This window comes from Astatotilapia calliptera, chromosome 2 (genome assembly GCF_964374335.1).
Source record: "Astatotilapia calliptera chromosome 2, fAstCal68.1, whole genome shotgun sequence".
Lineage (NCBI taxonomy): Eukaryota > Metazoa > Chordata > Actinopteri > Cichliformes > Cichlidae > Astatotilapia > Astatotilapia calliptera.
This window is the reverse complement of record NC_137423.1, coordinates 19,648,971-19,721,059: the sequence shown is the minus strand read 5'-3', so window position 1 is coordinate 19,721,059 and position 72,089 is coordinate 19,648,971. Positions and strand designations below refer to the sequence as shown.

The following is a 72,089-nucleotide window of genomic DNA, read 5'->3' as shown; positions in this document are numbered from 1 at the left end:
AGGCGGTAAAAACACTTAGCAGGACAGTCAAGGTCTTCATCTGCAACACTGGCTGATAAAGCTCTGTGGTTTTATTAAACAAAAGAAAGGTTTGAGGTTGAAACAACACACACACACACACACACAATATAAATAATTAAATAATTTTCTACCTGACAGCTAATGTTTGAAGTCTTCTTCAGTCAACTAGTTTCCTAATCACATTTAACTTGTGTCCTATGCATCTAGTTTTTACATCTAGTTGCATCGTTTCCCAGACAGCTGACAGGTGGCGAGATTTGCTGGTTGGATTTTCATTTTTTATTCCTGTGTGTTTCTAGTCTCGCCCTGCCAGTTCTCAGTTTGTCTATAACACCTGGTTGATCTCCTTGTGCTTGATATATTCTCCTGGATTTCGGTTTGTGTTACCCATCTGTTTGTATTGTTGTTCTTCTTGTGTCTGCACAGTCAGAAGATTTAAAAAGGTCCGAACTCGGTTGTGTTGGCACCTCAACCCTGAAATTCACGTGACAGCGTCGGTGCTTTAAAGATGACTGAGAGTCCATTTTAAGATCCTGGTCTTGACTTGTAGAGCTCTGCATGGACTGGCACCAGCCTACATCTCTGATCTGCTACAGCCCATTTCCCCAGCAGGTCCCTGAGGTCATCTGATCAGGACTTACTTGCTATTAAACAGACCAAGATGAGAGCTAAGGCTGATTTTGCCACTGTGGGCCTCCCCCTCCAAACCTTAAGAACTGGGGACTCAGTAGTTGTTATTAAAAAAGCCCTCAAAACTCACCTTTTTAAAACTGCTTTTGGATAATTTTTGCCTGTTTCATATTGTCTGTTTTACCTTTTTATGACTTGTGATCTTATGTGCAGCACTTTGTGACTCTGTCTAGAAACGTGCTATATAAATAAAATGTTATGTAAATAATCTCAGTATGAAACAACAAAGTGTTGGACAGCTCGGAGCCTTGTTGATTGTTGTCACTCTGTGTTCAGCCCACCCCAAATGGTGCTTAGAGTCTCCATAATGTTGACTCCACAAATGTGCAAACCTGAGACATTTTGAACTAAAATGACTCAACACATAATTATCAGCTTTGATGAAATGAGCCAGAGCAGCAGGTTTAACAGTATGTACACAGCCAAATGGGCCATCCCAGCTTCAGTTTCGTGATCCGCAAGCAGTGGCTGATCCATAATCCTACAGCACAACCAGATGGTCAGACTGCCTCCGGGTCGCACTTTGCTCAAACAAGTTGCTTATTTAAAAACCCAAACTAATGCCTCCAGCCAACGGACCAGTATGGTCGGAGGTATGACCCCAAACCAAACAGACTGGGAGATAATAATGTATGATTTTGTGTTTAGCTGTGACAGACACAGCTTGTCAACATTTCAGGCTTTATCCTATCACCATAACTGGCTGTAAACCACCGTATGTCCTTTTTATTGTAGATACTTCACATTTTGCTGCTTTCATTAGAACTCATTAACAGAACATTGTTGGGTTTTACAACCTTGTTGTGTGTTTTTAATGGTTGTTGTGCTGTTATTTTAACTGCTGGGATCAGCAAGGACATTTTAATCCAACTGAAAAAAGAAAAAAACCTTCTTCAGCCTACTGTTTTTTTCTCATTAATTAAATAATTGTGTAAGTTCAACCTTTGTTGAGCAACAGAAAAATGAGTGCTTAATATAACTTTCATATTGTTGTATTTGCAGGCTGCGCTCCAACTAAATGACACAAAACAAGAAGGTAATTTTGTGTATTTCATCTACCAGCTGTGAAAACTACAGCAGGGAAATGTTAGTTTTAAATAAAGGAATACAATCAGTTTACAGAAAATGGCACTGCTTGCAGACAAAGCATATGGCCACCAAATGTCAGCCCTGCTTATTAAGAAATGCAGCTGGTTCATTAGTGCAGCCTGTTCGAACAGCCCAAACGATGGCACAGGCGCAACAAGAAACGTCTCGGTCATGTGGCAACATCGAAACATTTCACAGCAGCAGTGTTCGACGGTCCTCTGTACTCTGGTGTCATTTGTCCTGCTAGTCATTCACCTTGGCAGCCCACCATTACCGCTCTTATTTCTTAAGGCTACTGTGGCATTTACAGGCTCAGCTGACAGGATGTCCTAAGTAGAATTGAACGGCTTGGGTCCAGGCAAGAGCGAGCGAGCACTTGTTCACTCATAAACACAAAGCCAGTCTGACCTAAACTGTCATTGGTGTTATTGAGTGTACTGTATGTGTGTGGACACTGTTACCGATTGTGTTATGGACTTTCTTTCTGAGTTGGACAAAAAGATTCCGACTACTTCCAATTCTGTGGTAAGTGCCAAAATTAAAATGAATAAATAACAAACTTTAAATTTAATTAATCAAAACTAAAGTACAAATATTTTGGACAGGCTGAACCACACATCTGGCTGTATTATTTGTGAAATAATTAATGCTCAAAATGCACCGACAACACAAACGAGGACCAGTTCAGTAACTCGGATTAGAGGAGGTGAGGTCTAGCAGACAGTGGCAGGTCCCCTGTCAGGAATGATTGATACAGCTCTAATTTTAAACGTTGCCAGTATCCAACTAGATGAGGTATAAAAAAATGTATATACTCTGTACCTGTTATGAAAGGGCAAATCACACATAGAAGACCGAAGCATTTGTGTCTTTCTGTTAACAAACAAAACAAAACAGTTAATTTACCATTGGGATTTTTTGTATCAGGCTTGTTTTTTGCAGCTAAACCAACTTGCTTTTAACTTGTTTTGTATTTAACAATTTTAAAGATTTAAAAACAACAAAACATGTTTTCACAAGGTGAGAAACACACAGACATTGATTTAAAGAAAAAAAAGTATATTAATATAACAAAAGGAATTGAAAGGCCCGAGCACTGTGGGACTGGGTGATTAAAATTATTAATGAAAAATGAAGGCGGAGTATCGTCAAAACAACTAGCTAAATGTGCTTTCAGTCATTCATGTGATTTCTCATAGATGCTAATCTAAAAGTGCTGGCTAAGCCTCCTCCTGGTAAACTTGCTTGTTTTATTAAACTGGACCCGGTAAGAGCTGCAGTCTGCTCTCCATTATTGTCAAAACTTTCATCTTGCTATTGTTCAACATGTGCTATGCAGAGAAGATGGAATGTGAAAAAGCTGTTGATAATTCCTTAAGTAAATTAGCAAGGAAAGTCATCACAAAGTGCAGGTTCTAACTGGAGTAGTAAAAACAGAGCCAACAGTTTACCATGGATCCATAATGAGCATGAACAAACAATCAGACTAAAGCTGCTGACTTATCAGCTTGCTCCGCTTAAATCATTGCTAAGGTGAGATGGACATGCTTGTAAAATGGAAACAGCTACAGTTTCCTGTGAGTATGAAACAAGCGCACCTTAGGAGGGGAGCTTTATGACAGTGCTGTGATGATATAGCATGTTTTAATTCATGTCTGTTTTTATATTTTACAAGACAAGCACTGCATGCTTTGGCTTGTCCTGATAAAATGGCACTGCCATAGATAAAATATAGTAGAGATGAAAAGTAATTCATGTCACTGAAACTGACTTTGTATGTATTTTGTTTCCTGTTCTACAGTACGTGTGACATTAGCTTGTTCAGTGGTTTTCTTTTTTCTTCAGTGGCAGTTGTTGGTCACAATGGAGCAAGATTCTCCCTAAGAGGGAAATCCTAACTGTACGGTTCTGACCTAGGATCTTTCAGTCCATCTGCTGTTAGAATGAAGACATGTGGCGGTGCTGCCTAAAACCTTAAACCCTGTAAACATTCAGTGTGTTTATTGAACAGCATACATTAGCATGGCGGGGTTCTTCCTTGGGTAGAGTCCAACCACCGTTAGGCTTTTCTGTTCCTTACACTTCACAATACAAAGGCCTGCAGCCATCACCAATGCATCTCTAAAGTGGTTGTTTACAACTTATTCTGGGCTCTGGATTCCCCATTAATGCCTTTAGGCTTTGGTTAGCAATCACAAAATGAACATAACACTGATGATCAATCTTATTAAATTGACTGAGAGCCTTTTGACATGTCAAATCCCAATTGAAGTTATTTTTGCCCCTAGCTTCCCAACTTCACACTGTAGCAGACAAATTACTTTCCAGATAAACGCCTAGGGGAAAAAGCAAGTTCGTGCCACTAATGCTCCATCTATCGTCCACCTGAGCCTTACACAGAGTTTCTGTCTGATTTCTCAGACTTTTCATCTGATTTAGTTCTGAGCTCAGATAAAATAATTATTGTGGGTGATTTTAACATCCATGTAGATGCTAAAAATGACAGCCTCAACATGGCATTTAATCTGTTATTAGACTCAATTGGCTTCTCTCAAAATGTAAAAGAACCCACCCACCACTTTAATCACACTCTAGATCTTGTTTTAACATATGGCATAGAAACGGAACATTTAACAGTGTTTCCTTAAAACCCTCTCCTGTCTGATCATTTCCTGATAACATTTACATTTACAATAACTGATTACACAGCAGTGGAGAGTAGACTTTATCACAGTAGATGTCTTTCTGAAAGCGCTGTAACTAAGTTTAAGAATATAATCCACCCACTGTTATCATCTTCAATGCCCTGTACCAACACAGAGCAGAGCAGCTACCTGAACGCTACCCCAACAGAGGTCGATTATCTTGTTAATAATTTTACCTCCTCACTACGTACGACTCTGGATACTGTAGCTCCTGTGAAAACTAAGGTCTCAAATCAGAAGTACCTGACTCTGTGGTATAATTCTCAAAATACATAGCCTAAAGCAGATTACTCGTAATCTGGAGAGGAAATAGCGTGTCACAAATTTAGAGGATCATCATTTAGCCTGGAGAAATATTTTGTTGCTTTATAAGAAAGCCCTCTGCAAAGCCAGAACATCTTACTATTCGTCACTGATTGAAGAAAATAAGAACAACCCCAGGTTTCTCTTCAGCACTGTAGCCAGGCTGAAAAACAGTCAGAGCTCTATTGAGCCAACCATCCCTTTAACGTTAACTAGTAATGACTTCATAAACTTCTTCACAAATAAAATTTTTATCATTAGAGAAAAAATTACCAATAATCCTCCCACAGATGTAATATTATCTACAGCTACTCTTAGTACCATTGATGTTAAGTTAGACTCTTTTTCTCCAATTGATCTTTCTGAGTTAACTTCCATAATTACTTCCTCCAAACCATCAACGTGTCTTTTAGACCCCATTCCTACAAAACTGCTCAAAGAAGTCCTGCCATTAATTAATGCTTCAATCTTAAATATGATCAACCTATCTCTAATAATCAGCTGTGTACCACAGGCCTTCAAGCTGGCTGTAGTTAAACCTTTACTCAAAAAGCATCTCTAGACGCAGCTGTCTTAGCTAATTATAGGTTAATCTCCAACATTCCTTTCATATCAAAAATCCTTGAAAGAGTAGTTGTCAAACAGCTAACAGATCATCTGCAGAGGAATGGCTTATTTGAAGAGTTTCAGTCAGATTTCAGAGTTCATCACAGCACAGAAACAGCTTTAGTGAAGGTTACAAATGATCTTCTTATGCCTCTGGCAGTGGACTTATCTCTGTGCTTGTCCTGCTAGACCTTAGTGCAGCATTCGATACTGTTGACCATAATATCCTATTAGAGCGATTAGAACATGCTGTAGGTATTACAGGTACTGTGCTGCAGTGGTTTGTATCATATCTATCCAATAGACTCCAATTTGTGCATGTAAATGGAGAGTCCTCTTCACATACTGAGGTTAATTATGGAATTTCACAGGGTTCAGTGCTAGGACCAATTCTGTTTACACTATACAAACTTCCCTTAGGCAGTATCATTAGAAGACATAGCATAAATTGTCACTGCTATGCTGATGGCACCCAGCTCTATCTGTCCATGAAGCCAGATAATACACACCAATTAGTTAAACTGCAGGAATGTCTTGAAGACATAAAGACCTGGATGGCCGCTAACTTTCTGCTTCTTAATTCAGATAAAACTGAGGTTATTGTACTCGGCCCTGAAAAACTTAGAAATATGGTATCTAACCAGATTCTTACTCTGGATGGCATTACCTTGGCCTCCAGTAACGCTGTGAGGAACCTTGGAGTCATTTTTGACCAGGATATGTCCTTCAACGCACATATTAAACAAATATGTAAGACTGCGTTCTTTCATTTGCGCAACATCTCTAAAATTAGAAATATCCTGTCTCAGAGTGACGCTGAAAAACTAGTTCATGCATTTATTACTTCCAGGCTGGACTACTGTAATTCATTATTATCAGGATGTCCAAAAAACTCACTGAAAAGCCTTCAGCTAATCCAAAATACTGCAGAAAGAGTACTGACAGGGAGTCATGGCTGGCGGGTTGAGCCGTGTGGTGTGGAGGAAAAGGAGGACCCAAAATGCAGACAGCCGACTGATGATATGAGTGAGAGTTTATTTATGAGTGAGCTGGACGGGCTCCTCGGGCCCTCCAGCTGACGAGGCAGGAGGCTGGACGGGCTCCTCGGGCCCTCCAGCGAAAACAGTCTCTGGACCAGTGGGCACCGGGGCCCCTGGAACACACGGGTCAGAACCAGCGGGCACCGGGGCCCCTGGAACACACGGGTCGGAACCAGCAGGCGCACGGGCCTCTGGCAGGAATGGGTCGGAACCAGCAGGCGCACGGGCCTCTGGCAAACACAAAGCAGACTGCAGCTGCACAGAGCATTGACTCAGTTCAGGCAGCGACAGCCGGGTGCAGTCCTCAGCTGGCTTCTTAACCTCCAGGGGTCCAGAATCGGCTGGGGGCTGAAACCCAGCCTCTGGGGAGGCCCTGGAGTGCGTCACAGTCTCAGAGCTGGCCAGCTCTTGAGGAATGTTTTCAATATTGTGTGGTTTGTCTCTCTGCTTAGAATAAGAAGTTTTTGAACTGTCCTGTATGGGTTGAACTGTCATGGCTTGCTGTACCGGAGGAGTTGGTGAAGATGATGGCTGAATAGGTGGCTGAGCTGATAAGGCTGATGAGTCTTCTACCAACTGAGCTATTGACTGGGCTATGGATTGTAACATAGTGTCTAATAAGTCTGGCTGTGACTGTAACTGGGCTATGGGTAGTGAGGCTGAATGTGATGGAGGTGACGGCTGGGCAGCTAACTGAGCTTCTGGCTGGGAAGCTAACTCAAAAAACACAGCCCCGGTATAAACAGTCAAAAGGTCTGGCGAAACAGACAGAGTGTCTTTTCCACTCACCGCAGCCGGCAGTTCTGAAGTCCTAATCTCCGGCTGTGGGGTGACGCGCCGACGGCGCGATCGTCGCTTCCTCCCTGCCATCTGCTCTGGCGGGCCGGGCAAAACCTCCGGCGGGCCGGGCAAAACCTTCACCGGCGTGCTGGGTTGAGAAGTGGTAGCGGCTGGAGGGTGGAGGTGCAGTTCGTTAACGATGAAGTCTTGTGCGAAGAAGAGAGTCGAGTAGCCAGCAGTGAGCAGACAGTAATTGCTGTAGCCTGGCTTCTACGGCGCGGTGAATTTCCTCCCCCTCCCGTTCGAGCCATAGGTTAACCAACCTTGAAACGGAGTCAATAACTTCCTCCCGAAACTCCTGGGAAGGTGCGGATGCTGCTGGGTCCATGTTTGGTCGGCTCGTACTGTCACGGCTGGCGGGTTGAGCCGTGTGGTGTGGAGGAAAAGGAGGACCCAAAATGCAGACAGCCGACTGATGATATGAGTGAGAGTTTATTTACAGGTGACAGTGGCAGGAACAGACAACGAATCATGAGACATACTAACGGAAACCTAAACTGGGAAAACTAAAGAGCAAATAGAAATCCTCAGGACACGGGGTGAAAGGCAGAGAGACGCAGACTGACGGAGGATACCAAAAACGCAGAGATACACGGATGAATGCAGATGAACGCAGGCGAGCCGACAAGGAACACAGACCGACACCCACTAAATATACACGCACAAGGTAATCGGGTAATCACACACAGGAGGGAAGAACAGCTGATCTGAATACACATGATGACTGGAGGACACTAGCTGAACACAATGACAACAGACACAGACCTTCAGAATGGAGCAGGAAATCCAGAACACGAGCCTTCAAAGTAAAGCAGGAAACACACAGACTGATTTGCAACACAACATGGGGACATGAACAGAGCACCAAGGACAGACACAGGTAGGGCTGAATATACACTAAACTTCAGGTTCAACCCTAAACTAATACAAAATCAGAATAAACACAAAACGCTGGGTCAACGACCCAGGACCATGACACAGGGACTAGAAAGAGACAGCATATTTCTCCTGTTTTGGCTTCCCTTCATTGGCTTCCTGTTAAATCCAGAATTGAATTCAAAATCCTGCTCCTCACATACAAGGTCTTAAATAATCAGGCCCCATCTTATCTTAATGACCTTGTAGTATCACCCTATTAGAGCACTTCACTCTCGCTCTGCAGGCCTACTTGTTGTTCCTAGAGTATTTAAAAGTAGAATGGGAGGGAGAGCCTTCAGTTTTCAGGCCCCTCTTCTGTGGAACCAGCTTCCAGTTTGGATTCGGGAGACAGACACAATCTCTACTTTTAAGATTAGGCTTCAAACTTCCATTTTTGCTAAAGCATATAGTTAGGGCTGGACCAGGTGACCCTGAATCCTCCCTTAGTTATGGTGCAATAGACGTAGGCTTCCAGGGGATTCCCATGATGCATTGAGTTTTTCCTTTCCAGTCACCTTTCTCACTCACTATGTCTTAACAGACCTCTCTGCATTGAATCATTTCAATGCATGAATCCACATGGTAGGATTTGTAAAGAATTTATTCGTAAATCAGGGTGGAAAATAAGTATTTGGTCAATAACAAAAATACAACTCAATACTTTGTAACATAACCTTTGTTGGCAATAACAGAGGTCAAACGTTTACTATAGGTCTTTACCAGGTTTGCACACACAGTAGCTGGTATTTTGGCCCATTCCTCCATGCAGATCTTCTCGAGAGCAGTGATGTTTTGGGGCTGTCGCCGAGCAACACGGACTTTCAACTCCCGCCACAGATTTTCTATGGGGTTGAGGTCTGGAGACTGGCTAGGCCACTCCAGGACTTTCAAATGCTTCTTACGGAGCCACTCCTTTGTTGCCCGGGCGGTGTGTTTTGGATCATTGTCATGTTGGAAGACCCAGCCTCGTTTCATCTTCAAAGTTCTCACTGATGGAAGGAGGTTTTGGCTCAAAATCTCACGATACATGGCCCCATTCATTCTGTCCTTAACACGGATCAGTCGTCCTGTCCCCTTGGCAGAAAAACAGCCCCATAGCATGATGTTTCCACCCCCATGCTTCACAGTAGGTATGGTGTTCTTGGGATGCAACTCAGTATTCTTCTTCCTCCAAACACGACGAGTTGAGTTTATACCAAAAAGTTCTACTTTGGTTTCATCTGACCACATGACATTCTCCCAATCCTCTGCTGTATCATCCATGTGCTCTCTGGCAAACTTCAGACGGGCCTGGACATGCACTGGCTTCAGCAGCGGAACACGTCTGGCACTGCGGGATTTGATTCCCTGCCGTTGTAGTGTGTTACTGATGGTGACCTTTGTTACTTTGGTCCCAGCTCTCTGCAGGTCATTCACCAGGTCCCCCCGTGTGGTTCTGGGATCTTTGCTCACCGTTCTCATGATCATTTTGACCCCACTGGATGAGATCTTGCGTGGAGCCCCAGATCGAGGGAGATTATCAGTGGTCTTGTATGTCTTCCATTTTCTGATGATTGCTCCCACAGTTGATTTTTTCACACCAAGCTGCTTGCCTATTGTAGATTCACTCTTCCCAGTCTGGTGCAGGTCTACAATACTTTTCCTGGTGTCCTTCGAAAGCTCTTTGGTCTTGGCCATGGCGGAGTTTGGAGTCTGACTGTTTGAGGCTGTGGACAGGTGTCTTTTATACAGATGATGAGTTCAAACAGGTGCCATTCATACAGGTAACGAGTGGGGGACAGAAAAGCTTCTTACAGAAGATGTTACAGGTCTGTGAGAGCCAGAGATTTTCCTTGTTTGAGGTGACCAAATACTTATTTTCCACCCTAATTTACGAATAAATTCTTTACAAATCCTACCATGTGAATTCATGGATTTTTTTTTCACATTCTGTCTCTCACAGTTGAAGTGTACCTCTGGTGCAAATTACTGACCTCTGTCATCATTTTAAGTGGGGGAACTTGCACAATCGGTGGCTGACTAAATACTTTTTTGCCCCACTGTAAATAAAATTGAATTGAATTGAATTGAATCTGCCTCCTAATATTGACTCTGCAAAACTTTTTTAATGGTTAAAACTCCTACATGTAGTTTCAGGAAAAATTACATGGGTCAAGGGTCAGAAAAAAACATTTGATGATATTGTTTACTCAAAGAACTTGTCGGCATTGCTAGGTAGCTACCAGCTAGCTAGAGATTTAGACAGGATTAATAAGAAAAGCAGTGCTAACTTTTGCCGGTGCACTCTCACTCAGTGGAGACTCTTTAAATAACTCAGGGATCACATGAATACTACCACAGCTCTTCTGTGTATTGTGTTGCAGTATTTCCTACTTAAAGGGACAGAAAAAGAATTAGAGGTCAGATGAGACAGTTATCAGTTATGCCTTTGTGAATATGGTCATGTACTCCAATGCAGTTATGCAAAACCTGCCTATTGTTTGAATCCCACAACATTCAGTGCTTGCATTAGAATGGCACATACCAAATAACAATATGTACTTATCACAAACAGGTTTTCAGGTGGCAGATGTCTACAAAGTTTTAGTGCAGGCAGTTTTTGTCAAGTTATTTAACTGAATTTGGTATTAGGGCCGAGTTTTAATGCTCTTCATGTAGTAAAGTCAAGTTTCTCTTTCTTAATTATGTTGATTCCTTTGAACATTTTCCCTCCTTCTCAGGGTACCTCAGTAGTACTACTAGTAGTACTAATTATACCTTTGACAACAGGTGAAAAACATGTGAAAAAGTTTCTTTAGTGTTATGACACTTTTCTCTGATATTCACAAAATCTCCAGCAGTTCTCCTGGGAGGAAGGAAAGCCCATTGAGGGTTGTATCCACCCCGTGTCTTTGTAGAGTGTCAAACCAGACAGTGGTGCAGTCACAGATCTTTGATTCCTCACCGGCTTCCCACCTACATTGTCTATATTGCCAACTGTTTTTTTTTTTTTTTTTTTTTTTTAATATGGTATGTATGCAGAGATTTTGAAAAATTGTTTTTCATTTTGCAGAGTGCCTGTTTGGATCTCAACAATTTATATTGTAAGGCAATCAAATCACTTTTGAACATACATTTAAAATAGATGGTTTAATGTAACATAAGTACTTTCTAGTAAGTTAGAAAGAAGACATTTTTATATGTATTGTACTTTGTATTCCCTTATTCTACTGAGCAAAGTAACATTACTGCCCTGGAAATTAGTGAAGGAGGGTTTTATTCCAATAGTATCTCGAGAGGGATGGTTTCACCTACGAGCTGTAATGCAACAACATTACTATACTCGTTCTTTTTTGATGGTGTATAACACATCAATGGTGCATTTAAAGTGTATTCGGAAATCACAGTGAACACAAGTCCAAGGCAGAAATGAAAGATATAAATGAAAGCCGTGTGTCTATCAGTCATGTCTCACTCCTGATGCCTCATCCACACTTTCTGCCACTTTAATATCTTTGCTTCTGTAAATAAATCGCAGAGCCAGCCACAGAGTTAATTTCCCTATCATTAGATGTGTGCGTGCGCATGAGTGGATGTGTGTGTGTGTGTATGTGTGTGTGTGTGTGTGTATATGTGTGTGCTAATTATTCCCCACTTGCTTATACTGAAGCAGACTGTCAGGAAGAATGACCGGTGCATGCTGGGAGTTTTATGCAATAATAGACGGGGGATGTGACTGCACCCTTGGGCAAGTCTAAAATGACTAAAATTTCCTCTGTCTCTGGTTTGGTGTCGTAGTTCATTTATTCTCCCTTTTGTTTCTTCATACAATGTTTTTTAAACTTGCGCTGAATTAAAGAAAAACAGAAGGACTTTTAGAACCTCCCCAAGCAATTTTCTCACACCAGGATTGATTTAAAATTTTTTTATATATTATACCAAAATAATCACCTCACAGTTCCTTAGTAAAATGCTTTCAGTGTCTGTGCAGATTGGACAGATCACCAGTCCATCATAGGGATACCCAAGAGACAACGGCCAACCACACAGTTGGCTCAACGTCATGTTCCCCATCAATTTAAAATAATCAGTACACATATTGCTTTTCTTATCAATGTTTCATTTTTAATATAAAGTATAATTGATGCGGGGGGGGGGGGGGGGGGATTTGTTTTTTTTCTAACTATGAGGGGATGTCACGTATTTAATATGCTTGTTATATAGACTAAACACATTTGCTATAGCTCAGAGCACTCCACAGGGGGCCTGTAACACTGTAGCATCACATCCAAATGAAGTATATGGTCAACAGAACTACTATCACCAATCCCTCAGACACTGACTCAGGATGAACTTCCACTCTGGATTTAGAACAAAAAAAAATCTCATTAAAGATTATTTTATACAAATCAATACGAGGTTTAAATGAAATCATCAGACCAAAAATGAGAGACTCATTTAGTTTTATTGGAATATGTTCTGAGTTATTCCAATCTCTCCCATCTAACAGCTAATCACAGAGAGGATGCAGGGTGTTTGTGTTGTGTAGCTAAATACACACAGCTAAGCCTCTACAGTTCTTCTTGGGTATATGTTGGTGCCATTAGGTCTCAGTTTGGATTGGACAGAAGACATCACATCAATAATCTGTCTAAAATACTCAAAGGAACGAGAGAAAGAAACACTCCAAACAAGTGTTTGTCCAACATTAGTCTGCTTAATGTACTGTGATTCAGTACAAATTCAAATCCTGCACACAGAAGCAGGCACAGTTATGTTTTTGTCTTTAATAAAAAAACTGGCATAACAATTTCCAGGTTAGTAGGTTTAAAACTTATATTTTAAATCTGCTATAATCTTATACACCTGCAATTATGAAATTTCTTATTGTTTCATTGTTTCTAATTTGTAACTTGTTTGGTTGTTTGTGAAGAGTTTTTACTTTCAGAATTCCTTTTCAAATACACTTGTTAATGGCTACAATGTCACAACTGAATGGTGCATCTTGTCATGTGCTGTGGGAGTGTCGGGTCGGGTGTGGTCCAGGTTCCTGTTGTCCGTCCCCTGGGGTCGAGTTGGCCTGCTCATCACCTGCTTCCAATTTCCGGGGCTCCATCTAGAGGGCTTTTAAGCAGCACTGCCTGCCACTCCTCGCCAGTTCGTCCTGCTACCACCCGTGGTAAACTTGGCCTCCTCTCTGCTCGGACTTTGTGTGCCTGGATCGTGGGTTAATGTGTTCTCCGTCTCCTGTATTCTCCAGATTCATCACCCGTCGTACTCACCAGCAGCGCTGGTTCTGTTTCCGTCCCGTTCTACAGTCTGCCCAGAACCCTAGGACCACACACTCATCTTCTTCTCAGCCTGCCCTCCAGCCCATACTTCAACTTCCCTGGACACCTTGGAACCTGGACCAGCCTCCCCACACTCTCCACCATCCCCAGAACGCTCCCACGGCAACCCCTTCCCCGCCTAATAGCCGGTGTTTTCAAGTAAGCACAAGACTCTCCTCTAGTACCACTCACCTCTGCCGTTTAATTGGTTCCCATTCAGTAAAACCCTTCTCCTGTGTTTGCAGAAGTTCCCGCCCGTGTTCTCCCTGTGTTCTACGTCCGTTTCTCCGCCCTCGGGCCTCCCTCAGTTCCTGCGAATGATTTCTGTTAGACCCAGTCTTGTTTAAGTTCCTTTTCCTTTCAATAAATTGTACATAGTACGAGCAATTGAGTCTGGTCTTGAGTCCACTGCATCCTTGTTTGTGACACATCTTGCATCCTACAGCTGTTGTTTTAACTTTATTTTATCTAAGCAATCTTGAGTCATGTCACTTTCACCTTGATAGTCTGACTCTGTAATAAGTAAGCTCATCTGCCAGCAAAAGAAGATCAGTTGAATTTAATTCTCTCAGAAGCCTGGCTGGATAAAGTCTGGATGCAAGATGAAAATAATTTACCAAGCTCATTATTTTTCTGGCTGTGCAGTCATTCAGATCATCTTCATGAAATCAATGAACTGGCAAGTCGGGTCTGAAACTCATCGATGCTGTTCACTGACAGGACAGAATCACTGCTTGGTAGTTTCACACTCACACACAAGAACTTTATGTTTTTATTACCAGGCTAATATACCAGTTAGACAACATTAACTATTCCTTTACCTGGAGACCACAATTTTATATTATGACTTGATTGTAAATGTTCTTAAGATCTGACCTTGAGTAGGATTATGAGCATTTTCATTATAAAGGCTGCACGAGTACTAGGATTAAAATGGATGTAGTATTCTTTTGGCTCTTCATACATCATGTTGACCTCTATGCTTTTCAGGGTCAAAAGCATTAATGTTTGAATTATTTGACAGTCAAAAGGATTTTTCTTACTGGACCGAGACTTATGTTGTACAGTTGTTACTAAATAAATACAGTCGTAATTTCAATGAATAACATAGAACATAAGGAGTTTATATTTGGCAAACTGCATGATATAGTATACAGCTAATACTACATATACTAAAAATAACCTGCGATAGGTGAAATCTGTGAAGTAGCCAACTTTATTTTTTACAATTATAATAGATGTTTTAAGGCTGTAAAACCCCTCACTACACACTTTTTACACTTTTCAAACCTTCCTAGAAAAATAAGTCCAGTATTATAGAATGAAACCAAAGACCTGTTTTCAGGTCCAGAACATGGGAATAGAGCAGCTGCCAGAGAATTTAACATTAATGAATCAAAGGTACAGAAGTGGAGGAAGCAAGAAGAATGAGTTGAGTAAAGTTTGACTGTTTTGTTTCGCTTAATAATCTGCTGTGCCTTATAATCCGAAAAATCCGGTAACTGATAATTTTGAGTGTTTAATACATTTTTCATCTAAATATATGATTTCATATTCAACGCCACTCTCAGAAACTACAAAACTGCAGCGTAATCAAACTTCCAACCACCTTACTGTTCAGCTGTACAGTGCCTACACACAGCAAATGTAATACAGTGAAAGATGTTTGTACCCATAATGTCACTGGGAGGCCAAGTTAACACTACAAAGGCATGTGGCAGAATCAGTCTTGGAGTCGGGTCCACAGACTGCTGGCAGTGTTCCTCTGAGGTCCCAGAGCAACTTTTTCACAAGACTGATGCTGAGCGCGTGGTTCTCAGCATTAAAACAGGAAATTTAAACTGACTGATAATTACACATCGGTCCTCTGGATCTGTATGACACTCACTGAGTTATTTGTTCATTTCCTTTGCAGATGAGTCACACTTCATGATAGGCATTGCTAATAACTCAAAGATAGCTGAAGCAATCAGTTAGAGACATCGCCTAAAAAGTATACTATTATATTAAGTGACATCTAAAAAGGTGCTCGGAGTGATGGGTCATTATGTTCAATTAAGGCTCTAATTCAACCACGAAACCACATAAAGACATGATTGCAGATGGTGTTTTGACAACATACTCTTCAGATATGTCTTCTGCTAACATTGCTAACAGACGCAGAGTTCTGTTTGAGTAAAAGCTGTAATTAAAGCTAAAGGAAATATCTTTATTGAGTGTACCAGACTGGTACACCAGGTGTAAAAATGTGAGACTACCAGACTCACATTTTTACACCGCTGGAATTGGAATGAGAATTTCCTGTAAATTTTAGGTAAACAAACGTATTGATCATAACTCCTTATAATCATTTAACAATTTAAATGTCTGTGTTAAGGTAACATGGTGTGTAATAATAACAGAGGTTGACTTTTATTTGGGATTCATTCATGTTGATATTACAGTTAAAATAAGGATTACTATTGCTAATACAGACATACCCAGAAAAGGAAACAGCAACAAAAACAGTAACTTCTTCAAACAGTAAAATAAAATGGTCCTGACAGCTGTGATGGACTTCAGGAGCCTAAGAGTGGTTAAGGGAGCACTATCCCCCCCCCGTGCGTGCGCTTTACTAGGATGGGATCGGTACAGCATGTGTTTTTTTTTATTTGTGGTTTCCATTAACTACTATTAAATTAGCAGCAAAATGCTCCAAACATTTGGGAAGGATTGCCAAGTTGTTATGGAGGCCTGTGTCCACCTACATTCCTTGTAGCTTCTTTATTTTACAACATAAAACACCTCGTGCTGACTGTTCTTGTGAACTGGTGCCATGAACATAAAATAAAACTTTGCAGTGGTCCTTTACAACAGTTCTCTTCTTACTGTTGTTTGTCAGTGGTTTACAGATATAGCACTGCGGCTTTAATGGCATGGTTGTGGCTGTTACCCAATTAAATGGGTACCAGAGTGCCTGGGAAGACCTTTAAACTGGGTGGGAAAAGTGCAGGTATGTCATTCAGGTAAGGTGCTTCCTTGGTCCTTGCCTTGCAAATGGTGACCAAGGCAGGAAGGAAAAAGGTTTCCCACTCAGTATCAAAGGATGGTGAAAGGTCGGGGTTTTGTTATTAATTATTTATTTATTTTTGTCGATTTTGTTCCATCGAAATAATCCACAAAATCTCTGAGTAGTCAGAGTTGGATTAAGCCTCTACTCTGTAAGGGCATGGATTCTAATTTCACATTTGAATCCAAATCTAATACCAAATCTACTAAATCTAATAGTACATGAAGTAATTGGCAAAAATGGATAATAACATGAGAAAACACAAGAAAAACCATTACTAAGTCATGGCTTGTATTAGGCAAGTCTTTCAAAAATAGAATTTTTGGACAAAACATATTTGCTTATTAATGATCAAGGCACTGACCTCTCAGCCCGTTGTTCATTCAGTGGTGCTAGTGTCAGTCATTATGCAAATGTCCTGTTTATAAGATTGGAAAACTGCTGAGACTGAAGAAGTCACCTGGTTGAGTGAAAACATCCAGATGAACAGAATCAACCTTTGGGGCACATTTGCCTTTGTTAGGTCTGAGTAATGTGGGAACTAGTCAGAAAAATAGACACATAAAAGTAATAACAAAGTCTGTACTTTGATACATAATGTTGGATTTACTACCATTTATGTATAGTAACATATGTGTACAATTATGTTTTTACCTGTTACACTGATATTTGATATCAACATAACACTGATGTTTCATAGGTAGACCTAAAGACTCAAGGACTTTTAATGGCGGTTTATTGAAAGTGTTAACTAAATTAGCTGTCTGGCTCTGCCTGTATTGCGTTCTCATTGCCACTTTATATTGCTTTTTATTCCACTTCATGGATAAATCACTGACAAGTCAACCATCTTCTCCACATATCCACTCTGATGATAGAATCTCTTGTGTTAGCACATTGTACCAAGCTGATAATTTAAAATCCACAGACCATCAGTTAATTAGTGTTACAACACGGTTTATTAAGAAGCTACCAAATCTAATAGCAAATAGTACATGAAGCAATTGGCAAAAATAGATGAAAAACATGAGAAAACACACATTACTAAGCCAAGGCTTGTATTAGGTTAAGTCTCTAAAAATTTGAATTTTTGGACAAAACATTGCAGATAACTGTGACGTGTGGTTGTGATAGGTTGTCAGAATCAAAAGGAGGGGTTGGTTTTAAGTTCTTCTTTCAGTACAAGTTTGGAAGCTTCGTTCAACATTAAAAAGACACAAAAACACAATAGTCAACCTACTACCAAACCACAGGGAATGTTTGAGAAGAGGAGGAGAAAGTGTTTGTGATTACTCTGGCTCTGTATGCTCTGTTCGCATGGCATGAAACAACTTGTTAAGTTAAAGTGGAGAAATACAAAGGTGAATGGAAGCCTTGAATTTGCATGAACAACATGAAACATATCAATACATGTGCATTGATTATAAATTAAGTCAAACTACAGCCACAATTACCTGGCAGGGATTTCCTTGCACAATCATTGCAGGGACTCATTGGTATCACAGCTGGGGCGATCCCAGCGCATGCTGGCTTTTACTTGACAATGTTAAAAATAATGAAATTCTACATGTGTAACATTTAACAAATCAAAACAATTGTTCCTACTATTATTTATGTAATTCCAAATAATCCCTGGAATTATCAAAGCAACAGGAAAATAAGTGGGCTATAGTTAATTGATACATTTTAAAGCTAAATCTATAAAACAACAGCGTGTGGATACGTACAGTTCTGTTACATCTTTGCTGAGAACTTGACAAACAACTTTGCTGCCTAGGGGAAGGTGACTCACTCACACATTCATAACCACACGGAGTGACCTTAGAGCACCTGCAATACAACTTAATCCAGTGTTAATCCCGATCTCCACACCTTCAGCACCTCTATCTCTTCTCTGTAGCCTTTAAGTTCTACAGCACAAAGCTAATCCTGGCCTTTTCACAGGCAGGAAATGAGATATGGTACAACGCCCCAAATGTCTTTAGGTGTGTTCAACAAGCTCTGTGCAGTGAACTCTACAGCCTGACTTTCCTGCTGAGGAGCCAAGAACTCCTCAGCTTCTGAGCAATATTTTAAAAATTCTACATTAAATTCTGTTGTAAGTCCAGATGCAAAAGTGGTTTATTTTTAATATCGCCAGATGCTTGGAATTAATACTGTATAGACTAAACTCCTAATGCTGCATACACTGCTTTAAATGTGCTTTTGGATTATTTTTATTTATATCATCCATATTTTTCCTTTGGAAAACAGTTTCACTGGCTTAACTGGCATTCAGTGCAGAATGAATGAATCACTGGCCAACTGAAGTAAAGAAAATAATGCACAGACCTGTAACCATACAGTCATCTTTCTGTTACACAGAGGATTACTATCATTCAGTGTGTCCAGAATCTTTATAGGAAATTAGAAACTGCTTTCAAATAATCTACCTACAATACAGGATTATTCACTGTAAAAAAATATTCCGTAGAAAAACGGAAAATGTCCTGGTAATTTTCTGCCAGTACATTTTCTGTTTTTTTACGGAAGTTTGACGGACTTTTCTGTAAACGATAAAACGGAAAATTCTGTAGATTTACAGTATGCTCTCTGTACTATTTACGGACATTTCCTTCAGCTATAAAACGGAAGATTCCGTTTATTCACAGTATATTTTCTGTATCATTAACTGATATTTTCCGTAAATAGAAAATTAGAAATTTCTGTTTATATTACTATTTCCAAGCACTTCTTTTCACTGTAACTCATTAAATATAGTTCTTTATATCCTTAAACGTACATTTCTATGCAATTACAACCTAGTACACCATGTACTCAAAAATTCATAAATTAAAACTTAAATTAATTTGTGCTTCGTACACAACAACATTGGTACAATTAATGTTAAATATTCTTTTATTCTCCTCAACTCTAAAACTATACTAAAATATAATGACAGCATCCATCTTGTCATAAAACTACTAAACAGCTGATACATGAACAAAATAACTCACAAGCTTTCAAATTTGAGCATTTTTATTTCCTTAAAATCAGGTTGCCCTCATGTAAATGTATTTATTTACATTCATTCAAGTGGCTACCAAGTGTTTTCTTCAAACAGGACACCTGACAAACAAAAAATGTCATATTTAACTATATGTTCACATTTAATAATATCCATAGTACCTTTTAGTTAGAATCACTGCCTTGTGGTAGTTTTGCCTCAGCCAAATGGTTAAGGTGTGGCTTACATCCATGTCTGTCCACTTATGATACAGTATACACATGTAGTCAGTTATAGCCAAACACCTTTGATTACTGAATTACATTCACTTCATTAATGAAGTGAATGTCATTCACATTTGTGTGAACATTTGTCTGAGAACAACTCTTTACCTTAAAATATAACATACTTGAGTCAAAATTTGTTGACTGTTTAAGTGGTGCCACATGAATAAAACTGAACAGATCTAAAGAAGATGTTCCTGAACTTTGGGTTTATTCGAACAGGACGGATGGATAACCACAGGACTTTTCACCATATGATAACTAAAACACAAAATAAATTAAGACAGATCACTGTCCCAAACTTAAAGATAAAAGTGTATTTACTGGACTTGTTTTGTCAGTGAGGAGCAAAGTACAATTAGAAGTGCTTGTTCTGATGAAAAGTTAAACTGTAAACAGCAGCGTAGTGAATAAGGATCTGTGTCATCCTCAGCAGTGACAACACTTAAACATCATAGTTCAAAATCCTTAATGCACACCTTTTTCTCCATGGTGTTCAAATGCTCTTAGCTGTTTAAGTAGAGGAAAAAGTCTGACATATTTCATGACCATTAAATGTTAGACAAGGCTCTGAAAACAAGGTTACGGTTACAAACAAAAACCTCTGCTTGTGCGCACAGACCCTAAATCACAACAAATAAGACAATAGTAAGGCAAATTACTACAAAGTCTTGTTACCACTCTTCATATACCAGTGTGACAAAGTCCTGAATCCAGCCTGCATGTTAGTCCATCAAGGTCCATCTGAGCTTTAAGTAAAATACACTCAGCTTTTCCTTGGATTTTCAGAGTTGCTCAGTTCATACAGGAACTGCAGCAGTCGGGATTAACGTGTCGCTGTGTTGCTCCTCCAAGTCAGCCATTGAGACTAGTCGCAATTTATTCTGAGAAAAAAAAGAGAAACAACAAGTCATTTTTAAAAAGTTTGTATTTTTATTTTATTTTTTACCTAGAACATAAACAACATAAACAAAAAAGGATTAGGGCTGTGCGATATGACGATTTATATCAGATGACAATATAAAAATGTGTATGTTTCATATTATACACTATTGTTTGTTATGTGGTGTTGCAAAATAAACTGTTTATGGCAATATATTTTTCATGATTTTGATGGTCACTGTAGTGGCTATATTAATTTCTTAAAGTTCTCTCTTTCTCTTATACTTAAAATAACCACACTATGGACGGACAAGTGACTGTTTTTACGTGTACTTTCATTACCAACAATGACAGTAAAACCATTGCGTGGCTCCGCCGTCCGCTTGTTTATTTTCCACATAAACCTTTCACAATAAAGCTCAAATGATGTACATTATTCCCAAACATCAAATTTCAGAATATGCATCAAACAAATGACCTCAAATAAAAACATGAAGTGACTATAAATGGCGCTTACAGTCACCACGCAGATGAAGGCACAGAGAATACCAGCATGACCAGCGAGGATGAGGCAGAACCAGCTAGCTCCATCAGAAGGACCAGACAAAAGAAATCGAGGACCTTATTGTTAAACGAGGGGCTACCTCTGTAGCATGGACATGGTTTGGTTATGAAAAGTCTGACACGCCCCAGAAAGCTATACTATGCAAATTATGCCACAAACTGGTCCCCACCACCACTCAAACACGACAAACCTCTTTAACCACCTACACAAGAATCACATGAAAGAGTATGGAGAGAGTTTACGAATGAAAAGCAAAAAAGAGCCGTCAGGTGCTCAAAATAATCCTTAGACTCAAAAGTTAGAACAGGCTTTTCCTCGCAGCACGCCGTGAAATAAATACTCAGAAAGAAAATGGCAGCCGTTTAAACTCATGTCTAAAAATGTATAGTTTCATGCATCGGTCAAAACACTCGACTCCAGGTACACGACGCCCAACTGAAAACACTTCACATAAGTCGAGTTGCCCGAGAATCACAGAATTTACAGAAAATGCACTATTTTGTGATATATATCGTTATCAGGAGAGAAATGTCTTATATTGGGATGTGAGATTTTGGTCATATCACACAGCCCTACAAAGGATTATAATTCACGTAGAGTTGCATACACATAACACCATTCTGTTGCAACAAAAGCAGTTTATAATTAAAGTAACATACATACCTTGAAAAACGAAATCAACCACAACATTAAACTCACCTTGTGTTTGTAGAGAAGGTGGTCAGGGTTTTTCTTCATTTCCTGAGACCAGCTGCTCTGGATTATTACCAGCTTGTATCTTCATCTTTTTTTTCACTTGGTGAAGTCTTTCATTGCTCTGCACTGGAAAACCAAAGTGTGTGATCAAAGGTGAAATAAGGGATATTTTTCCACTGCAGGACTTAGAGTCAAGTAGTGATAGCTGTTGAACCATTTCTCAAATAATCTGTAAGGATCTGGATTTTTAAGAAAGATACAAATATCTCTGCTTATATTTGGCTAAAAGCTTGATATAGACAAGGCATATAAAGCCCCTGCACACCAGCACTGCGCTTACATTATAGTTCAATCAAGAAATAGTTATTATTGATTTATTATTGAATTTTTTTTAGTAATAATTATTAGTATTTAATCATATTTGCACAGTGGGGTGACAAAAATATTCCACATACTATTAATGCTGCTCAACATTTCATAAATTACATTTTCAACAAATGCTGGAGTAAAAACACAGTTACAGGGAAAATGTGTCTGTCTATAAATATTAACTAAACATTTCTATGTGCTACAAAATAGACATGTGGTGAGGTGAAACTATACTTTCAATAATATTACCACTACAGTCTGTTAACCACCGAAATAATCTATGCTGGTCAGCTAGCTAAAAGTATTTACTTTAGCAGCCCAAATCAGAGTGCTGCTAAAGTATCATCAGCAAAAGCTAATGCTACATTAGCATTTGCTAGCGTCAGCCGGGAAGGTCTGAGGGTTAAACTAGGGTTAGTGTAACTTTGCCCGAAACCCTTTAAAGTGTACAGTAGAGCCAACTGTAAAACACGGGTATTGATACAGTACTTATGAGAGTCCTAGAATAATTTCTAGGACCATAAGTTCTCATTTTCCCCAGTTATCCACATCGCTGACTTTCGCTAATTAGCTAGTTAGCAGTCACAGCTGTGTAATACCCAGAGAGACACAGACAGCTAACTATAATATTTATGAAAACTGGTTCAGCCACTGAAGGGCAAAACTGGTGGTATCACAGTAAAAATTATTTTAACATTAACTAAAATAAAGCTTAAGTCATGTTAAACCTAAATAACAATTTTTTTTTTAAAAATGAGTCAGCAAAATATTCCTGACTTGTCTGGAGACAGCCGAAACCAGTTAACAAATAAATTAACAATTCTTTCTAAATAAAAACGCAGAGTCTTTTGAAAATTATTATTTTGATAAAAGGAAACATGAGTTTTAATACTTACCACAGAAATTTGAAGGCAGTTTCTCCAACTTCAGAGTCCAAAATCCAGATGAAGCCTGAAAGAAGCCTAATGGCTGCTCTTGCGCTTACTTTTCCCTCCTTTTTGGGTTCTTTTTCCCACAATGCATTGCAGTTGTTGAGAAATACAGAAAAATACCTGTAAATGACTAATACGGAAAATTCCTTCACGTTTATACAGTAGATAGTACTGTATTTTTACGGATTTTTTTTACAGTGTAGCTAACACCCACGTAGTATTAATCCACGAGCCATATCCATTTATAGTGTGCCACTAAAATAACAGAATAATTTAGAAAACATATGTTAAAAGAACAGATTCAGTTGCTTTGCCTGTTGAAAGAGCAAAGCTGGTTGCTCGAGTACAGAGCTTGCTCCTGCACTATATCATGTGTATCATCATACATCATTTTCTCTTTTTCAGACCTTGCTCTGTAAAGATAGAGGTGGTTGTGTTGGAAAGTCACAGCAGATCAGGAATTTCTAAAATTCTTAGACCAGCTTATGTGACACCAACAATCACATTCAAAGTCATTTAAATCATTTTTCCCCATTCTGATGCTCAGTTTGAACTTCCATAGGGGCAGACAGGTTGTTATGGCTACGTAGAAAGGGTCATAGCGACCTGATTGGATATTTGAATTTAACGAGCAGATGCACAGATGTACCTAACCAAGCAGAAACACGGTCTCATGGTAGATCCTCACAAATGTTGTGTCAAGTGTAATTAAATGATTCTTTTTTCAGGACATGAATTTTTTCCACTTGTTAACTAAATAATTACCACTAATTTTTACATCTTTTTTCTTTTGTGTGTGTGTGCCCATCCCTGAATGTGATTTTTCTGTGTACTGAATTGTGTCCATATTTATGATAATTCTCAGTCGACTTTTGGAGGTTGTTGTTGGTGGTGGAGAGATCAGTTTACCTCAAACACCAAAGACCCAGGTGATACATGGGACACATTTAAACACACATATTTATATTATTTTTGAATACATTAACAGGTAAAAATGTATTGCTTGGTTAAGGCAACGAGACTGCGGTGTCAGAATTAGTATATGAAATCTTCTGGGCTGGGCTCAAAATGTAATACAGCCGATTACCTTAACACTGGTACTGGACGAGTACTTCAGTATCAGTATTGGAACTGTAAAACATTGCAGTGCATCCTTAGTTCTGGTTTTGGACACATTGCAGCCAGTTCTCTTTGCTATTCTTGCTAAAGAACTGAATGTGCTTTCCTGCTGTCTCACCTACTATATCAAGGGGGAACAGAACTAAGAGTAGAAGCAACCATAGGTCTAACACAAGTGACAATGTTAGTAGTGTCAGTAACTAGCAGTAATAGCTATAGAATCAGCAACAAATGTGTCCCATTTTCCTGCTGTCTGTACCTGAATTACCTCACAGTAACAAAAAGAGAGCAAAACACCTTTCTTTCTTCCTCTTTCCCTTATTCCCATTTCCCAAGGTGACCCCTCTCTCCTCCCCTCCTATCCGCCTACTCCCTCTTTCCATCACACACTCTCCTAATACTCTGTCAGTCAGAAAAGAGCCTGCTGGAAACGCGAGTGAGAGGTGCTTGCGTATGTGCGGGCATTAGCTGGTGTTTGTGTGCGCACGCGGTTTGCATGAATATGAGGGGAAGGTGACGAGTTGGAGAGTTAGAAAGAGAAAAGAGGGAAAAGAGGCAGGGGTAAAACAGAACTGCGAAGGGATGACAAACGGAGGAAAAGGAGAAAGGAAAAAGGGAGGCTGGGGAAATGATTGCTCTAATCACAGGTTGCAGGTTGATGTGTTGTCAGGAGCTGCTGTTAACCTGTCAGTTAACCTGTGTGTGCATAGGTCTAGACGTAAACCTTTAAAATACTGGCTGCAGGAGGGAAGTCATGACATGTTTACACAGAAGACAAATAACTACCCCTTTCTCCTGCGCCTGTCTCAGTCAAATCAGTCAGAATCAATTCTGCGGTGATATGCGCGACTGTTGTACCTCTATAAACCATTAGGAAGGGATCCATTTCTATCATCACATCTTTTAATCTCTGGATTTTATAATTTTGCTCTGTGATTTGTTTTGTCCCTATCTGTGTTATTGGAGGTTTTACAGTGATTGCACAATGAGAATCTACCCTTGACTCTGCTTTTCAAATACAGATGGTTTGGAATCTACACAAGGGCTTATTTAGGCGTTTGCACTGAAGGAGTTCATAAGCTCTACAAAATAAATAAATAATCAGTCATTTGTGTGTAATGTGTAGGCCAGGGGCTCTTAAGAAGCAATGATTTTCTTAGGGCATTGTCCTGTTGGAAAATGTACTGATGGCCCCAGAAAGCTCAAAGTAATGGGATGTTTTTTCACTACTGTTGCTGTGGCAACCGTCCTGATTCCCCTCATTTCTGAAGTCGACTAATCCAAACATTAAGATTTCTAATCTTTAACATTTTTAAACTTTGATTAATTTCATTCTGTGATAGTGAATCAAAGAGCTGCCAGTCACTTCCTGTTTTTAAGTACATAAAGGATTTTCAGGATCTTGGCCAGTGTCTCTTTTAATTTACTTTCTCAGACCAAGAGCCTTACACCCATCCCAAACCTCCCTGGCCACCTGGGTCAGGTCCACCTACCTAGGTGACATTAACTTTAATGTCATGCCCATTGGCTACACTTCATAGAATGGTCTGTTTTCCACAACGGTTAGGGTTTTACCCTAAACGCTAAAAAAAAAAGACGAGAATTTGGTTTCACTAGATCTGCCTTCGTTCCAAATAAACCAGAACTGTAACTTAAAGCACTGATACTAAATCCCCATTGTTAATATTGTATCTGATGTTTTCCATTTCCCTCTTCTGTCAGAACCGATCTAAATTTCTGGGGCTACTTCAGTAAATTCCATCATTATTTGGGCTCAAAGTCCTAACAGCTGTCCGTGGCCATAGTTTGGTCACTAGATGTTTATAGCTGTGTCCCAGCTCTGAATGCCTCTGGATTTATGTGCCGCTTCATACGGCTTCTCTCTCCTTCTGCAGCATTTTTGTAACCTCGCTCACACTTTTGCTGGCTCGTACCACTCTACCATACCCCCCCCCCCCCCCCCCCCCCCCCCACACACACACACAGGCGCTCTTTATTTTATGTCTCTTTTTAGTATTCATGTGGTGCAGCATACGTCTTTTCACCTTCTGTATTTATGAAGTGTTCACTGGCCCCCTCGTGCTCTCACTAGTAAAGTGCTGTATGTGTCCTTTATGCTTGCCTGAAATGACACATCCTCAGCACACACAGATACACTGGTCAGGGTTAGATTGATGAATACAGCGGACTCTTTCTATAAGACCTTATGTGATGTGTGTGGTCATTATGCTGAAGGCTTCCCGCTGTCTCATTCACTGCCATTTTAATGATATTTAACCTGCCGGGCCTTTTGAAAGCGGGGCCTCGTTATAAAAATACCCAGTGTATTTCAGTGTCACACATTCATTTGCACTGACACGCAAAAAGCATGGATGCAAATGCACACCAGCAGAGTCATGATTTGGTGCACTTACTTTACCCTTGCCACTTTTATCATTAACTCAAGCCTCTGTGCACCACGGGTGAGGGCAGCTCACTCATTAATTTGTCTTTCTAACATTATTAGCAGTATTTCACCTCTACCATTATCTGCCCTGTAGATCTGCTATCCCCAGCTGTATTCATAATTAACCCCCCAGCTTCCATACTGATAACTGTTAAATATGATATGCTCCAGTTAAGCGAGACTTTTTTCACTTCAGCCCTTTTTGAACTAAGATTTGTTTTAATCTTTTAGAAGTGTAATCCTTAGAGAGGCGCAGATTAAAGATCAAGTTGTAAAGTTTAAACTCACCCCAGTAGTTTGACTGACATGTGTATGCCAGCCTTTCAAAGTTGTATAGTGAATGAGTAACAGATGTGTAAACGTAGAACTGGACTCCAGATAAAAACTGTCAGAAACAACGAGCACCTCAATAGAAACTCCGCCAAGGCAGCTCGCTCTCTGAGCATTATTTACTTGTAAGGGAGTATTACATGCTATACAGGGAGTGCAGAATTATTAGGCAAATGAGTATTTTGTCCACATCATCCTCTTCATGCATGTTGTCTTACTCCAAGCTGTATAGGCTGGAAAGCCTACTACCAATTAAGCATATTAGGTGATGTGCATCTCTGTAATAGAGATGGCACGATACCACTTTTTTATGTCCGATACCGATATCATAAATTTGGATATCTGCCGATACCGATATGAATCCGATATAGTGTTTTTTAATCAACAAAACTGTTTTTTAAATATCTTGCTGCATTTTGTATAAGTTCATACTCAAGTTTAAAACAACAACTACACTAAAGCTATTCTGTTATACCTGTATGCAAAAAAAAAAAAATTTCATAGTTCAGCAATACTGATCAATCTAATAAACTTTAACCTACACCATCCTCCCTATTCTGGTATTTTAAAGAGTACTTAGCGTAAATATTAAGCAACCTAACTAATAGGGTTCCAACTCCCAGCAACAACAAAAATAAATAAATAAATAATAGGGAACCACATCTCACGCTCCACCTCATGATGCTTAATCGACGTAATCAACCTTAATTTGATGCAGTGTGAAACAAAAAATGCACAGAAATCAATTATTTTTCAAGAAATATTAAATAGATTCAACATCTTTCTTCAACAAAATTGCAGACTGCACAGATGGTACCTTCCCAAAGGAAAAAGTACTATAGCTTACTAGGGTATATTAGACTTAATAGTTACTATATACAGTAATGGACTTCTATTCATTTTACATCAAATTAAAACTTTGGGTGTAAGATTTGGATAATTATTTATTAAAAGCTAGACATTTTAAATGAGAATAAGAAAGAAAAGTATGTCTTTGTGCCCCCTTTTCCCTGTTAATGCCCTATCGGCCCCCCTGGCTAAACTTTGCTAGATCCGCCCCTGCACAGTTACCAGCCATCAGCTACGTAGAAAAAGATCCTCGAGTAGAAAGTAATATTAAATAAATTCTAACAACAGCTGATCAAGCTTAAACGTGCTGCTGTTGTTCAACCGCTGGTTTCCTCTTTCTGGTGCAAAGTGGGCCAAAAGCAAACAAGAGAGACGGACTCACGACAGAAAAGCCGATCAGCTGATCATTAAGCAGTTTCATGATTGAAGTAGCAGCAAGAAGAGGCAGTCGCTTGTTAAGCTTAACGCAGGAATGCTTTACAAACATTCAGAGATGGACTTACACACTTGCTTTACTTCTCTCGGGATAACTTTGTCGGAGATGAAATGCCGGGTTGCTAGCGAAGCTCCACATGCTATCCAGACCACCGACAGGTCCCGCATGCCACAGCCGCTCTATCACGTGATGCATACTGCTCCGACGTGCTAACGTTCTGAGGTGAGTTACGGCGTGTTGCAAGTTTTGTGAGGTGCTTTCGTGATATTTAATGGATCGGATTACATTTTTTATTTTTCTCTGATATCCGATCCAGTAATTTAAATGGCCTGTATTTATATAGCGCTTTACTAGTCCCTAAGGACCCCAAAGCGCTTTACATATCCAGTCATCCACCCATTCACACACACACATTCACACACTAGTGATGGCAAGCCACATTGTAGCCACAGCCACCCTGGGGCGCACTGACAGAGGCGAGGCTGCCGAACACTGGCGCCACCGGGCCCTCTGACCACCACCAGTAGGCAACGGGTGAAGTGTCTTGCCCAAGGACACAACGACCGAGACTGCCCAACCCGGGGCTCGAACCGGCAACCTTCCGATTACAAGGCGAACGCCCAACTCTTGAGCCACGATCGGTCAGTATCGGACCGATACCGATACGTAATATCGGATCGGTCCATCTCTACTCTGTAATGAGAAGGGGTGTGGTCTAATGACATCAACACCCTATATCAGGTGTGCATAATTATTAGGCAACGTCCTTTCCTTTGGCAAAATGGGTCAAAAGAAGGACTTGACAGGCTCAGAAAAGTCAAAAATAGTGAGATATCTTGCAGAGGGATGCAGCAGTCTCAAAATTGCAAAGCTTATGAAGCGTGATCATCGAACAATCAAGCGTTTCATTCAAAATAGTCAACAGGGTTGCAAGAAGCGTGTGGAAAAACCAAGGCGCAAAATAACTGCCCATGAACTGAGAAAAGTCAAGCGTGCAGCTGCCAAGATGCCACTTGCCACCAGTTTGGCCACATTTCAGAGCTGCAACATCACTGGAGTGCCCAAAAGCACAAGGTGTGCAATACTCAGAGACATGGCCAAGGTAAGAAAGGCTGAAAGACGACCACCACTGAACAAGACACACAAGCTGAAACGTCAAGACTGGGCCAAGAAATATCTCAAGACTGGTTTTTCTAAGGTTTTATGGACTGATGAAATGAGAGTGAGTCTTGATGGGCCAGATGGATGGGCCCGTGGCTGGATTGGTAAAGGGCAGAGAGCTCCAGTCCGACTCAGACGCCAGCAAGGTGGAGGTGGAGTACTGGTTTGGGCTGGTATCATCAAAGATGAGCTTGTGGGGCCTTTTCGGGTTGAGGATGGAGTCAAGCTCAACTCCCAGTCCTACTGCCAGTTTCTGGAAGACACCTTCTTCAAGCAGTGGTACAGGAAGAAGTCTGCATCCTTCAAGAAAAACGTGATTTTCATGCAGGACAATGCTCCATCACATGCGTCCAAGTACTCCACAGCGTGGCTGGCAAGAAAGGGTATAAAAGAAGAAAAACTAATGACATGGCCACCTTGTTCACCTGATCTGAACCCCATTGAGAACCTGTGGTCCATCATCAAATGTGAGATTTACAAGGAGGGAAAACAGTACACCTCTCTGAACAGTGTCTGGGAGGCTATGGTTGCTGCTGCACGCAATGTTGATGGTGAACAGATCAAAACACTGACAGAATCCATGGATGGCATGCTTTTGAGTGTCCTTGCAAAGAAAGGTGGCTATATTGGTCGCTGATTTGTTTTTGTTTTGTTTTTGAATGTCAGAAATGTATATTTGTGAATGTGGAGATGTTATATTGGTGTCACTGGTAAAAATAAATAATTGAAATGGGTATATATTTGTTTTTTGTTAAGTTGCCTAATAATTATGCACAGTAATAGTCACCTGCACACACAGATATCCCCCTAAAATAGCTAAAACTAAAAACAAACTAAAAACTACTTCCAAAAACATTCAGCTTTGATATTAATGAGTTTTTTGGGTTCATTGAGAACATGGTTGTTGTTCAATAATAAAATTATTCCTCAAAAATACAACTTGCCTAATAATTCTGCACTCCCTGTATTTATTTAGGTTTTTCTTCTTTTTAATGTACTTTAATATTGTAGCGCAGTAAAAACTAAAAAAAGCATTTCCTAGCGAAAATGCATGTGAATGCTCAAAATGTAAAGATTGTCTGAAATGCTTAAAAATATTTGAAATATTCAAAGTTGAACTTGTTCAATGAGCTTCACTGCGTAAGATTACCAAAACCTCAGCTAGCTTAAGTGTAAATACCAGAAAATGTGCTAAATAAAAGCCAAAAATGTACCTAAACTGAGCTTATGTCTGTGAAGGTTCTCAGTCATCCAGGTCATCGTAGTCAAAGGAGCTTGCAAAGAAAAGCGTCTGGACTTCTTTAAGTTGCTTAAAGATTTTTCACCTCTCATCCGAGAAGCTTCTTCAGCCTAAACTAAGCTTCATTTTATGAACTTTGGTTTGTCAAAACAGAAGGAGATGTTACTGAAGCAGGATGTGTTTTTTGTATCTGTGCCACTAAAATTAGTGTCTGTTTTGGCCTCAAGAGTGGAGAAGAATTAGCATTGGCAAGTGTAGATGGACTCCTAACACTGTCAGGCTCCAAGTTTAAACTCGATGAATCACAGCTACTTTTTGATGTATATATTTTACAAGTAGGGCAAAAAGTTTGGGCATGAAAGAAAGACTTTTTCCGATAATTTTCCATCCTCTGTGTTTTCTGCTTGTGATGTCATCATGCAGAGGAGGGATGTCACGACTGGGCGGCCAACACAGGTAAGTGGACCCAAATGCAGACACCACATGGAGGCTCGGAGGTATAGTGCAAACGAACAATTTGGCACTCAAAAGTGGCACATAATGAAAGAGGGGAGTGCAACAAAACACAACACATGAACTAAGGGTGAGAGGGAAAACACTTGACCTCTGAATATAAACTACCTACTAAACTAACGCAAAGCTTCATATTATGGTACTAAGAATCTGATTTAGACTGGCAAGAACTAAAAGACAAGACTATTACTAGGGATGCTGTGAATGTAAACAAAGCTATGTAACACAAGGCCTGGCTAGAACAATCTCAATAATTGTCAAACAAGAATCAGAATCATCAGTATAAAGGAAGAAGTCTTTATCTGGCTGGGAAAAACAGCCTGGTATTTAAATACTAGGTATTTCCCGGAGCAGGCACACGAGGTACAGGATTACAGGGTTTCTCTCTGAGTCACTGTAATGAAAGGTGAGCAGAGTCAATGCGAGCCCCACGCAGCAGTCTGTGGAGTGGAGGCAGCAAAATGCATAGTCTTACTTGTCTGGGTAGAAGGTGAGGCTTGCAGGGGAATAGAGGTCTGGGTGAGGCTAAACCTTGGTCTCTTGTGTTCTGGGGGCCTCTGGATGTCTGGAGTTTTGATCTCCTCCATACCTGCTTCATGCCCGTGAGGACGGGGCTGTGGCCCCCCCACACCCTCTAGCAGATTATTACATGAAGGAACCTTTTAAAAAAACAAGCGCGTCCATGCTCACAGGTGTACACACGGGTGATCACACCCACAAACTACACCCTTTTTGGCTCCTACCTCAAAGCACACTGTGTTCTGTTGATCTTATGTGCTGCACAATAATGTTTAATATTTAGTATTTACTGTCATATTCCCATATATCATTGTGATGTTGTTTATTCTATTACTCTTGTTCTCTTCTGCTTGTTTTCTTTTTTCTTTCTCAGCAGGTGATCCAGGTGATTGATATATGCATTTTTTATTTCTTTTTTTTTTTCTTCTCATTCTGTTGGTTTTTGTTTTTTGCCCTTCTCCCCCGTCCCTCTTCTCAGCTGTTTCTCTTTCCCTCTTTCTTTCTCCCCTTCTTTCCCCCAGTCAAGTCTGTCCCGTATTCAGTAAGTGAAAATAAAATAAACAATAAAAGGTGAATCAAATGGAACATTACGGCAAGGCTGGGATGGTCAATTTGGTAAAGTAAATCCGTTGGGCATCTTTCTTTGCCTTTAGACAACAATTCTGATGGCAAAAGAGCCAAACGGGACAGGCAAAAAAACAAAAAACAAAAAAAAACCAGTTCGTGTACACTCACTATGAAGTGTTGGGCAGGGAGGCAGGCGAGTTGCACCGAGAATAGAAAACAAACCAGCGACGGGAAGTAGAGTGGTTACTGACAGCAAGATCCAACCTCTGTGAAGCTGCAGAGGCAAGTAGACAGGGTTAGCTTGAGAACACTAAAACAGGATTTACTGAGGTATGACTTTTACTAACATGGGTTAGCTGACGTTCCAGCGAGGAATCTTCTTCCTCCTTGTGTTTAACGATGGTTGGCAACCAACGTAAAGGAGCATTACCGCCTCCTACTGTTCGGAATATGGGTCACCATGACCACCAAGATGAACCCAGTAATTCACAGATACTTGCTTCCTCCTAAGATCTAGGGGCATTTCTCCCATCTCCACCTGCAGGGCCCTGACCGGAGACTTTTTTTTTCTTTTCCTTTTTTATTCTCATCAGAATTGTTGTCTAAAGGCAAAAAAAGATGCCCAACGGATTTACTTTACCAAATTGACCATCCCAGTCTTGCCGTAATGGTCCATTTGATTCACCTTTTATTGTTTATTTTATTTTCACTTACTGAATACGGGACAGACTTGACTGGGGGAAAGAAGGGGAGAAAGAAAGAGGGAAAGAGAAACAGCTGAGAAGAGGGACGGGGGAGAAGGGCAAAAAACATAAACCAACAGAACGGGCAGAGAAAAAAAATACATATATCAATCACCTGGATCACCTGCTGAGAAAGAAAAAAGAAAACAAGCAGAAGAGAACAAGAGTAATAGAATAAACAACATCACAATGATATATGGGAATATGACAGTAAATACTAAATATTAAACATTATTGTGCAGCACATAAGATCAACAGAACACAGTGTGCTTTGAGGTAGGAGCCAAAAAGGGTGTAGTTTGTGGGTGTGATCACCCGTGTGTACACCTGTGAGCATGGACGCGCTTGTTTTTTTTTTTTTTTTTAAAAGGTTCCTTCATGTAATAATCTGCTAGAGGGTGTGGGGGGGCCACAGCCCCGTCCTCCAGGGCATGAAGCAGGTATGGAGGAGATCAAAACTCCAGACATCCAGAGGCCCCCAGAACACAAGAGACCAAGGAAGACCAACAGAGGGGCAGCCGCGCCACTGTCCCAGAAAGAGCTGAGGAGAGTCCCAGATGAGGGCTCACTCAGCAGCCGCGGAGCAGAAGCCAGGGGGAGTTGCAGTGACGCGCCCGTGAGCTCCGCCGGCAGCCAGCCGTGCCTGAGTGACCGAGCCCCAGGCCGAGAGGCCGGGGGCACCCCACCTCCGAAGTGGCCCGAGCGAGCCCCAGGCTCCAGGCCCCGATAAGCGGCCGCCAAGGAGTGAGCCGGTGTGTACCTGGACGCCCACCCCCGGACACAAAGAACCACCAACGCACCGATGTCTGAGGGAGTCCGCCACTGGCAGGGGAAGTGGTGGTAGGGGGAGATAGGCCTCCAAACCTTGGAGGGCCTGAGATGTCCCCAGAGAGGTGGCGCCTGACACCCAACCTGACATATAGACACAGACATACAGGCACACACAGATACAAACATCCATTCCCACCCTCATGCTCTCATATGCACTTACTCCGCACTCAACCAACGTGGAGACAGACATAAAGAGACGCTGTACACACGATCACACTCCCCAAGCGTACTCTACAAACCGGGTCTAGGTACCCTTGCCCCTGGAGGGGGGAACTGCACCCAGACCCAGGTGGTGTTACCCTTTTCCCTGCGGTGGGGGGAGGCAGACCGCCCCGACTCCGCAGCAGCAGGAAGGCCCGGAGACATTTTAAAAGCTCCACAGCACACTCTAAGGGCTTCCGATTGTAGAACATCTAAACGGTTCAGCACAGAAGGAGCTGTTGAACCACATGCACACACCCATAATTAAAGACCGATCTAATTAATGCCTGGTAAAGTCTTTTCAAAGCTGAAGAGCTCGCTCCCCAACACCTCCCAGCTACACACCTCATAACATTAATAACTTTTTAGCATTTGGTTTCAATCCGGTCAATCTGCTCCCTCCATGTCAGTCTTGAATCAAACACAACACCTAAGTACTTAAAAGAGCTCACTTTCCCAATTACCTTGTCATACAGTTTCAATGTCATGTCCCACTCACTGTTCTTTTGGTAAAGAACATCATTTTTGGTTTTTCCACCGAAAACCTGAATCCTCCGTCCAATCCCCACTCAACCACCATATTTACAGCATCCTGAACCTTGCCCACTAGGTGCTCAATATTTCTTCTTTTTCCATAACACACCATCATCAGCAAACAAAGACCTCCCAATTCCCTCAGGAACATCAGGAAAAACATCATTGATCATTATAACAAAAAGCAGGGGACTAATCACACTGCCCTGTGGCGTTCCATTCTCAACCGTGAACTGACTAGAAATTGTAGACCCAATTTGCACTTGGATCTTCCTACCAGATAAAGTCTTGGATTCAATTGATTGTCCTGCCACCAATACCCAACTTATGCAACTTGATTAAAAGCCCATCCCCCCACAACATATCATATGCCTTTTCTATGTCACAGACTCTTTATTGGCCTGTGCTTTCCTAACAACAGTCTCAAGTCTAATAGCATCAGTTGTGTTCCGAGCTGTCCTGAAACCACTTTGATAATTGAGCTGGAAAGAAAAGCGGCTTTAGCCATTATCATAAGTTCCATCAACTTGCACACATTTGATGGTCTGTAGCTATCTGGTTCAGATGGATCCTTCCCGGGTTTTCTTATTGGCACAATAACAGCCTCCTGCCAAGTACTTGGGAGCTCACCTTTAATCCAGACTGTGTTAACCAAACACAGCAGTTCATTAAGCGCTTTCGTACCAAGGTTCTTCAACATTAAATAACAAATTTGATCCTTTCCCGGGGCTGTGGGCTTTGTTTTTTGAAGTGCTCTCACCATTTCCTCCAGAGAAAACACCGCATCCAAACTACTGTCTATGTGCGCCTTTCTTACTAGATCCTCCGAATACCGTGTTTTAGTTTGGCATATTCTGTCTTTTCCCAACACTGATATATTATCAGAGCTATGAATCTTAGCAAAAGTTTTCACCATAACCTCTACTTTTCCTGAGCTGTTACAAAATTCTGTTGGCCTGAGGATAGAACTGGGTAATCCCATTCCCGTCGGTCGCCTCCCATCCTTCTGATCATGCCCCAGAACTTCCCCACTGGAGTGGTTCTTCCTATAGAACAGAACAACCTCAACTGCTCCGTTTTGTTTGTCTAACTGTTCTCCTGACCACTGCCACTGCGTTCCTGTATGCAGTCAGAGCTTGCAGGTTTAGGGTTCTTTGGAGAAATTTAAACTCCTTGTTTCTTTCCTTTACAGCAATTCGACATTCCTCTGTCCACCATGGCACCAAAGTCCTACTTTCCTTGCCTTTACTGGTCGGGATTGAGGCCTTGGCGGCTTCCATAATTACTTCGATAAACTGATTATTCATTTGATCAACACTACTAGACTCATCAACCTTGTCAATCGTTTTCTCACATAGTTTTTGGAATTTTGTCTAGTCAGCCCTATGAAAATTCCACTTCTTATGCACCTCTCTTAGAGATACCTGTATCTTCCCTCCAACATCACAGAAAACGGGATAATGGTCACTTCCTATGGTAGTGTCTGTTCTGATGGTCCACTGACTCATTCCTGCAAGCACAGTTGAGACCAGAGTTAAATCCAAAACCGACTTTGTTCCATTATCAACATTACATCTGGTCCCCCTACCATCATTCAGGCAAACCAAATTGCATGTATCCATCAATTCCTCAATTACCTTACCATTTTTATCTGTGTGTGTGCCTCCCCACACTCTGCTATGGGCATTAAAATCACCACAACAAATAACTCTACGACAGTCACTTCCTTCATTTGAACAAAGACGCGGCAGCTCCAGTCTGGTGCAAGGACTGTAGAAATTGACAATAACATTAACAAACTCCTGTCCCAAACTTCAATAGCTATATACCCCAAATCATTGCCTTTACCCAGGAGTCTATATGGACTATCTTGTTTGACAAACATTGCACACCCTCCCCCTCCACCACGGTCCTCCAGCAAGGAATGTTTGAGAACGCTGGTCTTAAGAGCCTGGCAGCTAATTACACACAGGTGCCACAAATGAGGGGGGTGTGGTGACTCTGCCCAGTGATGGATTCATTGGCACGCAGGAAAACCCAGCACTCACCCGGACCATGACAAGGGAAAATTTCATAAACAAAAAAAAATACATTCTTGATAAAACCTCAAACTGTCGCTGTTTGAAAACTGTAAAAGACATAACCCCCCCCCCCCCCCCCCCCCAAGCAATACCTTAATAGTGTGAGGTCTTGTGACTAGTGGTGTACGGATCAATAGTGAAATATCGACTCCTACGATAACAGTTATTTATGTTCTAGAATCGATTCTCATTTTAAAATATCGATATTTTAGTAATTTGGAGTAAATTTGTAGTTTATCATTAACAGGAACACAGTGGAAAGAAACGATATCATTTGGATCGTCTAAATTGGAAGGAACTGCTTCCTCTTCCACCTTTCATAGTCACATGTGAAATATGGCTGCATATTGGCGTGCGCACTCTCAACAATGGTTGAGCGTAAACTGTGTCATGTGTGCCACAAACAGCCGAGACGTGGTTTGTGATACATGTGGCAAGACAGTGAGGTGTTGTGGCAACACCACTAACCTTGTAAAACACCTCAGAGTAAATCATATGACGAGCTTGTGTTGAGGTGAGCTGAAGAGGGACAGGTGTTGCTGGGGGGAGACAGACGTCTCTTGCAGAGTCCTTTAGTGCTGCAGGCAGGCAACATGTTCAAACTTCAGAACTTCAGATTTGTATTTCTGTATAACAATTCTGCATTATTATTCATTAAGAGCAAGTAGTCTGATGTCCTGTAATGATTATGAAGCTATAATTTGAAATACAATAAAACATTAAATTTTTGTACAAAGTATCTGTATCGGATCAGTATTGTTGATACCACCCTGAATTTTACTTGGTATTCAAGTGGTATCGCACATCACTACTTGTGACCTGTTTAAAGTTTTAACTTTTTCTCCAGCTCACAGTATGTTGAACTAGTTAAATTTCAGGTAGGGTGGGTTTGAAGCTTTCTCCATTCATTTGTACAGCATTCACATTAACAAGAGCAAAAATGTCAAAACTTATCTCATGCCAACATGTTACAGGATACACTGTCATTTTAAAAAAACGTTTATGGTTTTATTATCACTTTGACCTTCAGATTAACTATTTACCTTGAAGGAGAGGTCAGAGGTCAAAGTGACATGACTTTTTAAATTTTTATATGTTACTTGACAAACACACCACACTTGTAAGAATCATAGTTTCTAAGTCTTATGACTTTTTGTCAATTGGCCTTGAATACCTTAGTGTATGTAAGCCAAATTTGAATAGATTGTTAACATGACCCCACTCTTCACCCCTACAAAGTTTTATCAGAATTAATTCAGAATTTTATACGCTATCATGTTTACTGTTCTGTGTTTTATTTACAAGAAATAATATTTTAATTTGATTTGTTTAATTAGGTTAATCTGATGTACAGTACAGTGCAAGTATTTTAGGCAGATGAGGAAAAAAAATGCTGTAAACAAAGAGTGATTTCAAAAGTGGAAGTGTTCATTTACTTTCATCAATCAACAAAATGCAGTGAATGAACAAAAGAGAAATCAGTATTTGGTGGGACCACCCTGTGACTTCTTCTAGGTACACTTGCACACAGTTTTTGAAGGAACTCGGCTGGTAGGTTGTTCCAAACATCTTGAAGAACAAAGGACAGATCTTCTGTGGATGTAGGCTTCCTCACATCCTTCTGTCTCGTCATGTAATCCCAGACACACTCCATGATGTTGGGATCAGGGAGTGTGTCTGTGGGGGCCATACCATCACTTCCAGTACTTCTTGTTCTTCTTTACGCTGAAGACAGTTCTTAAGGACTTTGGCTGTGTGTTTGGGGTCGTTGTCCAACTGCAGAATACATTTGGGGCCAATAAACAATCATTTCTATTTCTTTTTTGTTTTACTATAGTTTATTAATATTTTGCTCTTTACTATTTTTTCTACTGTACCATTCTGCTGAGCGACATCTTCTGCTCGTCAAATACATTTCATTGCAATGTTAACCCTGTGCTAAATTGCATATGACAAATAAAACTAAAATCATTCTTTGTTTACAGCAATTTTTCACACCTGCACAGTACTGTACTTTCTAAGCTTATGTCAAACGTGGATGACGCTTTTGACTGTATTTATAAAGGATATGCAATAACAAGCTGGAATAATATACAAGTGTTCCAGTTAAAAGGAACTGCGTACTGTTTGTGCTAAATTAGTTTCCTGTCTGTTGCTTTTACAGCAGCTCTGGGTTTCTGTTGACAACAACAGATATTAGAATTGTATCTCTGGTGCCTCTCTCAGTTGTTCATGTTCACAATTATTGATTTGGTTCCCTGAAGAATATATGTAATTACAGAAATCATTATGTGTAAGTGTTATTACCCTATAAGTTGCGGACTGAGGCAAAATCTTGTACCATCTATCTGCATTTATAATAGTGGAATCTAACTGGCAGGAGTGCCATTTTGTCATCACAAAGCAATCAGCCAAATTAAAACTTTTGCAGCCAGTGGAATATGAGCTTTGGGATGAGAAATCAATAACACAGTTCCAGATTCCTCAGTTTGGTCCTTCCAGATGGGCGATTATGGCAAAATGTTCTTTGTGTACACAAACATGAAAACAGAACTGCGTGGACATTACGTAGCAGCTGAATAGCCTGAGACACCAATGTTATTAAAGGCAATTTTGCAAATTTCATGTCACCACTGAATGTGGCATGACTTCAAATCAAATTATCAAATGTGCGTAAGAACTGACAATACATTACCACCACTTGCATAGCTGGTAAACCAAGTAGTGCAGGGATTGGGCAAACTGCTAATTTGCTAACTATCAAGAAAAATAGAAAATGAAAAATACAAGTGTCAGTTATGCATACAGTAATTGAATGGCTTGTTGATTACCTAACAGGAAGACCACAATATGTGCGTCTTCAACACTAAGTGTCTGACAAGGTGATCAGCAACACAGGGGCACCACAAGGGACTATCCTCTCGCCTTTCCTCTTCACCGTCTACACCACAGACTTCAGGCAGACTTAAGGAGGACTTTAGGAAACCCTTGACCCCTGTTTCAATCCAGGAGGTCGATGTGGACTTTGGGATGAGTGTATGTCTGCATGTGTACTGTATATATGTCTGTGTGTGTGTGTGTGTGTGTGTGTGTGTGTGTGTCCAGAGTTCAGCTGAGACAGTGTTCTTCGCCCTGCCAGGCTAAGTAAACAGTCTTCCAACCAACCCAGGTGGCCTTGCATGGAATGGGAAGGAACAGTCTAAACACAGTCGTTATCAGGGTGTTGTTGTTCAGCTCCAGCCTTGAGACCGCAGCTGGCGCCATGAAGTGATGGTGGTTTTTACTTTAGTGCAAACAACTCATGAGAATTTCAAAGCTGTTCTAACAGTCCGACACTGGTCTCTCAATCTCCTGTTGGAGAGCTTACGCTCTGTGATGTTGTCATTCTTGTGCTCAAAGAGCCGATTCTGAAAACTCACGACCGCAGTGCGCTGCTCAGAGGTCTTATTCTGAGTATTCACGGCAGCCATAAGCTTCTCCAAGATCTTATCCATGCTGCACTCAATGAGCCCATTTTGAGAAACTCACGCCTCGTCCCATCGTTTCAATCCCAGCAAGAAGCCTTGTGGGGGTTTGAACAGCCGGTTCCGCTTCCTAATTCTTCTATAAGTCAGGGCCAAGTCAGCTCCGATCAGCCAAAACCCTGTTACCATGGTTCCGAATAGGTAGATATCTTCAGCACTCAGGCTCACCCAAGCCCAAACTTCTCGTTGAGAAAAGGGTGTCAATTGCATTTAGGGACCAGTTGATCAATCCATAATTCTCTTTTAGAGAGGTTAGGTTTTAGAGAAGAGACTGTGAGAGAGTGTTCCAGGGAAAAGTAATACAAAAAACACGAGAATAGACAAGGACACAAGAGGCTAAGCAGGGAAGCTAAGGGAGAGGAGGCGGAGGAGAGGAGAAAAGTGCGACCGCCTTCATCAAGAGCAACATAACTGTGTTTGTGTTCCATTTTGCACGATTGTAGTTGGCTGTAAATGGTCCAGAAGTCCCACGTACATGGCCTGTTCTTTTTTTTCTTATCTTTTCATCTTTCAACTTAGAGTCTTTACCCTTTCAAAAGTACTAACACAGGTAAACAAGGAAATGCTTTACAGAACACCAAATATGGATTTTAAAGTGAATAATCTGAAATATATGCCAGGTTTTAATGTACAGTGTGTCCTCAATCCAAATCTAAATAATAACCATAAATTCACATTTAAACCCTGCAGGGTCTCCTCACTCTACCAGTGAGCTTGGAAGGAGAAGTTGTAAGAATTATGTACAGTATTTAAGTCCAGGAATGAACGTGGATTCACACAGGCAGTTTTGCAGTCACTTTTGTACGAGCATGCTTAAACTTTGCACAGATAGTTGTGGGCATACACATACTCACACATCAGCATGCACAATGTATCTTGGAGCCTAAAGGTTGGGCCTGCCCTGAGGGTTGCAGAGATTATTATGGGCCATAGAGTGAGAGAGGGTGAGATGAGCCTTCGATGCTCTAAAAATGGAAAAAATTCCCAGTCTAACAATCCTTAGTCATTTTTACCTGCAGTTAAATGAATTAGGGTTCCACAGAAGTAGCCTAATGGGCTCAAATGGAGCCTTTTTTCCATATCCATTTGTAGTTATTGTATTCACTTCATGCATACCAAGTAATTCCTTCAGTACAAAAACCTGCTGTTGGAGTATTTTCTGTTTCAAGAATGTCAGGTAATTATACATACATACATATATATATATACATACATATATATATATATACATACATATATATATATACATACATATATATATATATATATATATATATATATATATATATATATATATATATATATATATATAATTCCTTCTAACTAGCCTACGCTATGGAGACCTGAGCCACAAAACAGCATGCTCTATTGTGTTTTACATGGTACAGTGCTGTTATAGTGGCTCTCACACTTCACTGTATGTGTTTAAATATAGCTGAAGGCCTTTCTTTCACCTCACATTAGTGTGTGACCTGTATCTGAGTCTGACACCCGATCCGTGGGTCATGCAAGAGTGGGATAGAAATGATCTTGATCGTGTCTATTTTCTGATTGGATCTCAGTATGTCTGCCACTTTAATGAACACAGAATGTGCATCCCAGATCAGGTTTTAATACTTTTTTGTTAATTAGAAACAGCAAGTTGCACCTACTGTGTACTTCCTATGAAGAACCAGCCATTAACCCTTTACTTCTTAAAACATGAAACAATTGTCAAACATAACTCATTTGGAAAATGGAGTGTTTATCAAACCTTCTGACAAATTATGATAAAAAAAAATAGGAATGTGCATATCAATCAATCAATCAATCTTTATTTATAAAGCACTTTTCATACAAAAAATGTAGCACAAAGTGCTTTACATGGTTAAAAGCAGCGCACCCCACCCCGCCCTCAAACTCACTCCCCACACTCTCATTAACATAAACGATCATGAATACACCCCCCCACACACACACGCACACTTAAAGAGTAAAATTGAGCTGGGTACGCATGAGCCGAGGAAACACTATCACAGGGAGCCGTCTGCACCGGGAGCCGGTCACAGACCGCAGCCTCCAGGCTGGGCACACAGCAGGAGGGAGGCAAAGAAGCCCCCCAGCCAGGCTGAGAGGACCCCCAGAGCCCCAGCAGCCACGGTCGATCACAGCCCCGGTGCAGAGAGCCCCCTCTGAGGAAACACTGGAGATATGACCCAATAGGATATATACAGGGTAAAAAGATAAAATAAATAAGAACGGGATACAATATAAATATAAATATAAATATAAATAGAGTAAGAAGATAAAAAATGAATAAGAATAAAAGCAATAAATATTAAAAATATTAAGTAAAAGCTAAATTAATAAATAGAATAACAGGACAGAATAAACAAGCATAAAATAAATAAGCGTTAGGTGAAAGCTATGGGCTTTAAATTGTGTTATATATGCTGCAGCCTGCGTTATTATTATTATTATTATTTACTTTTTTTTTTTTTACAAGTTATTGTTAAAAATGTATTGTGCAATTTATTTAACTAGTTTTAAACTGCAGTTTATCTCTTTAGTAATAATTTTAATGTATCAGTACCTATTAATCTGAGTGAGAAACCATGTTTTACAGAAAGCTAAGTAGAGTGGAGGAACTATCTTTTGCTAACTGGCTCTGAACAATAAAATGTGAAATATTATTGTGGTAAAATCATTGGTCTATGCATTTTTGCTCTGGAAAAATGTAATACTGACAAAATATCTCTGTAAAAAGATCATTCTACAGTTTTCATCACTTACAATTATTGTCAATAACCATTTGGGGACAAACCATTAAGGCTCTGTCCTTTACAAAAAGGACAAATGGCACCCACTGAAATAGTAAAACTCATTTTGTTATGAAGGTTTAAAAATGTTTGCTAAAAACTCAAAATAATAAGCAGCACTGTGAATATAGCCGAAACAACTGCTCATTTTTCTTCCTGCTCCTCTGTTAAACTGACAGTTATTGAGTGATAGTTATGAAGCTTGGACTTGCCATATTGCCTAATAAAGCACTGTGCAGCAGTGCTTAGTCAGTGGCTTGCCATGGATAATTGTAAACAGTATGTGTTCATTTAGATGCACACTTCATTAATCTGACTCCAGCATTAAAGTGATGCACACATACTGTCATTAAAAGGCAAATATGACACAAATATGCTATTAACACACACATTGCTCTGCTTTCATTTAGCTCAACAGCAAGCTTGTTTGAATGTATTGCACTTCCATTTAAATAAAACTGTATTCAATTATAATGATGGTGGTAACATTTTTAATGTAGATACATCCACACCAGTGGATATATGGAGGCAATCCACCTTAAAAGAGATAAAGAAATAATGTTAAAATAATCACCTGAATACCTTGTAGGCTTTAAGAATGACAGCAACAGTACGGTTTTAATGATTCTGTGGTGCGACAACTTCTTTACTGCTGTTGTTGTATTCTTTTATCAGTTTGACTGGAAAATATATTTAAAGTTTCATGTGAGTTTTCAGCATTTTCAGGGTTAACTTCTCCTGCACACCACCCTGTATTCACCAAACTTCAAATTGCCAACATCTGGGTGACATCTCATGACATCTTTGCATATTTACATGTTTCTGATAATCAATTTTCAATTATTAGACAAAGATAAAACATATAAATACAAAATGCTACTTTAAAAGAATTATTTCATTTGATAAGGGCTAAAAAACCAAACTGGCCTGGCTCTGTGTGTAAAAGTAATTGCCCCCTAAATCTAATAGTTGCTGGTTGGCAACAACAGCTGTAATCAAGACTGCAAAAACTGTTAATGAATCTTTCACATTTTTGTGGATAATTGTTTTCTCTTTGAAGAATTGTTTTAATTGAGCCACATTGGAGGCTGAACAGCATCAACATCCTGTTTAAGGTAATGTCAAAGCACATCAGAGTTAAGGTCAGACTTTGACTGAGACACAGCAAAACCTTCATTTTGTATTGTTTGGTTTTTTTTTTAGCCATTCAGAGGACTTGCTGGTTTGAATCATTGTCCTGCTGCATAACGCAAATATGCATGACTTTCCAGACATGAACTGATGGCTGGACATTCTCCTTCAGGATTTTATGTTAGAGAACAGAATGGATGGTTCCATCATTTATAACGAGGCATCCATAGCCTGAAGAACTACATCACCACCACCATGTTTGACTGTTGGAGTGACGCTTATTTCTTCTTTAATGAAATGCTCTCTTATTTCTTATGCTGATATAACAGGAGCTTTGCAAGTCTTCCAAAAGGTAAACTTTCCTAAGAGTTTTTTGGAAAATGTGAAACATAACTTTGTTCTTTCTGGTCAGCAGTGGTTTTGAAACTTTTCAGTTGATGCCATTTTTGCCCAGTCCGGTTATTATTGTTTGATGATGAACACTAACCGTAGCTAATGTCACGGTTGGACGGTCCTCCCTGGGCGATCTCTGATTTTGGTGTTTGTTCTCTCACTGTTTCTCCTCTCCTCTCCTCAGCCGTGGGGTTTGTTTATGGAAGTTCACGCTTCTGGGGAGGGCGTGGCTCGGACGGCCCTCCACCCGGAAGCTCCTCCACGCGGCTCTGGACTCAACTGTGCTTGATCGCTCTGCCAGCTGCTTCTAATCTGCCTCCATCTTACAGCTGTGGTGTTTAAGGAAGATGCGTGTCGATAGTCGACGTAGGATTATTATTCCAAGCAGGTAGCGTTGGTTACTTAAAGGGAAGAAGATTGTATGTTTAATAGCTCCACTAACTCTGTGTTTGCTTTCCTCTCATGGAGTTTTTCTTGGAGAGGAGGATCGGGAAGCACTACTCACACACGGGATTGCATGGACGAAGTAGCACTGGGGATTAAAGAGGAACACCTTAGGATTCCACCATTAACTGTTTATGGCACCTTCTTTGGACACTGTAAATAAACGCACTGTTCTCCCTGTTAACCAGAGCTCTGCGTTTTGGGTCCTCTTTCTCCTGCAACCGTGACAGCTAATTCCCAAGGCCTGCATTTCTTTGGATGTTGTTCTGGGTTCTTTTGTGATCAGTTGATGTGCTCTTGGTGTCAAGGCTCGGCTGTGTGGCAGGCAGGAGGAGGACCCAAACGCAAAACTCACAGACACGGGGATGAACTCAAAATCACAGCTTTAATGCTGGAATGGCAGAACATAGGAAATACAAAACTAAACTGGGAAAACTACAAACTAAGAACTCACAGAGAGACACAGGGAGATCCACACAACATGAGGGACGACGTCACACTGAACAGAGGGAGACGCAGACAGAAATACACAGAGGGTTAACGAGGGAAGTGGGAACACACGGGGAACACAGGTGACACTGATAATCATAACGAGACAGGGCGGGGTGAACTGAACACTGACGGGAGAGGTGAAACAGGAAGTACAGGAGGAGAGAGAGCACGAGTAGAACACCAACGTAACAGGCAGGGGAGACATGGAATAAACACGAAAGGGGACGAGGGCTCATAAATACATAGAGGGCACACAGGGGGAAGAGAGAGCACGGGGAGAACTAGACATAATGGGCAGGGGAAGCATGGAATAAAATACAAACATACAAGGAAACTAAGAACACTGGGCCAACATGGCCCAGGACCATGACAGTACCCCCCCTCAAGGGCTGGCTCCAGACAGCCCAAACACAGAAAAACAAAACCAAACAGAAAACAACCCAGGGCGGGCGGCGGGGGCCCAGGACGGAGGGCTCGGAACAGAAAACAAAAGAGCACGGCAAACACTGGAGCCCAAGAAAACCACCTAAACACAGAGCAGTTCAGGGGGCCGACCGTGCGCAAGGCAACGGCGGAGACGTGGAACCAGTTCAGGGGGCCGACCATGCGGAAGGCAACGGCGGCGATGCGGAAACAGTTCAGGAGGCCGGCCGTGCGCAAGGCAACGGCGGCGACGAAGGAGACAACGGAGTAGTTCAGGAGGCCGACCGCGCGGAAGGCAGCGGCGGCGGCGAAGGAGACGACGGAGCAGTTCAGGAGGCCGACCGCGCGGAAGGCAGCGGCGGCGGCGAAGGAGACGACGGAGCAGTTCAGGGGGCCGACCGCGCGGAAGGCAGCGGCGGCCCTCCAGTCTCAGGCGTGCTGGCCATGGCCTGGTGGGCACAGGACCAGACGAGGCAGGGCCAGACGAGGCAGGGCCAGACGAGGCGGAAGCGGAGGCTGGACCAGACGAAGCAGCCGATGAGGATGCTGGACCAGACGAAGCAGCCGATGAGGATGCTGGACCAGACGAAGCAGCCGATGAGGATGCTGGACCAGACGAAGCAGCCGATGAGGATGCTGCAGCAGACGAAGGCTCTGAAGAGGCTGCTGCAGCAGACGAAGGCTCTGAGGAGGCTGCGGCAGACGAAGGCTCTGAGGAGGCTGCGGCAGACGAAGGCTCTGAAGAGGCTGCGGCAGACGAAGGCTCTGAGGAGGCTGCGGCAGACGAAGGCTCTGAGGAGGCTGCGGCAGACGAAGGCTCTGAGGAGGCTGCGGCAGACGAAGGCTCTGAGGAGGCTGCGGTAGACGAAGGCTCTGAGGCCGGGCCAGGCGAGGACGCAGAGGCTGAGGCCGGGCCAGGCGAGGTTGCAGAGGCTGAGGCCGGGCCAGGCGAGGTTGCAGAGGCTGAGGCCGGGCCAGGCGAGGTTGCAGAAGCACAGGCAGAGGCTGGCCCAGGCGTAGCAGAAGCACAGGCGGATGTAGCCGGGCCAGGCGATGACGAGGCGGTCGCAGATGGCGGCTGGACAGGCTCCTCGGGCCCTCCAGCTGATGCGGCGTGAGGCTGGACAGGCTCCTCGGGCCCTCCAGCTGATGCGGCGTGAGGCTGAACGGGCCCCTCGGACCCTCCAGCGGAGACAGGAGGCTGAACGGGCCCCTCGGACCCTCCAGCGGAGACAGGAGGCTGAACGGGCCCCTCGGACCCTCCAGCGGAGACAGGAGGCTGAACGGGCCCCTCGGACCCTCCAGCGGAGACAGGGAGGTGCTGGCCGGGCTCACTGGAACCCCCAGCGGACGAGGTAGATGGCGGCGTGGGAGCCGCGGAGTCCTGGATGAGCTCATCCGAGCTTCCAGCAGGAGCCGATGTAGAGCCAGAGAGGATTGGGACCCCGGGCTCAATGTTAAGCTGGCTAGAAAACCGCACTGCTACGGGGAACTGGGCCAAAGGTTCAGGTGCGAGCTGAGCTGCTGGACACACGGGGACCTGAGCTGCTGGACACACGGGGACCTGAGCTGCTGGACACACGGGGACCTGAGCTGCTGGACACACGGGGACCTGAGCTGCTAACGGTGGAGAAGTAAATGACTGCACAGGGGACTGAACTGATGTCTGTAGTAACGGTGGTGGTGAGAGTGGAGTAGGTGGTGGAGTTAATGACTTCACAGGGGAATGAACTAGAGGTAGTGACGGTTGTGGTGCTGGTGGTTGAGTGGGTGACTGTGCTAAAGGAGGCTGCACTGGGGACACTGGAGACTGTACTGGGGAAAGCAGGGCTGCAGGAGGCTGCACTGGGGACACTGGAGACTGCACTGGGGACACTGGAGACTGCACTGGGGACACTGGAGACTGCACTGGGGACACTGGAGACTGCACTGGGGAAGGCAGAGCTGCGGGAGACTGCGCTAGAGACTGCAGTGATGGTTGTAGTGGAGGTGTGACGGGTGGAGGAGTGGCTGAAGTGGCTGCGGGTCGGGCGGCTAGTGGCTCAGCTACAGAGCATATTAACGGCAGGGCTATGGGTTGAATGTCTGACTGAGTAGCAGCCTGAGTGGCTGGGTGTAGTGACGGTTGTGGTGGAAGAGAAACAGGTGGTAGTGTGGATGATGGAGCTAAGGGCGACTGAGTGGCAGACCGAACTGATGACTGAAGCGATGGTAGAGGTGAAAATGGAGCTTGTGGTGGAGTTAATGGCTGAGCTAGCGGGGACACAGGAGACTGAGCCGCGGGTGGCGGCGAGGGAGCTAACTGAGCTGCGGGTGGCGGCGAGGGAGCTAACTGAGCTGCGGGTGGCGGCGAGGGAGCTAACTGAGCTGCGGGTGGCGGCGAGGGAGCTAACTGAGCTGCGGGTGGCGGCGAGGGAGCTAACTGAGCTGCGGGTGGCGGCGAGGGAGCTAACTGAGCTGGAAGTAGCAGCGAGGGAGCCGACGGAGCTTCTGGCAGCACAGAAGGTGAATTAGAAGGCCGAATGTCCGGCTGTGGGGTGGCGCGTCGGCTGCGTGAATGCCGTTTCTTTTTTGATGATGGCTCTGACGGGCTGAGCGGCTCCACATCCGGCCCTTCAGGCAGGTGGGTAGTAGCTGCTGGGGGATGAAGGTGGAGCTCGTTGCGGATTAAATCCTGTTCGAGTGGGTGGAGCGCACTGAGTAGCCAGGGAAGACCAGAGAACAAGCGCTGTAGTTTGGTTTCCACAGCACGGCGAAATTCCTTCCCCTCATGTTCGAGCCACAGATGCAGGAGTCTTTCCACGGAGTAGATTATGTCCAGACGCAGTTCTTCTGGTGGGTTGAGTGCTGCTGGGTCCATATCTGGTGACGTCGTACTGTCAAGGCTCGGCTGTGTGGCAGGCAGGAGGAGGACCCAAACGCAAAACTCACAGACACGGGGATGAACTCAAAATCACAGCTTTAATGCTGGAATGGCAGAACATAGGAAATACAAAACTAAACTGGGAAAACTACAAACTAAGAACTCACAGAGAGACACAGGGAGATCCACACAACATGAGGGACGACGTCACACTGAACAGAGGGAGACGCAGACAGAAATACACAGAGGGTTAACGAGGGAAGTGGGAACACACGGGGAACACAGGTGACACTGATAATCATAACGAGACAGGGCGGGGTGAACTGAACACTGACGGGAGAGGTGAAACAGGAAGTACAGGAGGAGAGAGAGCACGAGTAGAACACCAACGTAACAGGCAGGGGAGACATGGAATAAACACGAAAGGGGACGAGGGCTCATAAATACATAGAGGGCACACAGGGGGAAGAGAGAGCACGGGGAGAACTAGACATAATGGGCAGGGGAAGCATGGAATAAAATACAAACATACAAGGAAACTAAGAACACTGGGCCAACATGGCCCAGGACCATGACACTTGGAAAGTTTTGGTAGGCCTCCTTGTATCAACTTCTGGGAAGATTCACCATTATTGGATGTTGTCTCCATCTGTGGATGGCTAAAGCCTTAGAAGTGGCCTTATAACCCTTTTTAGAAGTCACTGACTTTGGCTACGTTCACACTGCAGGTTTGCCGCCATGCTTTCTCATAGGATCAAAAAAGTTGGATTTGATGCGCTTTCGCCTACAGTGTAAACGTAGCCTTTGCCTCTGTTGTGGAAAATTTAACAATAACCTGCAACACACCCAGTGAGCTTGATTTGAAGTGGGTTTAATAAACACATTGCAATGTGGAGAGAACATCCCAGTGAAACACCAGGACCATCTCTGAATTGTGGCCACCGCCCTTACATCTTATATACAGAGACAGACAAATAACATCCTCAAACTCTTACATGTTGGCCCCTCTCACAGGGGGGGGCTATACCTCCCCCTATAGCAAAATCTCCAGTGTTAAATTAACACTGAAGAGTGTCTATATGGGTCCACACCTCTGAGTGTTACATACAACACTGTTGAGTGTTAAATTAACACTTTTGACAGTGTTATATGTTTAAAAGTAACCTAGTCAGTTTTGAAGATTAACAATGGCTAGCACTGAGCAGTGCTGATTTTCTAACACTGGAAAATAACTCAAAATGTTAGAAATATTCCAGTGTTAGAAAGTAAATGGAGTCACTGGGCCACCACCAATTTTTCATAGTCACTCCGTCACACTATTTTTACTCCAGTGTGACTGAGACATTAACCATCTTTATGGGGTTGTCACCTGGAGTGGTTTACAGTTAACAGGGGAAACTTGCCAGAAATCAACTAGTGGAAAGTCTTTGTTGCTCAAATCCTTTGAGGTCATCATCTGTTTTGTGCCTTAATAGAGCTACTAACACATGGGCCTGGTATATCCATACTGCATATCTATAAACTGCTATAATATAGGTTGAAAAATGACCTCGGACCTTCCAGTATAGCGAGGTAAAGTGATAAAACAGGATTCCTCTTCATCATCACAATTACATGAAATAAAGTAAGTGGAAGAGAGAGCAGAGGGAGTGAGACAGAGACAAAGAGAAAGACCAATGGGGATGTTAGAAAAAGCAACAATGAGAGTGAGACAAAGTCAGAGTGGGATTATGGAAATGTAATATCCGGCTGATAAATCATAGTGACTGTCAGGTGCTCAGTCATCGGATCATATGACAGACAGAGGGATGATGGCTTCCTCTCCAACCCACTGCTAATTATAGGCAGATATAATGAACCCAGATGTAGAGTGTGTGTGTGTGTGTGTGTGTGTGTGTGTGTGTGTGCGTCTATGTGGTATGGATTGACATTTGACCTGCGCTGTACCTGGGCTCCGGGGACATTTCGACTTTTTGCTGTGTATTCATGTGTCCCCCTAAAACATGACTTGTAAATGCATTTTTAAGTGTCTAAATAATAATTTTTTCTACTTCTTATGAGGTCATTATTTATCTTTTGACCTGTATTTGCTTAAACTGTAGTGTAAATTCATTTATTAAACTATAATTAAAAGATTTTCTGATTTTCTTAAAAGTCCACCTATACCCCTCACCTGATTTTTGTGTATTCCAGTGTATTGCACAGCGACGTTTCGAGTTAGAGTGGATGTGTGTAGGTACTGCAATTTAATACACATTTTCAATACACACGGCCGGAAGTCATTGTGATTGATAGGCTATATATATAGGCGGTACCTACAGGAAACGGCGCCACAACTTTCGCGCGCGTGCCCTTTAACAAGTGTATGTCGACGGCAATACGAAGACGGATTAAAAACACAAAGGTAAGCCTTTTTTAATGTAAAATGCACCATGACTTTAATACTATATGAAATTATAGGTGCACAGGCCTATATTAAACTGGTTTAATTTATGCTTTATGGACTGTTAGTGAGTCTTTGAAGAAGTAAAACGGCCCCAGCGTTTGTCATTGAGTAAATAAAATAGGGCTGACGACTAACCGCGTCAACGCGATAAAGCGGGCTAACCCGTGTTAGGATTTACTCGGTGTTAAAGCATTATTGTGGCTTAAACGTGTTAATGCCGACATCGCGACTAACGCGATTAACAATTAAACCAGCGCAGTCTGAGTCAAAATCCCTGATGTCGCTGTTAGCTAATTTCGGGCAGTTTGTCCAATGTCTGTCATTCTGCTGACAGCCCTAAAATAAAAGCAAGGGTATAAGTGTATTTAGTCGTGTATTTATTTATATGCCTGAAGAAAAAACTTCTTACAGTTTTGATGCCTAAGCTTTCTCAGTACTTGTATCACTCTCTGCAGTCGCCATTACAGAAATGTCACATGTCGCCATTTTGAGTACTAGGCCTTTAACATTTTAAAAGAAGGCATAAATTAGCACTATGAATAAGTCAGCTGTGTTTATGCTGTAAACTACACTACTGCTAGTTCTGCTACTACTGATGATGATGACAATGATGACGATAATCGTAATACTTTATATGCTTTGGTAATACAGCCAATCGTACAGGAGAACATGCGAAGGAGACGCATTCCTCCACGGGAGGATGCAGTCTGTCATGTTTCTGCTGGAAGGGACAAACTGGGACTTGATATCCACTACATAAATGCCTTCAAAGGTAAGTTGGTCTTTAGTTTGGATTAGATTTGGAGTTTGTCACTTTGTCTTTTGTCACTCACTTGGTATGCCTCTGCAATTCAGGTCGGGGCATTTTCACGACTGTTCCATTCCAAAAAGGAGACTTTCTTTTGGAATACAGAGGTAAACTCATAACAAAAGAAGAATGTGAGCGGAGACACAGAGTTTATCATGACAGCCTGAAGGTGTTCATGTTTGAATTCAAGTTTGATGGAAAACTCTGGTGGTGCGTATTATATCAGTGTAGTTTGATTAAGATTAAATTACACATTGCTTTTGATTTATGAAAAAAAAAAGCTTCCTAACTAACTAGTTAAGCTAATACTTTTTTGCCTAACCCCACAGTGTGGATGCATCTCAAGAAGATGGGTCATTAGGCAGACTTGTCAACGACAACCACATCAGTCCAAGTGCTAAGATGAAAATATTAAATATCAATGGAAAGCCCCATCTATGCTTATTTGCAAGCAGAGACATAAGTCCAGGCGAAGAAATAGACTATAATTATGGTGACTCGGATTGGCTCTGGAGATGCAAGGTATTTCTACAATTGTACTTTTTGGAACTGATAAATTGCATACCCTAAGCCATTTTTACATTTGTACCTACTCAAATTGGCTTAACGTGACTTAGGGCATCTAGTTTTTCACTGAAATTGAGTATCACCTACTGTGCCTGGGATAACTATAGCAATGCAGCCGAGCATCCAGTGATATAAATGCCACAGCAAGCATGGACGTCAAGGTGACAAAATGCCTGCTGCTCAGTCTATACTTTAGTGTTCAATTCAGGGATCACGCTGTTAATTTTGGTCGCTATTTCAAACATTTCAGAGTTTCAAAAATGATGGCTTGGATTTTCACGAAGGAGGCGCACTCATAACTTATCGAGTGACACCATTGACCAGCCACCTGGTGGCATTCAGTCTATGTCAAATTTTCTGATCACTTTGGATCACTTGGAACCTTGGTGCAGTAGTTACTGAAAAACTACATGGTACTATAACCTACTGGAAAAACAGGGGTAGGTACTAATGGAAAACAGGCAATTGTGATGGCTGCCACATCAAAGCCCTCTAAAAGCACTAAAAAAAATATCAGCAGGTATGCAGAAATAAAAAATGGCTTTCGGTTTCTAAATTTTAACAGTGATTGATGTTTAATGTGATTCTACACAGCAAAATCTCCAGTGTTAAATTAACACTGGAGAGTGTCTATAAGGGTCCACACCTCTGAGTGTTAAATACAACACTGTTGAGTGTTAAATTAACACTTTTGACAGTGTTATATGTTTAAAAGTAACCTAGTCAGTTTTGAAGATTAACAATGGCTAACACTGAGCAGTGCTGATTTTCTAACACTGGAAAATAACTCAAAATGTTAGAAATATTCCAGTGTTAGAAAATCAGCACTGCTCAGTGTTAGTCTTTGTTAATCTTCAAAACTGACTAGGTTACTTTTAAACATATAATACTGTCAAAAGTGTTAATTCAACACTCAACAGTGTTGTGTGGACCCATATAGACACTCTCTAGTGTTAATTTAACACTGGAGATTTTGCTGTGTAGCCTCTTTAGTTAGATTCATTTTAAATTTTGTCCCTTGAAGATAAATGGGCCCTAGTGACAGTTCGTTGCTGCTACAGGTGATTGTTTTACTCCTTTAGCAATGGCTTAAAAAATAAAGAAATCACACTGACTATTTGTCTCTTAATCATAGGGCCTTAAATTCTCTATACATGACAGTGAATATTTTAAAGACAATAGCTTGAAACTTATCTTTCTCATACAGTTTATTTAATGTTTCAAAAGCCTCTTCAAAAATGCACTGTATATTCATTTTCTATCTGTTACACACGAAGACTGAGACCAGCCAGATTCAGAAGACTGTGAGCTGCCTAAAGCCACAACCAAACAGCTTTCCAAACAATGATCTGGACCTGAAACATCCAGAGCCTGAAAGGGTAAATATAATCCAGTGTACCACTTAATGAACTAATAATTTAATCTATCATCATTCTTTATGGATGCTGTGTGTGTGTGTTTGGCAGTCACCTGGGTGTGATGTGATTTACATGGACCGTGGCTTGTAGGTCCTTTTCATTGTTTCAAAGTGCAAGTCTGGATAACATCTGAGTGTGTGTGTGTGTGTGTGTGTGTGTGTTAACCACCCAAATGTGACTTAGGAGGACCACACTGTTATTGGGGGACTCCGTCAAAGTTTGCTTCATGGTGACATCACTCTGGTTTTAGGAGGGGTCTTCTCGTATGTCTTGACAGTTTGACCTACAGCATGCAGAGCTGACTGCATGTGCTTTGTTTCTATGTTGAAATTTTTTGAAACTCAGGCTTGAACATTAAGATAGATAGTACTATACAACTTCTTAACTTGTTTTAGGCACTTTTTACTGCTGTAATGCATGGGCTCTCTCTGGCTGTGTACTCTGGCTTCTTCCCACAGTCCAAAGATGTAGCTTATGGGGTTAGGTTAACTGGTGATTCAAAACTGCCCTTTGGTGTGAATGCAAATGCTTGTCCTTCCATGTTAGACTGGCGATCTGTCCAGTTTGTACTGCCCTATGGTAGCTGGTATAGGCCCCAAAACTGCTACCCCACAATCCTGATAAGGATAAGTGGAAGAGGATGGATGATTGCAAAGGAATCAGTTGTTAATTATTGTAGCCAGTATTTTTTTCAGAAGAAAACATTTCTTGAGTGGAAAGCCCCCCCCCCACACACACACACACACACACATGCAAATTAAAGACAGAAGCACAGGACTGCCCAGTACAGTTGCAAGAAGAGCACTTGGTCTAATCTTTGTGCCATCTTTTCTTTGTTGCAGGATCTTGATGAAGAAATGCCTCAGCAAGGCTCAGAAGCCATGCATTCTTCTTCAGTGCAAGATTTTGAAGAGGTAACATTGACCTAGGACAGATTTTAATGAATGTTTCTCATGCACGATGTGTACCTTACGCTATTTGCCGATAGTGAAATGGTCTATTCATCCTCTTGAGTGATGCATTTTTAGTAACTGTCAGATTACTGTTCTTTTGTCTTCATTCTCTATCTGTTACACACGAAGACTGAGACCAGCCAGATTCAGAAGACTGTGAGCTGCCTAAAGCCGCAACCAAACAGCTTTCCAAACAATGATCTGGACCTGAAACATCCAGAGCCTGAAAGGGTAAATATAATCCAGTGTACCACTTAATGAACTAATAATTTAATCTATCATCATTCTTTATGGATGCTGTGTGTGTGTGTGTTTGGCAGTCACCTGGGTGAGATGTGATTTACATGGACCGTGGCTTGTAGGTCCTTTTCATTGTTTCAAAGTGCAAGTCTGGATAACATCTGAGTGTGTGTGTGTGTGTGTGTGTGTTAACCACCCAAATGTGACTTAGGAGGACCACACTGTTATTGGAAGACTCTGTCAAAGTTTGCTTCATGGTGACATCACTCTGGTTTTAGGAGGGGTCTTCTCGTATTTCTTGACAGTTTGACCTACAGCATGCAGAACTGACTACATGTGCTTTGTTTCTATGTGGTTTGAAACTCAGGCTTGAACATTAAGATAGATAGTACTATACAACTTAACTTGTTTTAGGCACTTTTTACTGCTGGTAGTGCATGGGCTCTCTCGCTGTGTACTCTGGCTTCTTCCCACAGTCCAAAGATGTAGCTTATGGGGTTAGGTTAACTGGTGATTCAAAACTGCCCTTTGGTGTGAATGCAAATGCTTGTCCTTCCATGTTAGACTGGTGATCTGTCCAGGTTGTACTGCCCTATGGTAGCTGGTATAGGCCCCAAAACTGCTACCCCACAATCCTGATAAGGATAAGTGGAAGAGGATGGATGATTGCAAAGGAATCAGTTGTTAACTATTGTAGCCAGTATTTTTTTCAGAAGAAAACATTTCTTGAGTGGAAAGCCCCCCCCACACACACACACACACATGCAAATTAAAGACAGAAGCACAGGACTGCCCAGTACAGTTGCAAGAAGAGCACTTGGTCTAATCTTTGTGCCATCTTTTCTTTGTTGCAGGATCTTGATGAAGAAATGCCTCAGCAAGGCTCAGAAGCCATGCATTCTTCTTCAGTGCAAGATTTTGAAGAGGTAACATTGACCTAGGACAGATTTTAATGAATGTTTCTCATGCACGATGTGTACCTTACGCTATTTGCCAATAGTGAAATGGTCTATTCATCCTCTTGAGTGATGCATTTTTAGTAACTGTCAGATTACTGTTCTTTTGTCTTCATTCTCTATCTGTTACACACGAAGACTGAGACCAGCCAGATTCAGAAGACTGTGAGCTGCCTAAAGCCACAACCAAACAGCTTTCCAAACAATGATCTGGACCTGAAACATCCAGAGCCTGAAAGGGTAAATATAATCCAGTGTACCACTTAATGAACTAATAATTTAATCTATCATCATTCTTTATGGATGCTGTGTGTGTGTGTTTGGCAGTCACCTGGGTGTGATGTGATTTACATGGACCGTGGCTTGTAGGTCCTTTTCATTGTTTCAAAGTGCAAGTCTGGATAACATCTGAGTGTGTGTGTGTGTGTGTGTGTGTGTGTTAACCACCCAAATGTGACTTAGGAGGACCACACTGTTATTGGGGGACTCCGTCAAAGTTTGCTTCATGGTGACATCACTCTGGTTTTAGGAGGGGTCTTCTCGTATGTCTTGACAGTTTGACCTACAGCATGCAGAGCTGACTGCATGTGCTTTGTTTCTATGTTGAAATTTTTTGAAACTCAGGCTTGAACATTAAGATAGATAGTACTATACAACTTCTTAACTTGTTTTAGGCACTTTTTACTGCTGTAATGCATGGGCTCTCTCTGGCTGTGTACTCTGGCTTCTTCCCACAGTCCAAAGATGTAGCTTATGGGGTTAGGTTAACTGGTGATTCAAAACTGCCCTTTGGTGTGAATGCAAATGCTTGTCCTTCCATGTTAGACTGGCGATCTGTCCAGTTTGTACTGCCCTATGGTAGCTGGTATAGGCCCCAAAACTGCTACCCCACAATCCTGATAAGGATAAGTGGAAGAGGATGGATGATTGCAAAGGAATCAGTTGTTAATTATTGTAGCCAGTATTTTTTTCAGAAGAAAACATTTCTTGAGTGGAAAGCCCCCCCCACACACACACACACACATGCAAATTAAAGACAGAAGCACAGGACTGCCCAGTACAGTTGCAAGAAGAGCACTTGGTCTAATCTTTGTGCCATCTTTTCTTTGTTGCAGGATCTTGATGAAGAAATGCCTCAGCAAGGCTCAGAAGCCATGCATTCTTCTTCAGTGCAAGATTTTGAAGAGGTAACATTGACCTAGGACAGATTTTAATGAATGTTTCTCATGCACGATGTGTACCTTACGCTATTTGCCGATAGTGAAATGGTCTATTCATCCTCTTGAGTGATGCATTTTTAGTAACTGTCAGATTACTGTTCTTTTGTCTTCATTCTCTATCTGTTACACACGAAGACTGAGACCAGCCAGATTCAGAAGACTGTGAGCTGCCTAAAGCCGCAACCAAACAGCTTTCCAAACAATGATCTGGACCTGAAACATCCAGAGCCTGAAAGGGTAAATATAATCCAGTGTACCACTTAATGAACTAATAATTTAATCTATCATCATTCTTTATGGATGCTGTGTGTGTGTGTGTTTGGCAGTCACCTGGGTGTGATGTGATTTACATGGACCGTGGCTTGTAGGTCCTTTTCATTGTTTCAAAGTGCAAGTCTGGATAACATCTGAGTGTGTGTGTGTGTGTGTGTGTGTGTTAACCACCCAAATGTGACTTAGGAGGACCACACTGTTATTGGGAGACTCTGTCAAAGTTTGCTTCATGGTGACATCACTCTGGTTTTAGGAGGGGTCTTCTCGTATTTCTTGACAGTTTGACCTACAGCATGCAGAACTGACTACATGTGCTTTGTTTCTATGTGGTTTGAAATTCAGGCTTGAACATTAAGATAGATAGTACTATACAACTTAACTTGTTTTAGGCACTTTTTACTGCTGGTAGTGCATGGGCTCTCTCGCTGTGTACTCTGGCTTCTTCCCACAGTCCAAAGATGTAGCTTATGGGGTTAGGTTAACTGGTGATTCAAAACTGCCCTTTGGTGTGAATGCAAATGCTTGTCCTTCCATGTTAGACTGGTGATCTGTCCAGGTTGTACTGCCCTATGGTAGCTGGTATAGGCCCCAAAACTGCTACCCCACAATCCTGATAAGGATAAGTGGAAGAGGATGGATGATTGCAAAGGAATCAGTTGTTAACTATTGTAGCCAGTATTTTTTTCAGAAGAAAACATTTCTTGAGTGGAAAGCCCCCCCCACACACACACACACACATGCAAATTAAAGACAGAAGCACAGGACTGCCCAGTACAGTTGCAAGAAGAGCACTTGGTCTAATCTTTGTGCCATCTTTTCTTTGTTGCAGGATCTTGATGAAGAAATGCCTCAGCAAGGCTCAGAAGCCATGCATTCTTCTTCAGTGCAAGATTTTGAAGAGGTAACATTGACCTAGGACAGATTTTAATGAATGTTTCTCATGCACGATGTGTACCTTACGCTATTTGCCAATAGTGAAATGGTCTATTCATCCTCTTGAGTGATGCATTTTTAGTAACTGTCAGATTACTGTTCTTTTGTCTTCATTCTCTATCTGTTACACACGAAGACTGAGACCAGCCAGATTCAGAAGACTGTGAGCTGCCTAAAGCCGCAACCAAACAGCTTTCCAAACAATGATCTGGACCTGAAACATCCAGAGCCTGAAAGGGTAAATATAATCCAGTGTACCACTTAATGAACTAATAATTTAATCTATCATCATTCTTTATGGATGCTGTGTGTGTGTGTGTTTGGCAGTCACCTGGGTGTGATGTGATTTACATGGACCGTGGCTTGTAGGTCCTTTTCATTGTTTCAAAGTGCAAGTCTGGATAACATCTGAGTGTGTGTGTGTGTGTGTGTGTGTGTGTGTGTTAACCACCCAAATGTGACTTAGGAGGACCACACTGTTATTGGGGGACTCCGTCAAAGTTTGCTTCATGGTGACATCACTCTGGTTTTAGGAGGGGTCTTCTCGTATGTCTTGACAGTTTGACCTACAGCATGCAGAGCTGACTGCATGTGCTTTGTTTCTATGTTGAAATTTTTTGAAACTCAGGCTTGAACATTAAGATAGATAGTACTATACAACTTCTTAACTTGTTTTAGGCACTTTTTACTGCTGTAATGCATGGGCTCTCTCTGGCTGTGTACTCTGGCTTCTTCCCACAGTCCAAAGATGTAGCTTATGGGGTTAGGTTAACTGGTGATTCAAAACTGCCCTTTGGTGTGAATGCAAATGCTTGTCCTTCCATGTTAGACTGGCGATCTGTCCAGTTTGTACTGCCCTATGGTAGCTGGTATAGGCCCCAAAACTGCTACCCCACAATCCTGATAAGGATAAGTGGAAGAGGATGGATGATTGCAAAGGAATCAGTTGTTAATTATTGTAGCCAGTATTTTTTTCAGAAGAAAACATTTCTTGAGTGGAAAGCCCCCCCCACACACACACACACACATGCAAATTAAAGACAGAAGCACAGGACTGCCCAGTACAGTTGCAAGAAGAGCACTTGGTCTAATCTTTGTGCCATCTTTTCTTTGTTGCAGGATCTTGATGAAGAAATGCCTCAGCAAGGCTCAGAAGCCATGCATTCTTCTTCAGTGCAAGATTTTGAAGAGGTAACATTGACCTAGGACAGATTTTAATGAATGTTTCTCATGCACGATGTGTACCTTACGCTATTTGCCGATAGTGAAATGGTCTATTCATCCTCTTGAGTGATGCATTTTTAGTAACTGTCAGATTACTGTTCTTTTGTCTTCATTCTCTATCTGTTACACACGAAGACTGAGACCAGCCAGATTCAGAAGACTGTGAGCTGCCTAAAGCCGCAACCAAACAGCTTTCCAAACAATGATCTGGACCTGAAACATCCAGAGCCTGAAAGGGTAAATATAATCCAGTGTACCACTTAATGAACTAATAATTTAATCTATCATCATTCTTTATGGATGCTGTGTGTGTGTGTGTTTGGCAGTCACCTGGGTGTGATGTGATTTACATGGACCGTGGCTTGTAGGTCCTTTTCATTGTTTCAAAGTGCAAGTCTGGATAACATCTGAGTGTGTGTGTGTGTGTGTGTGTGTGTTAACCACCCAAATGTGACTTAGGAGGACCACACTGTTATTGGGAGACTCTGTCAAAGTTTGCTTCATGGTGACATCACTCTGGTTTTAGGAGGGGTCTTCTCGTATTTCTTGACAGTTTGACCTACAGCATGCAGAACTGACTACATGTGCTTTGTTTCTATGTGGTTTGAAACTCAGGCTTGAACATTAAGATAGATAGTACTATACAACTTAACTTGTTTTAGGCACTTTTTACTGCTGGTAGTGCATGGGCTCTCTCGCTGTGTACTCTGGCTTCTTCCCACAGTCCAAAGATGTAGCTTATGGGGTTAGGTTAACTGGTGATTCAAAACTGCCCTTTGGTGTGAATGCAAATGCTTGTCCTTCCATGTTAGACTGGCGATCTGTCCAGTTTGTACTGCCCTATGGTAGCTGGTATAGGCCCCAAAACTGCTACCCCACAATCCTGATAAGGATAAGTGGAAGAGGATGGATGATTGCAAAGGAATCAGTTGTTAATTATTGTAGCCAGTATTTTTTTCAGAAGAAAACATTTCTTGAGTGGAAAGCCCCCCCCCCACACACACACACACACACACATGCAAATTAAAGACAGAAGCACAGGACTGCCCAGTACAGTTGCAAGAAGAGCACTTGGTCTAATCTTTGTGCCATCTTTTCTTTGTTGCAGGATCTTGATGAAGAAATGCCTCAGCAAGGCTCAGAAGCCATGCATTCTTCTTCAGTGCAAGATTTTGAAGAGGTAACATTGACCTAGGACAGATTTTAATGAATGTTTCTCATGCACGATGTGTACCTTACGCTATTTGCCGATAGTGAAATGGTCTATTCATCCTCTTGAGTGATGCATTTTTAGTAACTGTCAGATTACTGTTCTTTTGTCTTCATTCTCTATCTGTTACACACGAAGACTGAGACCAGCCAGATTCAGAAGACTGTGAGCTGCCTAAAGCCGCAACCAAACAGCTTTCCAAACAATGATCTGGACCTGAAACATCCAGAGCCTGAAAGGGTAAATATAATCCAGTGTACCACTTAATGAACTAATAATTTAATCTATCATCATTCTTTATGGATGCTGTGTGTGTGTGTGTTTGGCAGTCACCTGGGTGTGATGTGATTTACATGGACGAAGTTTATTAGTTGATATCTGCAACTGAATTGAAAACACACCTTTCCAACTGTCCAAAACAAATAAATGTTGCAATATTTTGCTAACAGTGTCACAATCATCGTCTGGTGTGCACAACAATATCATCTTTGGACAAGTGCATTCAGTGTGTGGGACCGGTTTCCTCCCTCAAGTGGCTTGGCTTTAAGTGCAAAGGTGAGACATTTAGTGAATAGGTACAGTGTATAGTAAAAAGCATTAATAGAGTTCAACAAGTTAAGACGTGCTGAAATGAACACTGCTCCCTTTTTAATTAATGGGTGGTCACGTCTAATTAAAGAAATGCAGTATTACCTCATTGGTGCAGGACCTTGTAAAAATGGTATACTTGGGATTGTCCTCAATTCCCCATTCCATAACATAAACTGCTCAAAATAATAAAGGGAACACTTAAACAATGCGATGTTATTCCAAGTCAGTCACACTTCTGTGAAATCAAACTGTTCACTTAGGAAGTAACACTGACAACCAGTTTCACATGCTGTTTTGCAAATAGAGTAGACAACAAGTGGAAATTATAGTCAATTCACCATAATAAAGGACTGGTTCTGCAGGTGGTGACCACAGACCACTTCTCAGCACCTATGCTTTCTGGCTGATGTTATGGTCACTTTTGAATGCTGGCGGTGATTTCATTTTAGTGGTAGCATGAGACAGTCTACAACCCACACAAGGGGCTCAGGTAGTGCAGCTCATCTAGCGTAGCACATCAATGTGAGCTGTGGCAAGAAGGTTTGCTGTGTCTGTTAGTGTAGTGTCCAGAGCATGGAGGTGCTACCTGGATGTGGAGTAGGCCATAGGAGGGCAACAACCCAGCAGCAGGACCGCTACCTCCACCTTTGTGCAAGGAGGAACAAGAGGAGCCCTGCAAAATGACCTCAAACAGGCCACAAATGTGCATCTGTCTGCTCAAATGGTCAGAAACTGACTTCATGAGGGTGACTTGAGGGTCCAGCATCCACAGGTGGGGATTGAGCTTGCAGTCCAACACCATGCAGGATGTTTGGCATTTGCCAGAAAACACAAAGTTTGGCAACTTCAGCACGGGCACCCTATGCTCCTCACAGCTGAAAGGAGGTTCAAACTGAGCACGTGACAGTCTGGAGATGCCGTGGGGAATGTTCTGCTGCCTGCAACATCCTCCAGCATGATCATATTGGCAGTGGGTCAGTAATGGTGAGGGGTGGCATTTCTGTGCCTGCCAGAGAGCCTGACTGTCATTGGGTAACAAGATGAGGTCCTCGGACCCTTTGTGAGACCACATGCTGGTGCATTTGGCCCTGGGGTCCACCTAATGCGAGACGACACTGGGCCTCATGTGGCTGGAGTATGTCAGCAGTTCCTCCATGACAAAGGCATTGATGCTATGGACTGGCCCGCCTGTTCCCCAGACCTGAATCCAATTGAGCACATCTGGGACATCATGTCTCACTCCATCCACCACAAACTGTCCAGGGGTTGGCAGATGCTTTAGTCCAGGTCTTGGAGGAGATCCTTCAGGAGACCATCCGCCACCTCATCCCGAGCATGCCCAGGCATTGTAGGGAAGTCGTACAGGCATCTGGAGGCCACACACATTCAACTACACACTTTCATGCCACTCAACTACCTAAAGAACAAAGTATTTAATAAGAATAATTCCTTCATTCACATCTGGGATGTCCTTTTTTGGGGGGGGGAGGGGGATTAGCAGTGTATGTGTAGTCATTAAAATATCCTTAATGTGAACAGTTTTTTTTTTTTTTTGTTTTTTCAGCATTTGACATTACTGCAATGCTTTGACAAAAAACTACTTCACTTAAATAGAACTGCAAAGCTAAATTAAGTCTATCAAAATGTGTTTCAGTTTGTTTAGGGGTCTGGCACAAATCTTGCCTTGCAAAATTGGCAAATCAGAATTGCCACCAGTCAACACAGGTGTGTATCCCATTCATATTTGGCTTGACTTTTTTTCAGTTTATTTTTTACCTGTCTAAAGTATTGATCAATTAAAAAAACTTTTGTTCTTACATTCCAGAAAGAAGAAATTTCTGAATATTCAGGGGAGGATGGATTGCCACATTCAGTTCTGGATCAAATATCAAGCGATGATGATGGCAACCACAGCATATCAGAAGAAGAATATGTGCCAGATTCAGAGTCATATGATGAAGATTCAGATGAAGACATCTCATTATTGCCAAGCACATCAAAAGGTCTGCTATGCCAAGATGACATCTCCAAAGCGCATGAACAATCAGATTCAATGAATTTAATCCACAACTTGACAAAGGACAAGCCACAAGATAAAAGTGAGCTTTGCGAAACTGAATCAGAAAAAATGACTTTAAGTAAAAGAAATTACTGCTATTTTTGTGGCAAACCACAAGCTAAAATTTCCCGCCACCTGAAAACGCACAAAACGGCTCCTGATGTTGTGCATGCATTTTCCCTGCCTAGAGACTCAAACGAGCGTAAAAGTCTGTTAGAGAAATTGAGAAATAAGGGAAATTTTAAGCATAATGCTGCAGTTTTGCATGGTGGAGTGGGACCACTGAAAGTGAAGAGAAGACCCAAGATTAAAGCAGTAGAGGGAAAGTTTGCTCATTGCTTTTATTGTCAAGGGATGTATGTTCGCAAGGATCTTTGGAGACATGTCCGCAGATGTCCTAACAAACCAAAAGATGACACGGATAAAGAACCTGGAAGAACCAAAGTACTCGGCCTGGCTTTAACTCTGGAGTCTCAGTGTTATCCGCAGGTGTCAAGTGGAGTCTGGAAGGTTCTTGCTGTTATGAAACAAGATGAGATTGCCTCAGCTGTGCGAAATGACTTTACTGTTATTCAGTTTGCCCAGTCCCTCTACAATAAACATGGACAAGACCCTACAAAGTATGATTATATACGACAGAAGCTTCGTGAAGCGGGACGTTTGTTGTTGTGTCTGCGCACAGAATTCTCAGTGCATAACATGGAAGAAGCTATTAAGCCTGCTAATTTCCAGAGAGTTGTGCAAGCAGTAAAGAAAGTTTCAGGTTTTGATGAAGAGACACTGTCATACAAAACTCCAAGCCTTGCGCTGAAACTGGGACATACACTGCATAAAATGTCTGACATTATCCATTGTCGTGCCCTCATGACAGAGGATGAAGCCCTAATCAAGTCCACTGATGCGTTCAAGAAGTTGTATGTCTCCAAATGGTCTGAGATGGTGTCTCACCGTGCCTTGAACACATTGAGTGAGGCAAAGTTTAACAAGCCATCAACATTGCCCTTTACAGAAGATGTTCGGATTCTCCATCACTACCTTCAAAAATCTGCAGAAAGTGCCTTTTGCAGCTTGGAGAACGAAGCCACAGCTCAGAATTATGCCCAACTTGCACAAGTTACACTCTCACAAATCATTGTGTTCAACCGAAGACGTTCTGGAGAGGTTTCAAAGATGCGCCTCAAAAGTTTTCTTGAAAGAGACAAAACAGCACTCCACACAGATGTTGCCATGGGGCTCTCAGAAATGGAACAGAGACTCTGTAACTATTTCTGTAGAATAGAAATAATGGGAAAAAGGGACAGAAATGTTCCAGTTCTGCTAACACCAAGCATGCTGGATGCTCTGTCACTACTGGTTAGTAGGAGGCCTGACTGTGGTATTTGTGCCACTAATATCTACCTCTTTGCAAGACCCCGATCAATGAGTCATTACAGAGGAATGGACTCCTTGCGTGTTCATGCACACCAGTGTGGAGCAAAGCAGCCTGAGTATCTAAGATCGACACAGCTCAGAAAACATGTTGCCACACTCTCACAAGTCCTTAATTTGAAAAACAACGAACTTGATCAGGTTGCAGATTTCCTGGGTCATGATATCCGCGTTCACCGCGAATTCTACAGATTACCAGTTCCCACAACACAGCTGGCCAAGATTTCCAAACTGCTTTTAACACTGGAAAAAGGACAACTTTCCCAGATCCAGGGGAAATCACTGGATGAGATCAAAATAGAAGGTTTGTATTGAAAGGAGCAAATATTAGGGCAGTAGTTGAATATTATGCTTTATCAACCGAATTAAAACCTAAAAGCACAGACCATTCTGTTAAATGTCCATGATTTAAGGTTCTTGAAGTCTATTGTTTCATCACTTTGCAACATTTGGCAAACTGCAGAGTGGTGGCCTTAAATAGTAAAACTATGTACTATAATTTCCAGTATTTGTTCTGTATTTTGTCATATCTCGTTGTTAATGTGAGGTTTTTGGGGGGTTTGTGTTTGGTTTTTTGGGGGGGTTTTCCCACAATTTCTCAGATGAAATTGCATTAAGTGATGCTGAAACAAAGGACAGTGAGAGTGAATCAGATGATGATGACACAGCACTCACAATGTTGGCGTGTGGCACCAGTGAGCCTGTACATGCAGTAGCTGATTCCACAAACACAGCGCAGCTCCAAGACACTGTAGATTGTGGTAAGTTACCACTAGCTTGGTTTCTGTGGATAAAATGTTTGTTACAAATATTAAAACTTAATCAAATTGTGTAATCAGCAGATGAAGGACCACTCACAATGCCTGCAGCAAGTGAGACTGCTGCTCCCTCTGAAGGTAAGGGGTGCAGTTGGTTCTCTAAGCTTATTATTGTTTCATCACTTTGCAACATATGGCAAACTGCAGAGTGGTGGCAAAAAGTCACTTGGATGAGTGACAAAATGTTTCTCCCACTGAAAACGCTACGTCCAGATTAACAGAATCAACGTTTTGGGATTTACTTACCTGGATGATTGAGCATGCATCAAGAGACTTTTATTCAACTTTTTATTCAGTCTTTTATTCACAGCGGAACACTAAATGTCTCATTTTAGAAATTTGATAAATTTTCAAAGAGAATTTTAGCTCGTTTTGATATTGATGGTAGCAACACATTTCAGAAGTTAGTACAGGGTAGCATCCATTCTTTTAACCACCAAATGTTTTTTGTTTTTTTTGTTTGTTTTTTTGTTTGTTTTAACTACTACTACTTTATATATCTTCCAGAGAAAAATGCTGCTCAATCCCACAATTCCCGAAGAGCTCCCAAAAACATGTGGTCCAAGGCTGAGGTTGCTGCAGTGATGAGGCATTTTAAAGACCACATAAACGAAGGGAAACTAGCCACCAAAAATGAATGCAGTCATTGCAAATTGGTAGAAGATCCGGTGTTGGCAGGAAGAACAGTTCAAAACATAAGAGATTTTGTAAGAAACAGAGGATTAACTGCAAAAAGGCAGAAAAAAATGAACTAAAATAACTGTTTAGAGAGCTGTGGTTTTACATCTTGGTCAGATTGCCAATTGTTGTTAACACTGATGTTCTGTTTAAAGAAAAAAAAGTTCTTGTTAAATACAGAAGTAGTTTGTATTTCATAATTTTTACATTTAATTTATTTAGGGTTTTTTTTGACGGGTTATATTTAAAATAAAAAATTATAAATGCATATTTTCTCCCCTTAATATTTACCTTTAAACTATTAAAATTCATTTTAAATGTTTTTAATTTTTCTGTTTTCTATATTTTTATATTTCTGTGGGAAGCGTGGGCATTTTTGTCCATAGATTTCTTTTTTTATTTATGGTTAAAATTAATGTTCAGATCCAAGAACACTAATAAAATGATGTTCCAGTAATCCTGTGTCCTGTCAGATGTGTATTCATGGTAATGATGAGCTATTTACATATTACATCATTGTCCCTTTAAAGACCCAATATTGTTTTTTTTGGACCTCATAAAACACATTGTTGTCAAGTGGACAATGTCTCCAGAAAACACAATAGAGTCTGGTTGGTGTGTATCAGTGTATCTAGACTTCTATAGGGAGTGTATGAGGTCTGAAGTGACCCAAATTTTTTTCAGATTTTTTCGAACACTTTAACCTCGCTCCCTTGGCTCTAAGTCCTTTCAAAAGGGTAGTCCACTTAAACCACCACCGGGCGGATTGACGTAGTATAGTCCCGCCATACCACATAGACCCGTATGTGTGTGTGTGTGTGTGTGTGTGTGTATGTGTGTGTGTGTGTGTGTGTGTGTGTGTGTGTGTGTGTGTGTGTGTGTGTGTGTGTGAGATCAAGAAGATGTGCGAGAATCTCTCTGTTTATGGTTTATTTTTGGTGCATCTGTGTTTCAGTTAAATGAGAAACCGTACGATCTTTGTTGTGTTGATATGTTTAAATGATTATTCTACAAACTCCTCACACAGGCTGCAGTTTCTTGTCTGCATTTAGAGGTTCAGAGGATGTTGGATAAGAAGGAAAGCCTCAGAGGAGGAAAAAAGGATAGGATGTTTGAATGCTGATCTTCTTAAAAGTCATGCTTTCAATCCCTGCCCTGAGGAATTCAGAGTTTTGTTGTTAAACATTTGACCACTGCTTTGAGATGCCCTGGGTATCGCTCTACGAACCACTACACATCACACGAGAGGAAACCAGGGCGTTTAGCATGGGACAAAATCTGCCTTGATCTCGTTCAAGATCTGAGGGCAACAAATTTTGATTAAGAAAGTGCAGATTTCTTGCTTACAAAAGTATAAAAATGTTCTTCATATATTTGATTTTTACTAGCAAAAATACTGTCTGTCTAATTAGAAGCAATTATGTTGGTGGTAAGATACACTCAGACTTAATGAGCTATATTGAACACTCATGCATTTGATTAGTACACATTTTCCAACTGAAGAAGAAGACTTGAGTTTGTCTAATTGATATGTGCTCCTGTAATAATAACATTATTATGTTTCTGAGCCACAATTTTTAAATTAACACATGATCTAATCAAGATTCTAGTCAACTGAGAATGAGATTACAGATGATTTGATTTCAACATAAAAGCCATTAAAGGTTAAGATATGTTCGATTTATAGTAAATATTCAGCTACAGGAAAAAAAAAACTACAGTCTCTCCTCTATTTGGCAAAAACTGTAAACTACTTATGTCAGGTTTTCTGCTTTTCAGTGTTTTCTTTGAAAGCGTACTAACAATATTGCCTTGCATAGCAATTTTTCCAACCAAGCACCAGAGATATTGAATGTGAGGGAGGCATTAATGACAGCAGAAGGCAATGAAAGGGGCACAGAAACAAAGTCCCGAGTTCATGAAATATTAACCACTAATTAAAAGTGCCGAGCTGACTCAAGGCGAATAAGACAGAGAAGGAGAAGCCCTCTGAACCTAGCTGTGTATTTCACTTTGAACTGCTCACCGCATTAAATCACTGTCTACCACTTTAACAAAGCAGAGTTGGCTTTATCTTTCACAACTTCACACAGCACTGTTTAACTGTTTAACAGAAACAACACAATAACACAAATTTGTTTTAACGTGTAAAAACAAATTAGTGTTGAGAATGTGTCAGGTTATTTTTTTGCATTTTTAGGGTTTGAACTATTATATTAAATACTCTGAATCATTAACTTCTCTAGTTTGGTCAAACCAAGTCTCTGCAGAGAGCTGGAACTTCTGCACTTCTAAGGGCGCAATCCTAACAACATGTGTTGTAAGGGGAACCGAGAGATGGCTTGCTATACGTCTTGAAGCTTCATCCTCAGTTTGTGGCTAACATTACAGAAGCCTTTAAAGCAGCTGTGACAGAATAACAGGCTGTAGTGCAAAAGTACAGTTGTCTCTGTAACTCATTTTAACAAGAAGGCCCGTTAGTGGGTTTCAAGAGACCCTTGATGTCTATGCTCAGTTGACATCAGCAACACTCCAGCTCCACCATATAAGTGGGTAAGAAACTGTTTCCTTTTCTCAAGTTTCCTTATGGTTTCCCAGAATTTAATTCCCTCCAAATCCAAGTTTTGCTTCAGCTACTGACAGATTTGTGTTCTGCATCGCCTAACTGTAAGCTGGCTCCAAACTTCTGCTTCAGAACTGACTTCACCTCCGCTGTCTACCATTTGAGACACGGGTTTCCACTCCAGCATCTTCTCCCACAACCTGATCCAACTCACCACCAGGTCAGTTGAAAATTTAGCTCCTCCCCTCACTGAGTGTCCAGGACATCCACAGATCTGGTTACAGTATTCAGTTCAATTCAATTCAATTCAATTTTATTTATATAGCGCCAAATCACAACAAAAGTCGCCTCAAGGCGCTTCATAGATACAGAGAAAAACCCAACAATCATATGACCCCCTATGAGCAAGCACTTTGGCGACAGTGGGAAGGAAAAACTCCCTTTTAACAGGAAGAAACCTCCGGCAGAACCAGGCTCAGGGAGGGGCGGGGCCATCTGCTGCGACCGGTTGGGGTGAGAGAAGGAAGACAGGATAAAAGACATGCTGTGGAAGAGAGACAGAGGTTAATAACAGATATGCTTCAATGCAGAGAGGTCTATTAATACATAGTGAGTGAGAAAGGTGACTGGAAAGGAAAAACTCAATGCATCATGGGAATCCCCCGGCAGCCTACGTCTATTGCAGCATAACTAAGGGAGGGTTCAGGATCACCTGGTCCAGCCCTAACTATATGCTTTAGCAAAAAGGAAAGTTTTAAGCCTAATCTTGAAAGTAGAGATAGTGTCTGTCTCCCGAATCCAAACTGGAAGCTGGTTCCACAGAAGAGGGGCCTGAAAACTGAAGGCTCTGCCTCCCATTCTACTTTTAAATACTCTAGGAACAACAAGTAGGCCTGCAGAGCGAGAGCGAAGTGCTCTAATAGGGTGATATGGTACTACAAGGTTATTAAGATAAGATGGGGCCTGATTATTTAAGACCTTGTATGTGAGGAGCAGGATTTTGAATTGAATTCTGGATTTAACAGGAAGCCAATGAAGGGAAGCCAAAACAGGAGAAATCTGCTCTCTCTTTCTAGTCCCTGTCAGTACTCTTGCTGCAGCATTTTGGATTAACTGAAGGCTTTTCAGTGAGTTTTTTGGACATCCTGATAATAATGAATTACAGTAGTCCAGCCTGGAAGTAATAAATGCATGAACTAGTTTTTCAGCGTCACTCTGAGACAGGATATTTCTAATTTTAGAGATGTTGCCCAAATGGAAGAAAGCAGTCTTACATATTTGTTTAATATGTGCGTTGAAGGACATGTCCTGGTAAAAATGACTCCAAGGTTCCTCACAGTGTTACTGGAGGCCAAGGTAATGCCATCCAGAGTAAGAATCTGGTTAGATACCATATTTCTAAGATTTTCAGGGCCGAGTACAATAACCTCAGTTTTATCTGAATTAAGAAGCAGAAAGTTAGCGGCCATCCAGGTCTTTATGTCTTTAAGACATTCCTGCAGTTTAACTAATTGGTGTGTGTTATCTGGCTTCATGGACAGATAGAGCTGGGTGTCATCGGCATAGCAGTGAAAATGTATGCTATGTCTTCTAATGATGCTGCCTAAGGGAAGCATGTATAATGTAAACAGAATTGGTCCTAGCACTGAACCCTGTGGAACTCCATAATTAACCTCAGTGTGTGAAGAGGACTCTCCATTTACATGCACAAATTGGAGTCTATTAGATAGATATGATACAAACAACTGCAGTGCAGTACCTGTAATACCTACAGCATGTTCTAATCGCTCTAATAGGATATTATGGTCAACAGTATCGAATGCTGCACTAAGGTCTAGCAGAACAAGCACAGAGATGAGTCCACTGTCAGAGGCCATAAGAAGATCATTTGTAACCTTCACTAAAGCTGTTTCTGTGCTGTGATGAGCTCTGAAACCTGACTGAAACTCTTCAAATAAACCATTCCTCTGCAGATGATCTGTTAGCTGTTTGACAGTATTGCCAAAACAATTATCAATCTGAGGCTTATGGTGTCCTGGTATGAAGGTGTCTTGTGAACACCCTTATGCCTAAACAAGTTGTTTGTTAATAGTAGCCTGGTGTTCTACTACTGGATGTCTACGCTAATCACACTTGGGTTTAGATTGGGCATAGTGTCACGGTCCTCCAGTGCTCGGCTTAGAGCTAAGGTCAGGATTAATGTCAGGCAGCCTCAGGGTCTTTGACCTCAGGATGAAAGAAAGCAGCCCTCACATCTACCAGGGAACACCCTAATATACTCAGCCACGCACTCCAGGAGACTGGTTCTAGAACTCACTGAAAAGCCTTCAGCTAATCCAAAATGCTGCAGCAAGAGTCCTGACAGGGACTAGAAAGAGAGAGCAGATTTCTCCTGTTTTGGCTTCCCTTCATTGGCTTCCTGTTAAATCCAGAATTCAAAATCCTGCTCCTCACATACAAGGTCTTAAATAATCAGGCCCCATCTTATCTTAATAACCTTGTAGTACCATATCACCCTATTAGAGCACTTCGCTCTCACTCTGCAGGCTTACTTGTTGTTCCTAGAGTATTTAAAAGTAAAATGGGAGGGAGAGCCTTCAGTTTTCAGGCCCCTCTTCTGTGGAACCAGCTTCCAGTTTGGATTCGGGAGACAGACACTATCTCTACTTTCAAGATTAGGCTTAAAACTTTCCTTTTTGCTAAAGCATATAGTTAGGGCTGGACCAGGTGATCCTGAATCCTCCCTTAGTTATGCTGTAATAGACATAGGCTGCCGGGGGAT

At 41.6% G+C, this 72,089-nt stretch overlaps 1 protein-coding gene and 3 long non-coding RNA genes across 7 annotated transcripts; 2 read left to right on the top strand and 2 right to left on the bottom strand.

Annotated features, from left to right (window-relative positions):
- Positions 1–20,142: 20,142 nt before the first annotated feature.
- Positions 20,143–23,373, bottom strand: LOC113016851 (uncharacterized). Its single transcript, XR_013901825.1, has 3 exons — positions 23,249–23,373; positions 21,987–22,109; positions 20,143–20,724 (listed from the first exon to the last, which is right to left on the bottom strand). It is a non-coding gene; the product is annotated as an uncharacterized LOC113016851 (long non-coding RNA).
- A 12,864-nt stretch (positions 23,374–36,237) lies between these two features.
- LOC145432166 (uncharacterized) lies at positions 36,238–48,919 on the bottom strand. The gene is made up of 2 exons (XM_080308778.1): positions 46,899–48,919; positions 36,238–36,283 (listed from the first exon to the last, which is right to left on the bottom strand). Exons 1-2 carry the CDS (start codon positions 48,917–48,919, stop codon positions 36,238–36,240), a joined length of 2,067 nt encoding a protein of 688 aa, XP_080164904.1.
- Positions 48,920–50,806: 1,887 nt separating this feature from the next.
- Positions 50,807–53,260, top strand: LOC145430885 (uncharacterized). 2 transcript variants are annotated; one of them, XR_013911213.1, is made up of 4 exons: positions 50,807–52,140; positions 52,224–52,386; positions 52,506–52,698; positions 52,994–53,260. It is a non-coding gene; the product is annotated as an uncharacterized LOC145430885 (long non-coding RNA). The 2 variants fall into 2 exon arrangements; XR_013911211.1 differs by lacking the exon at positions 52,994–53,260 and having other exon boundaries at positions 50,809–52,140; positions 52,506–52,834.
- A 7,798-nt stretch (positions 53,261–61,058) lies between these two features.
- LOC113019781 (uncharacterized) lies at positions 61,059–67,201 on the top strand. 3 transcript variants are annotated; one of them, XR_013911208.1, is made up of 7 exons: positions 61,059–61,410; positions 61,620–61,725; positions 63,416–63,486; positions 63,587–65,552; positions 65,851–66,009; positions 66,088–66,144; positions 66,574–67,201. It is a non-coding gene; the product is annotated as an uncharacterized LOC113019781 (long non-coding RNA). The 3 variants fall into 3 exon arrangements; XR_013911204.1 differs by having other exon boundaries at positions 63,416–65,552; XR_013911196.1 differs by lacking the exons at positions 61,059–61,410; positions 61,620–61,725 and having other exon boundaries at positions 62,099–65,552.
- The last annotated feature ends 4,888 nt before the right edge of the window (positions 67,202–72,089 follow it).

What these genes read in the sequence shown, in the direction of transcription:
- LOC145432166 (XM_080308778.1), bottom strand. Translation starts at nt 48,919, where the DNA reads ATGGACCCAGCAGCACTCAACCCACCAGAAGAACTGCGTCTGGACATA. An exon ending in GCAGCCTCCTCAGAGCCTTC is followed by an intron (nt 36,284 to 46,898) that starts GTCTGCCGCAGC and finishes CTGTGCTTGCAG; the next exon opens with GAATGAGTCAGTGGACCATC.